Source organism: Myripristis murdjan, chromosome 23 (genome assembly GCF_902150065.1).
Source record: "Myripristis murdjan chromosome 23, fMyrMur1.1, whole genome shotgun sequence".
NCBI classification, from domain to species: Eukaryota; Metazoa; Chordata; class Actinopteri; order Holocentriformes; family Holocentridae; genus Myripristis; species Myripristis murdjan.
Genome location: NC_044002.1, coordinates 26971564 through 27043652, shown reverse-complemented (window position 1 = coordinate 27043652; position 72089 = coordinate 26971564). Strand labels below are relative to the sequence as shown.

General features: G+C 42.9%; 1 protein-coding gene across 1 annotated transcript; it reads left to right on the top strand.

Moving 5' to 3' along the window:
- The first annotated feature begins 37836 nt into the window (after positions 1-37836).
- LOC115355642 (E3 ubiquitin-protein ligase TRIM39-like) lies at positions 37837-68793 on the top strand. Its single transcript, XM_030046499.1, has 5 exons — positions 37837-37929; positions 49590-49747; positions 49931-50104; positions 56465-56511; positions 68020-68793. Exons 1-5 carry the CDS (start codon positions 37837-37839, stop codon positions 68562-68564), a joined length of 1017 nt encoding a protein of 338 aa, XP_029902359.1. The 3' UTR covers positions 68565-68793.
- The last annotated feature ends 3296 nt before the right edge of the window (positions 68794-72089 follow it).

Below are 72089 nucleotides of genomic sequence, written 5' to 3'. Positions count from 1 at the left end.
ACCCCTAGTGGGTATACCACAACAAAAAATGTCAATGTCTCAATAACTTGTCATGTGCCCTTGAGCATCAATTACAGCTTGACCACGACGTCTCATGCTGTTCACAAGTCGACTTATTGTCTGCTGAGGCATGGCATCCCACTCTTCTTGAAGGGCGGCCCTCAGGACATTGAGGTTCTGGGGTACAGAGCTCCGAGCCTCTACATGGCGACTCAGCTGATCCCATAGGTTTTCTATGGGATTCAGGTCTGAGAAAGTGCAGGCCACTCCATCTGAGGTACCCCAGTCTCCAGCAGCCGTTCCCTAATGATGCGACCTCGATGAGCTGGAGCATTGTCGTCCATGAAGATGAAATTAGGCCTGTGTTGTTCATGCAGGGGTACAATGACTGGATTAATGATGTTATTCAGGTAGTATGGGCTTGTCACAAAGTGTAGGGCAGTTCTGTACTGACCAGACACACCTGCCCACACAGTAACACCACCACCACCAAAGGCTCGTCTGGTGACAACAGTGGCTGATCCATAGGGCTCTCCTTGACGTCTCTAACATCGTTGGCGGCCATCATTTCTGCTCAACATGAATCGGCTTTCATCAGAGAACAGCACTGAGGCCCACTGGTCCCTCGTCCAGCGTAAATGCTGCCTGGCCCATGCAAGACAATGACACCTGTGCCTGGTGGTGTGGTCAGGTACCCTTGCAGGTCGTCTAGCACGCAGACCATGCTGATGTAAACGGTTTCGAATGGTCTGACGTGACACTTGGGTGCCTCTCACCTCCCTTAAATGTGCCTGGAGTTGAGTGGCATTCATCATCCGGTTCCGCAGGGCACTGTTCACAATGAAGCGGTCATCAGTGTGGGATGTGGCCAAAGGACGTCCACTTCTATGCCTTTCTGTGACTCTTCCAGTCTCTCTGTATCTCTGTTGCAACCTGCTGATGACACTCTGTGACACTCTAAGCTCAGTGGCCACTTCCGTCTGAGAACATCCTGTTTGAAGCCTCGCAATGGCGAGGTGCTGCTGATCAATTGTTAGGTGTCGTCTTGGTCTCATGATGTCAAAATGTGAACAGCATGATGAGGAGGACTGTTTAAATACCAATTCTAATTGAACCAGGAAATTTATTGGTCGATTCATGGATCAAACACCTGTTGTGAATTTTGCCGTTAAGCTCCTTGTTAGAGAACAGCAACTTGTGCAAAAGGTACTGAAACACTGAACAGTTGGACATGTGCATTCAAAAGTTTACAGAAGGTCACATTAAGTTCACCTGTAAAGGTTATAATGCATTATAGGTTCATCCTGAAATTTCACCCGAAAGCCGAATATCCCTAACTTTTTGTGAGTAGTGTATATTAACAGTTATATTTAAATACAGCCTACTGCTTTCCACTGTCGGCCACAACAAGCATCTGTCTTTTCATAAACTCACTGGCAGATGTTTTATTTCAGCTGGGGGTGTGTCACTCCAATTTAACGTCAGCTCCGATTAATGTGGCTAAGCAGCAAAAGTAACGACAGTAAGCAGTCACATTAAGGCTGAACAGAGTTATAGAATCACCTTTTCAGGCTGTTATAAGTTTACCTCTGAAATAAGACGACAGTTTTCACAGATGTGTTGATTTATTAAATGTTCATTTCAATGCACAGATGCAAACAAATTAACAAATTAATTAAATCAATCGCCTAGGAAACTCATAAAGACTAAACAAATTAATAACGATTAATAGGCTGATTAATAACTGATAACATCAACACATTAATAACAAGATCAAAGTTACAGCCGCATATCTCCGTGGAAAATCCTACAGGCACTGTCCGTGGTGCTGAATCTGCCTCGGCAGGTACTGTCCGTGGTGCTGAATCCGCCTCAGCGGTCACTGTCCGTGGTGCTGAATCTGCTGAGGCGTTTCATTCTCTTTATTATAGAAATTAAAGCTCCATAAAATTCACGGAGGATGTTGTTCAGCTCTTCTTTCCTTACAGGTGAGAAATCAGCTGTTTGCCCGGTGTTTGTCAGGTAGTCTTGTAGACATTTGACGGCCCAAGACGTTGACCGGGCCGTACCGGCTTCATTTCCTGACCTCTCCAGCTGATGCAGCTCTTCACTCGTCACTCTCGCGTATCTCTCCTTTTTCTCCTCTGTCTTGTCTTCCTCGTTCAGCCGTTTATCCAAACTTAGCTCGCCAAATAAATCAAAATTGACAACAAAACGGTCCATTATGCAGGCGAACAAAGTTGGCAGCAGCTTTTGATGCGGGTTTCAGTGAAACTTTTCGTGTTGCCATGGAAACCACACAGACACGGGCAATAAGATATAGGCCGAGTAATATTTTCAGTGATTGATTCAGTATTTTTCATTTGAGCACAGCTAGTCGTGCTGTCATGCTCATTTGAGCACATTCTAAACATCCGATTGACCAATCAGATTGCTTGGTCAGATCTATGTGTTGTATGATCATTATGATAATTATTATTGTAATTATTTCGCATTTTTCGAAACAAGACAAAAAACATAATAAGCTTTATTGTCATTGTGTTACTGAGGACAGCATACAACGAAACTGAGTTGGTGCATCCCTAAGAAAAGTTAAGTAAGAAAATAAATAGCAATTTAAAGAAATTAAAATATATACATTATATAATAAATAAAACAATATAAAATAAAATAGATCACATATTGCACTACAAGGCTACAAACAAGGCTACAAAGTTTTTCTTTATATAGCAAGATATAATAAGATAAAACATAAAACATAACCTACAATGTTCATAATTAAAACAACTGAGATTAAATAAATGAAAAAACAGGGATAAAAAGACAAAAATATTATTTACCATAAAAACCTTTAGCTTTCCATATAAACAGCTCTGGCATCATGAACGTGTTAAACAATTGACTTGAAACTGTTAATAAAGCAACAGATAATAAAGACAACAGGTGTGTTAGATAACAATCTGCTGGTGTTTTGTGTCTTGTTCTCTCCATCAGATTCCTGTGAACTCAAACTGGACACAAACACAGCACACAGAAACCTCGTCCAATCTGAGGACAACAGGAAGGTGATAAGAGTGGAAGAGGAGCAGCCATATCCTGATCAACCAGAGAGGTTTCAGCACTGGCCACAGATCCTGTGTAGTGATGGTCTGACTGGTCGTTGTTACTGGGAGGTCGAGTGGAAAGGAGGGGTTCATATCGCAGTGACTTACAGAGGAATCAGAAGGACAGGAGATGGTGCTGACAGCAGGTTTGGAGGGAATAAAAACTCCTGGAGTCTGATCTGCTCTGATAAAAGTTTCTCTGTCAGCCACAACAACATCAGCACAGACATCCGCGTCCCTTTCTCCTCTCACAGAGTGGCAGTGTATCTGGACTGGCCTGCTGGCTCTCTGTCCTTCTACAGCGTCTCCTCTGACACACTGATCCACCTCCACACCTTCACCTCCACATTCACTCAGCCTCTGTACCCGGGCTTTGGGTTTGGCTTTGGGTTTTGGTCACATGGTTCCTCAGTGTCTCTGTGTCAGATGGAGTGAGAGTCTCCTCCTGTGTGGAGAAACACTTCTAACATCACACAGTTAACCTGCCTGGCAACATCCAATCAGCTCACTTCATTTTAATAACTTTAGCAGCGTCAATTTTCATGACAAGTTGCCGCCACAGAGAGATTCGTAACACGCTGCTCGTTCTGTCACGATGGGAGTGTCAATAAAGTTATTCAATACTTTCCTCAAAGATCATTTTTGGAATCACAAATTGGCAAAAATCATTAGATCACTTTGATATTTCACATCTACTCTCTGAAGGTTTTTTCTTTTCCCTGCATTTTATTTGTTGTTCATTGTAACTTATTTTGATTTGATTTATATTAAGTATATTTAAGTACATTTACAGCTTTTCAGATGAAAAATGTAAAATGTGAATTTCATGTTATTGACCTGAATTTAATTCAATAAAGGAAAAAAATAATTTTGTGACACATTCTGTATTAAAATGTCTGTCTGTCTTTCTCTCTCTGTCTCTCTGTCTCTCTGTCTGTCTCAGTCTGTGTGTCTCTCTGTCTGTATCTCTCTGTCTGTCTGTCTGTCTGTCTGTCTGTCTGTCTGTCTCTCTGGGGTTTGGGGCTTTATTGTTAATGTCTGTCAGGACAATAAAGTTTTGAAACTGAAACACCTTCACCTGACGTATGTCCATCTGTGTGGCGGGAAGCGGCGCTGTAAAGAGTGACGTGGAGGCCGAGACACGGAAGAGATGCAGAGAAGATGAAGACCTCTCACTCTGCCTCCATTTCCAAGACCTGAGTCTGCTGTGAAAACATATTAAAACCCATATGTTCCGGCAAGCTTTCTTAACGTAGGCCTGAGGTTACGTCCTCTCCGGGATTTTTTATTTTTCATTTTGTACAGTTGTATGGTCTTTTCTTTCTTGCTGGGGGAAAATGCACTTGCACCTTATGTCGCACTGCCTCTTGCACACTGCGATGGCACTACTATTGATGATGTTTTGTTGTTGGTGGTGATGATGTCGATATTGATAATGATGTTGACGGTCACCTGACTGTTCTGTTTTATCTGTTTTTACTGTAAAGCACTCTGTGTATTCGCACTGTGTGCTATATAAATAAAATTTTACTTACTTACTTACTTACTTACTAGCTTTGGAACACACCTTTAGACATCAGGGAAGCCAGCTCACTAGACATCTTTAAAAGAAGATTAAAGACCCACCTTTTCGCTCTAGCCTTTAACCAGCTCCTATTTTATTCCACACTGTTGTCTTTTATTGTTTTATTTGCATCTTTTGTTTTATTTCAAATTTTATTTCAATTTTTAGCCTTTTCTTTTTAATTCCACCCTGTGCTGTGTTTTATTCTTTTTAATGTTTTATTTAATGTGTTTTCAAATGTTCTTCTTTATATTGTGAAGCACTTTGAGCTGCAATTCTTGTATGAAAGGTGCTACAAATAAAGTTTTATTATTATTATTATTATTACTTACAGGAAATGACACTTAACCAAAACACGATGCTGCGTTGTATTGACCTTTCCTCTGAACTTTTAGGACTAAAATGTCATCTATAGGCTCAGATGATCAGATTAGCAATCTGAGGAATTAGCATAATGAGCTAATTAATCACCAAAATCTGGAAATGTCTGTAATTTAGGTTCTAGTGAACTTGGAAAGGTGATCTAAGAGTCTAAATCCATGTTGGTGACGCCCAGAAATCCATCCATGACCTTTCCTCATTAGCATAATTTGCATAATATTAGAGAATGCACCAGTTATTCATCCTTTAAAAATAAATTTAAGAGGTGGATTAAAATTAACCAAAGCTGTAACCATAGCTAGCCTACGGTACTGTCTGCACTGTATTTTCTGAATTAATATTGAATTAAGTGTTGATTTTGCAAAGCGAATCAACGTTGATATTGTGATGTTGTTGATATTGTGATGTTAATTCTTAATTCAATATTAATTCACTGTTGTGCCTTCAACATTAGTTCACTCATGTTGAAACGTAAGACATTGAAACAACATCACAATATCAACGTTGATTCGCTTTGCAAAATCAAAACCAAATTCAACATTGATTCACCCATGAGTTATGATGTTGATTCAGTGTTGAATAAATGTTAAAATGCCAGCTGGGATCTTTTTCCAGCTCTGTCACCGTCTGCTAAAGTTATTGATTTTTACGAGCAAATATAAATTTAACTGTGAAGCCCACATTTTTGATGAATGTTTTTACCTCAAAGGATAATCCTCGCCATATTCATATAAATACATGTTTGTTTTGCAACGTTTGACTCCATCACTTACTGATGCAACTACACACTAGAGATTAAAACAAAATCCGGTTCATGAAAGCTTTTACATTTGCTGTTCTAAACGCCCAGAGTCTGGCAAGGAACCGATGCATTTTACATTTACGATTTGTGTGGAATCAGGGTTTCCATTAGAAAGAATTGGCACCGGACAACGTGACCAGCAGGTTTTCAATTTACCGGACAAATGTTTGAAATTCCGGTCAAATATTATCTGAATTTATTGAGCTTAAAATTATATGCAGACTATATAAGAATTATATCAAGGCATGTCAATTTATAGCGTAATCTTTTTATTGAAAAGCAGGCTGTATCAAATAAAATGAGTGCCGTCAATTGACTCACGTGCGTAACTTCTAAAATAAATAAATAGATATTGCACAAGCCTGTGCTCTTTTAACATGAACATTGCATATAATTGCAAAAAATTGCAACTACAATTTGCAAACAAAAAAACGGGCTCATACCATTTAAGGCGGCGTGCTGCCAACTTGAAATCAAATTGATGCAATAAAAACTTAATTCAGCAGCTGAATTAAAATCAAAAGTCTCAAGTGTCTCTCCGCAACTTGCAATGCGCATCAGTCTTGTGACCTTGTTCTCCTCTCGGCGACTTCGCTGCGCTGTTTTGATCCGGTTCTGCAGAGAAAAACCTCTCTCTCTCTCTCTCTCTCTCTCTCTCTCTCTCTCTCTCTCTCTCTCTCTCTCTGGTACACCGGAGACAGGGATCACGCAGGCTATTTTTTTTTTTTTTTTTTAAATAAATAAATAAATAAAATTACGTGAAAATTGACTGTTTTAATAAAATTCAATTTGTGCTTAGAGGGAATATTTTCACTGGACATTTAAAAATTACCGGACTTTGGCAGATTTTACCAGTCAAAGTCCGGTGATTACTGGATAATGGAAACCCAGTGTGGAATATTTATAGATATGGAAGAAGAACTGTGTAGTTAACACGAGCAGCGCCAGACACCATGACTGGAAAAAAGACATCATTGTATGGGACACATTGTTTGACTGACAGGTGATCAGGTTGGATTTCAAACGGTGCCAATCTCCTTTAATCTGACATCAGTTGTGATGGGACAGTCGATATGGAGATACATTTATGTGCTGATTGAGATTATAGCATTGAATAGTGTTTTTTGTGGGTATTTATTGCATTGTTACTGTGCCTGACATTCTGTGAGGTTGTGGTGACGTGTGCGCACTGCCCGCCTGTCAGCCAAACTTCCACTGCGCCGGCCCTGCTGCGCCTTGCGCTGAAGGTTTCAGAGGGCGAGCTTTTGGCGCACCTCGGCGAAGCCTTTTGGCACGAAAATGTCACTGCGCCGAGCTGAATCTGTTGACACCTCCCCCTGCTGCGCCGCCACTCCCATCTCAGCGCACCTGCGAAAATAGAAACTGTGCGCCCCACGGGTTGCGCTGGTCGAAAATAGCTTTGCGCTGGGTGCGCCTCACTGCGCCACCCTGCGCTGCGCCGGGAAAATAGAGCCCTAGGTCTCTGAGATGAGAAAAGCTAAGGAAGTAAATTGATGTGATGTGCGGTGGTTTGACTGGAAAAGGTCACGGCAAGTGAATGTGTCTCAGAGGTGTGTAGTTGTGTTTTTTAAAGATTATCTATCCGACAGTCTGTCCCTGAGACATTTTCTACATGTTTTCTGTGGACTAAAGAAGACACTTTCAGCCCGGAAGTGAGAGATTTTATTTGTCACATTGTAAAGTAGCTTGTATTAACAGATAGCTGTGTGAAGTAACAGTCATTAGCACATTGACTGGACTCGTTGTAGCTACTCCAGAGCACAACAGAGCGTTTTTTTCATCGTTCCCGACCTGGAAACCTTGAAGGATTTACAGTTATCGCTGTGAGCTGCCAAGACGACCTCCAGAAATGCACCGACTGCCATCACCTGCCTCCTGGTTTGCCGACTGCCATCACCTGCCGCCTGGCGGACCCTGCAAAGGTTTGGACAATGCTGCGCCATCTTACCCTCGCCAGAGACACAATTTAAGTTAGGGATAGGACCCGAACCTCTCAACAAGGTACCTTATTTTATTTCTTGCTCTTTTGAGTGAAGCGGCCAGCCTGTTTTAGACCTCCCCGCTCCCAAACTCCGCATCAGGTGTTAAATTCAGTTTTTCTTGTAACTGTGTGCGTGTGCGTGTGCGTGTGCGTGTGCGTGTGTGTGTGTGTGTGTGTGTGTGTGTGTGTGTGTGTGTGTGTATGTGTGTGCGTGTTTGGTGAGTGTGGGCCCACTGATTTAAGTTTGTTGTGCATATCATTTTGAAGTCTGAATTTCAGAAAAGTTATTTGGCCATTTAACTGATAGATTGTTAAAGTAATTTAATATTTTGATATTGAAAAAAAAAAAGAAAACTAAGCTCTGATTTTGTAAATTTGATACATTTTTCTCAGTAAACAAATTCATTTTTTCATTATTTCTAAAGCTAATTACAGTGTGAAGCTTAGTTATTTATTTGCCAAAGGTTTGAAAGTATAAGGTTTTGATTTTGCAACAGTTTAAAGGGGAAGTACACTCATTTTGCTGATGTAACCTAATTATTTAAAAGTTGATTTCATTTCATAATTTGGAAGAAAAGTAAGTAAATAACAGTTCATTAATTTTATTTAATTTTATTCAATTTATAAAGGACAGTGTGCACTTTCATACACTACTCACAAAAAGTTAGGGATATTTGGCTTTTGGGTGAAATTTATGGAAAATGTAAAAAGTTCACGCTACAGTGATATTATATCATGAAAGTAGGGCATTTAAGTAGAAGCATACACTGGTGATTTCCTCATCTCAAACAATTTCTTCTAACAAAAGCCAACAACAGTGGTGGGTATACCACAACAAAAAAATGGCAGTGTCAATAACTTGTCATGTCCATATGAGCCTGATCGCTGCCTGAGATCTTCCGGCAGGGCCCTACTTGCCGTTCCGAGGGCCCAGCTCATCACCAAAAGGGACCGAGCCTTTTCCGTCCGGGCCCCCAAGCTGTGGAACTCCCTGCCGGGAGATCTCAGGCAGGCTAACTCAGTTTCTTCTTTTAAATCTCTTCTTAAGACTCACTTTTATCGCATGGCCTTTTACTAAGCAGTGGTTTTAATGTAACTTGTATGTTTTTATTGTCTGTGAGATCTTTTAATACCTTGTTTTATCTTGTTTTATGTATTTGTATTATGTTTTATTGTTGTATGGGATCTTTTAGTAATTTACTCTATCGTTGTTTTATGTGTGTTTATTTGTGATTTGTTTTTATTGGAAAGCACCTTGTAACCTGGGTTTGGAAAGGTGCTATATAAATAAATAAATAAATAAAATAAAAATGTGCCCTTGAGCATCAATTACAGCTTGACAACGACGTCTCATGCTGTTCACAAGTCGACTTATTGTCTGCTGAGGCATGGCATCCCACTCTTCTTGAAGGGCGGCCCTCAGGACATTGAGGTTCTGGGGTACAGAGCTCCGAGCCTCTACACGGCGACTCAGCTGATCCCATAGGTTTTCTATGGGATTCAGGTCTGAGAAAGTGCAGGCCACTCCATCTGAGGTACCCCAGTCTCCAGCAGCCGTTCCCTAATGATACGACCTCGATGAGCTGGAGCATCAAACACCTGATGTGAATTTTGCCGTTAAACTCCTTGTTAGAGAACAGCAACTTGTGCAAAAAGTACTGAAACACTGAACAGTTGGACATGTGCATTCAAAAGTGTACAGAAGGTCACATTAAGTTCACCTGTAAAGGTTATAATGCATTTTAGGTTCATCCTGAAATTTCACCCGAAAGCCCAATATCCCTAACTTTTTGTGAGTAGTGTAAGTTATTCCCCACAAGAATAAAAAGATGAGTGCATCAGATTTAGCAGGGAAGCTAATTTCCATCTGCACACTTAAGTGTGGTAAAGTTAATTAACAGCTAAAAACGAGACTCAAGACACTGATATTTAAAGAGGTCAAATAGACACTGATTAATGTAATCTGATTTTCAGTTTTGTGCATATGTTGATCAAGTTAAAGAACTCAGGGCCTTTCTCTAATTATTTAAGGGATAAGTGGGCTACACGCATTTTGATTGAGTGTCGGTGTGAGGATGTGTTCAATTTGATTGAATCTCACTTGTCTCTGTTTTCAGATGTGCCAACGGATGCATGTGATAGAGCACGACATCGATGTGTGGGAATCCTCACCAATTAAACAACATGGGTACAGAGAAAATCCTGATAAACGTCTCCGGTTGCAAAAGCTGGTTACCTACATGCTGGAGAACGGCATTGCAGAGCCCAGCTCTAGCTCTTGGAGTTCACCGTGACTTTTAGCTAATAAATCTGATAGCTCAGACCACTTTTGTACAGATTAAAGTGAATGGGGTCACCAAACCAGACTGTTATCCTCTTCCTTGCATAGAGGATTGTGTTGATAATGTTGGCAGTGCAAATTATGTAACCAAAAGTGATTTGCTGAAGGGTTTTTGGCAGTTGCCACTAACTCCTTGGGCAAAAGAAATGTCTGCCTTTGTGACTCCTGATGCTTTCCTGCAGTACACGGTGATGCCGTTTGGCGTGCTTAACACTCCCGCGACATTTCAACACGTGGTAAATACAGTTTTGTTAGGTTTATCAGGCTGTGCAGCTCATATGGACGACTTTGTTGTCTGTTCCAGTTCATGGGATGAACACATCCAACAGCTGTATGCAGTGTTTGAGAGGTTGCGTGATGCCACTCTTACACTTACTCTTGCAAAGTGTGAACTTGGCCAAGTTATGGTGATCTACTTGGGGAAAGTTGTGGGTCAGGGGCAAGTCAAACCGGTGACCTCAAAGGTTGACTCTATCCTGTCGTTCCCCATTTCTGCCACTTGACGTGCTTCACCGCTTTTACAGGAGCTTTTGTAAAACATTTTCAGATGTCGCAGCTCCGCTACAAACAACTACAAAAACACACAGGTACTACCACGACTACTACTACTGCTACTCCACAAACACACAGGTACTACTAACCCCCATCACACATCCCGTGCTGACTCCACTGTTTTGGTGAGTTGAGTCAAAATGGTCTGCAGGGGCAAATCACACTCTAACAGCAGCTCACACTCACAGAATGCAAAATACATGATAACAATAAAAAGGAAACTTTACTAACCCCAGAGGGGATCAATAAAGTCAGTTGGGTCAGTTGTCACTGCTCAGATTCTCAAGAGAAGAATTTAACTATACAAAATAGAAAGAAAAATAAATAAATAAATAATTACATATATAAATACATAAATGATTAAGATAAAATAATGTGATTACAAATTTTAAAAAAGTATGTGCATGATGTGTAAAGTTGTACCTTCTGTCCTCTTGTGGACAAACTGAGTAAAAACAAAGGCTAAGGAAAAGAGGAGAACGGAGTCAGAGATCGTCTGTAAGTGACAGTGAGTCACTCATTAGTGAAACAGTGATCACTGAAATGCCCCAGACCAGTGGCTCTGCAGCTTTTTTCAATAATGTTCCCCTCGGAAATATTTTCCCAGCCCAGTTGGTCCTGACCAGCTGAGCCTCCTGTGGTCAGAGGGTCGGTCCAGCTCCATCAGTGTGAACCAACAACCTGTTTGATCTCAGAGGACACCTTCTGAGTGTCCTGCATCAGAAAGACACCTGGGGAAGCTCATCTTTATCCCACTGTAAGGCCACCTGTCCTGCAGCAGCACAGCACATTTTCTCCACTGGAGGCTCATCCATGAAGAAACTTCCAGCGGCTCACACATGTAGTGACAGCCTTTACAGCACCGCAGCTCCTTTTATCCACTGGAGGGACACTCCTCCATCAGAGGAGCACCTCACCTTTTTATCATTATTATTATTATTAGTTATTTATTGCATGAAGGGGCACCCTGGAGGGCATTGGATCTTTTCCCCATGTGAAGGGCAGACAGTGGGTCACTTCCTCTGGTTTTTGGCGCTCTAGAGGCACTTTAGTCGTGCTGGTGCCCCTCTGAGTCCACCAGTGGATAACAATATATAGTCACATGTCTTGTATGTCGATTAAAAAAAATACAGCACATTCCATCTAACCCCTATTAAATATCAGTTTCATGCCTGCACAAATCTATAGAAGAGTTGAAGTCATTTTTATCTTTTTATCGCCCCAAGCAGAACTGAGGTGTCCTCGGTCAGGACCGGTTTGGACAGCTGCCGTTACAACAACAATGATGAGTGTGAGAGCTGCACCTCCTCCAAATCGTACCTCAGTAAAATCTCTCCTGCAAGTTCTGTTTGAGAGGAGAACTTTGGCGGATAAACTGAGAGGGAAACGGCTGAACACACACACACGCACGCACACACACACACACACACACACACACACACACACACACACACACACACACACACACACACACACACACACAGAAGACAGGATGAATCACAGTTTTCTTTCTGTTTTCCCTTCGTACAATTAACATGTCGTCCCTCCCTTCCTCCACCAGGTGGAGTCTTATCCCTCTGAGCACATAAAGCCCTAATAACTACCTGCTGAATATCTGAATGTCTGGATCTTTACCATAACGCTATTATTGTTAATTGCACTTTTATGTCTACTCATGCAGATTTTTCTCTCCCTGCTGGTTTCCCCAACACACAGAGAACACTGAGAACAAACATATTTTTGCAATAAGTAAATGATGACTGAGTTTCCATGTTTTATTTGTTGATATGATGGCTCTTGTCTGATGTTCCAACACAAGTTTGATCGCTCTGCATCCGGTGGCTGTGATGTTGAGTTCCTGTTGTAGCCGAGCAGCAGAGGCCGCCTCCCGCTCTGGAGCCGAAAGTGAAACCAGACATTTGTCCTGTGACTCCGCCATCAGCGTCTCCGGTAAGACTTCAGATTCTCCATTTAGCTGTAAACTATTAGACTGTAGCCTAAAAAAGAAGCTGTGAGTGAAGCAGCTGGACTCAGCAAGTCACTGCAGGTCAGGACAAGTCCGTCATCCTGTTGGACTGAAGGCTCACTGACGAGCCGCTTCATCTGCTCGCTGCTCATTAGTGTGTTGCTTCAGCCGAGCAAACACACTCCCACTCTTCTGGGCTTCTCACTTGATTTGGGCCGTTTATTGAATTCTTCCGCCTAAAAGCTGCTCTCTGACACTTTGAACCGTTTAAAGTCTCGACACCGTTCACACCTGAAAGCGTTCAGCTTATTCCGAAACAGGGCGCTTGTTTATTTCTGGATTTTATGATAAAATGTTTGATGTCGCTCTCATGTTTCCGGACTTTAAGACTAAATGGAGAAGTGACTACAGTGCTCTCACTTCTCCCTCATTACCACTTTTCTCCTCTCAGGAAGGGAAACGAGGAGAGGAAGGGAGGAGCGGGAGAAAAAAGGAGAAGTGAAGGGAATCGAGACAGGCGACTCCTAATATCAACGCAAACAGCCAATCACAAACCTGTAAAATGGCTGGCATTTTCAAAATTGCAGGTTAAAACAGTGTGTGTTAAAATTGATGTTGCACAACACACTGACTGTAGTTTATTATGAGCTTTTTTAGGATATTAGGGCTTTTTGGTTTGTAATAACAGTTTATGTTCTTGTTTTGTAGAGAGGAAACAAGGTGAGCAATATCCCATTAATGTTTAAAATAAGAGAAGTGTTTGAATTTGTCCTGTATTGAATGTTCAAATATAGTTTGTTTTAATATATATGGGTTGGGATTATAACAATGCATGACACTTGAATGGATTAAAATTAAAATCACTTAAAAATCAATAGTTTTAAGGTAAAATAATGAGAATGAGGACATGGTGCTGACAGGAAGACAGCACACATCCTGTCATGGAAAGTTTGTTGTCATGAATGAGCTGCTGTGTTTGTGTCAAGGTGTCGGCTCGGCTATGGATGTGTGTGAGGAGAGAGAGGAGGGGCTCCCTGCCTCTGAAAGCACTCTGTCTGGGGAACATGACAGCCAGACCAAAGCTAAGAGGTGAGATGAGGATCTCTGACTGTCCATGACTGTTCTCCATCTCAGAGCTCAGCAGGCAAATCAGCACAGCAGCATTATTCACAGGAAAAGCTCTGTGTGTGTGTGTGTTGAAGCCCAGTCCAGCAGGAGAGACCAGACCCCCCTGGACCCGAACCAGAACCTGGACCTGAACCTGAACCTGAACCTGGACCTGAACCTGAGCCCAGCTGTGTGTCCATGAGGAGTGACTGGTCTATGGATAAACCTATTGTGTTCAAAAATGGACACCACTCTGCTGATAAAAGGTAATTTAAAAAAGAAAAAGGTGATGAAGAACTGATGGAGTTGTTAGTATCATCTTCACAGTCCTTAGATAAGGACACAGAGACCTTCAGTGTGTTCCTCATGTTTCTGTCTTGGTGTAGGCCGTGCAATATCTGCTGCAGTGAATGGATAATAGGGGAATGTGATTGTTCACATTAGATTTTACACAGAATGTTGTTTCTGAAAATAAATTATTATTTTCTAAGTATGTTACTAAGAAAGTAAAGCAGATCCCTTCAGTGTGTTCATGATGTTTCTATCAGGATCCAGCAGGAGAGACCAGACTCCTCTGAACCTGGACCTGAGCCCAGCTGTGTGTCCATGAAGAGTGGCCGCTCTATGGGTCTTCCTATTGGATTCAAAGACAGCCTCCTCTCTGTGGATGATGGGTAATTATTTCAAATTGGTGATAAAACAGATGTTTTTCTCTCATCAGATTCATGAGATCCAGAATTGGTTTGATCCTTCAGACTCTGTTGACTGAGTTTCCTCTTTCAAAACATCACATCCAATAACCGTGTGTGTGTGTGTGTGTGTGTGTGTGTGTGTGTGTGTGTGTGTGTGTGTGTGTGTGTGTGTCCTCCACAGAGTCCAGCAGCAGAGCTCAGAGGTTCCCAGTGCTCAGTCTGCCCAGCAGCATCAAACAGACCTGGCCTCCATATTTAAGGTGTGGAAATGTCCAACAACATACCAACTGAAAAACAGCCATTCTGCTCTGAATCATCTCCGTGCTGCTCTCTTCACATCTTTCTGGCTGGATTACAGCAACAAGGATTCATTTAATCTGAGATTAGTTCCAGTCAGAGGTTAGGGTTAGGGTTAGATTCTGTGATGCAGAGAAGGCAAAAAAAGTGGCAAAGCAGCAGCAGAAGAAGACTGATGCTGAAAGACAGTGTGTGTGTACATTTCCATCGGCGTCCACCAATCAGAGACAGGTTTGCATTTGCACTGCAGTTTGTGATGCATTTATTGATCCAGCAGTCAGAAATACAGAAAAACCAGTCACTCAGCCAGTCAGCAACAGAATATTGAAAAGTGACTGTGACCAAACACCTCGGGTGATTTCATGTTTTTATTCAGATCTCAGTGCAGTGAACAACCAGAACTTCCATGTTGGACCAGAGAAAGTCAGTAAAGTGATGACTGACTGAAATAAAGTTATTAAACCATATGTACTGTGTACAATGAAAAAAAGATCTTTAATTTGGGACAGTGGTTGTTCAGTCTGGGACAGCTGAAGGCAGAATTCGGGACAGCTTCCGGACACTGAGGGAAAAACGTCATTTTGAGCCCTGGGAGTTTAGCAAAGCCCGGTTTAAAAAGAGCAAATCAGATTTCAAAGGAAGCAGAGCTCTGCTGCTCAATTAAAAACTGATCCTGATTCAGTTTGTCCAAGTTTACAGATTTAAACTTGACTCAGTGGATGACAGTTAAGTGAAGATGCTCACAGGAAAAACAGAGGAACAAGTGATCACATGAAGGTTGAGGACTAAAAGCAGACGGACTCACATGCTGTCAGAAGCCAGGAAGCAGAAAGAGAGAAAGCAGTTTGTCTGTTTCCTCTGACAGGGGAACCAGTTTGCTGTGGCTCGCTAACAAGCAGTGAGCTGCTCATCGTGGCTCCACAGACGTTCAAACTTCTCCTCCTCTTCTGAGAAACAGGTTGGGCTGAAGAAATGCAGCAGGGCGGACAAATCCTGCAAGACAAAAGAAAACAAAATCATTAGAAAAAAGAGACTTTCTGACTGACAGGACAGTCTGTCTCTGTCTTTGAACAACTCCATCATTTTGCTCCAAAATGCAGACATTTTCAAAGTTAAAGCCCCTCAAGTGTAAATTAAAGTTAAAACCAGATCACAGTTTAAATTGATCAAACAGTTTTGGAGGATCAGGATTAAAGTTAATCTAGTTTTAGAGTAGAAACTAAACTGAGGTTTAAAGAGAGGTTTAAACTGTTTTAAAGGTCGGTGCAAACCGTGATTTAATTGGGTTTAAAAATGAATCCTCGTTGGTGCAGCCCAGCCTCAGGCTCTTTGACCTGGATCTGATTTTGTGTTTTGTGTCCAAAATTTAATATGGAAGTTTAATTCTTTTATTTTTGTGTTGCAGCTGCTGGAGCAGAACATGGTCACCTTTGTGAAGAACGAGCTGAAAAACATCCAGAGGTCTCTGAGGTCTCTGAGGCCAGATTACCCAGAATGCTTAGAGAGGCAGAGGGAGGATGAGGAGGAAGAGCAGAGGAGGAGCAGAGAGTTTTTTCTGCAGATCACACTGCACTTCCTGAGGAGGATGAAGCAGGAGGAGCTGGCTGAGCGTCTGTGGAGCAGTAAGGGAAAAAAAAATCTAATTTAAATAAAAAAATCTTAGTTTTAGTCTTTTTCCTTCATGATTTTTCTTCTTTGGCTGTGCACTTGACATCCAGCTCTCCTAAACTCTGAGAAACTTTTAAATTCTCTTCCTCATTTCTCACAAACTCCTACTCGTTGGCGAAAAATGTCAATTACCAGCTGAGTGAAACAGCCAATCAGATAAAACCAGCTGTGATGCGTCAGGCTGTTGCTTGATGACAGATTATTTCAGCCTCTGAGTTTTCCTCCCAGCCAGCAGGGGGCGGCTCGTCCTCCTCCTGCCTGCCGGTGAAAAGCGGCTTCCTGTTTTCTCGTCTCGTCCCGCCGGCTTCCAGCGGCGGTGCTCCGGCTGAGGCAGCGCTGTGTTGTTTGTTCAACTGTGAATTTCATTCTCCCCAAATCCTGATTGGGACATGCAGCTCTTTTTGTTCCTGCAGTCTGTTGTTTGGTGGCGGCTGCTTTGTGTTGTCGTCCTCTGATAGCTCATATTTACAGAGGTGTTGTCATGGCAATGCCTTGACCAATCATGACGGACAACCCTTTTAGCTCCTTCTAAAAATTCCTGGAGCATGGCCCAAATCAGGTCTCAGGAACTTTAACCTGGAACCATGTTGTTGCCATAGAAACGATTGCAGAAGTCTTAAAATAGCCTTCAGGTCTCGGCACACCTCGCTACGTTCTGACAGTCAAACAGGACCAATAGATACATTTACCAGGAAATATTCACATTTCTCAAATGTAATACAACATCGTTTGGTGATGTTTTTGTTTGTTCTTTCAGAAACTCTCTCTGCTCTTTGCCAACGTGAACTCAAATCTAAGCTGAAGAAGAAGTGTGAGTGTGTGTTTGAGGGGATTGCAAAAGCAGGAAACCCAACACTTCTGAATCAGATCTACACAGAGCTGTACATCACAGAGGGAGGGAGTGGAGAGCTCAATGAGGAACATGAGGTCAGATGGATTGAAACAGCATCCAGGAAACCAGACACACCAGAAACACCAATCAGATGTGAGGACATCTTTAAAGCTTTACCTGAAAGAGATGGACCAATCAGGACAGTGATGACAAAGGGAGTGGCTGGCATTGGGAAAACAGTCTTAACACAGAAGTTCACTCTGGACTGGGCTGAAGACAAAGCCAACCAGCATGTCCACTTCACATTTCCATTCACTTTCAGAGAGCTGAATCTGCTGAGAGGGAAAAAGTTGAGCTTGGTGGAACTTGTTCATCACTTCGTCACTGAGACCAAAGAAGCAGGAATCAGCAGGTTTGAGCAGTTCCAGGTTGTGTTGATCTTTGACGGTCTGGATGAGTGTCGACTTCCTCTGGACTTCAAGAACAACCAGATCCTGACTGATGTTACAGAGTCCACCTCAGTGGACGTTCTGCTGACAAACCTCATCAAAGGGAACCTGCTTCCCTCTGCTCGCCTCTGGATAACTACACGACCTGCAGCGGCCAATCAGATCCCTCCTGAGTGTGTTGGCATGGTGACAGAGGTGAGAGGCTTCACTGACCCACAGAAGGAGGAATACTTCAGGAAGAGATTCAGAGATGAGGAGCAGGCCAGCAGAATCATCTCCCACATCAAGACGTCACGAAGCCTCCACATCATGTGCCACATCCCAGTCTTCTGCTGGATCACTGCTACAGTTCTGGAGGACGTGTTGAAAACCAGTCAGGGAGGAGACCTGCCCAAGACCCTGACTGAGATGTACATCCACTTCCTGCTGGTTCAGTCCAAAGTGGAGAACCTCAAGTATCATGGGAGAGCTGAGACAGATCCACTGTGGACTCCAGAGACCAGGGAGATGATCCTGTCTCTGGGAAAACTGGCTTTTGAGCAGCTGGAGAAAGGCAACCTGATCTTCTATGAAGCAGACCTGGCAGAGTGTGGCATTGATATCAGAGCAGCCTCAGTGTACTCAGGAGTGTTCACACAGATCTTTAAAGAGGAGCGTGGGCTGTACCAGGACAAGGTTTTCTGCTTCGTCCATCTGAGCCTTCAGGAGTTTCTGGCTGCTCTTTATGTCTTTCTGACTTTCATCAACTCTGGAGTCAATCTGCTGCCAGAAGAACAATCAGCCTCCAGGTTGTCTACAGTGTTAAACAAACTAAAACGAAAACTCCTCCTCCAGAGTGCTGTGGACAAGGCCTTACAGAGTCCAAATGGACACCTGGACTTGTTCCTGCGCTTCCTCCTGGGTTTTTCACTGCCGGCCAATCAGAATCTCCTACGATGCCTGATGACACAGACAGGAAGTGGCTCACAGACCAATCAGGAAACAGTCCAGTACATCAAGGAGAAGATCAGGCAGAATCCCTCTCCGGAAAGAAGCATCAACCTGTTCCACTGTCTGAATGAGCTGAATGACCATTCTCTAGTGGAGGAGATCCAACAGTACCTGAGATCAGGACGTCTCTCCACAGTCCAACTGTCCCCTGCTCAGTGGTCAGCTCTGGGCTTCATCTTACTGTCATCAGAAGAAAATCTGGATGTGTTTGACCTGAAGAAATACTCTGCTTCAGAGGAGGTTTTTCTGAGGCTGCTGCCAGTGATCAAAGCCTCCAAGAAATCTGTGTAGGTTCATTTAGAATTGGATATATTTAATACTTTAACTTTGGTGAACTATAGGTGAATTTTATTACATGAGAAAAAGCTGATATTTTCTAATTTACTTACAAATAAAGGTTGCGCTTTAACAAAAAGGCTCTTCAGATGAGATTGTTAAACCAAAAATCTTCATATGAATTGAAAAAGTTTGCAACAGCCTTTGCAATGGTAGCACATCTCTGTTAATAAATTCAAGGACAAATACTCACATTTCACATGTTTAATGTGGCTCACATCACACAAATCACGCTGATGCGTTTTGGAAATCAGCCTTCATCAGAGCATATGTAGGTTGTAGAATCAGTGGCCATTTATATACAGAATTCTCAGCTGGGTTAATTATCTGGGAACCAATCACATAACTCTTCTCCTGATATAAGGTGCAACTTCAATATCATCATATGGCAGCATAGGGTCATCAGTCACAACCAACCTTGTGCAACAACAATAGTCAGCATAGTCAATTAGATGGCAGTATTTAGCAGAAGAGTCAAGTAAGGAAACATTTCAAACTGTAGTCATCATTAAGTCCATTTGGTGTCATGGTGTTAAATGTGTATATCCAGAACATTTCTCTTTGTGAGAGTTTTTTCAGGATATCTCCTCCTCTTTTGGACATTGTGACTTTCTCAATTCCATAGAACTTGAGTGAGGAGGGTGAACCATGATTAGCTTGGGTGTAATGTTTTGCAATGGCATAGTCCATGTTGCCTGTCCGGATAGCAGTTTTATGTTCAGATATGCATTGTTTCAGGGGGCGCTTTGTTTTTCCCACATACACTTGGTCACAGGGACAGATTAAGATGTAAATGACATGGGTGGACTTACAGTCGATGTATTCCATAACTGAAATTTTCTTCCGACTGTGAGGATGATGGAAACTGACAACTATGACATTTTCTTCTGTTTTAATGTCCACCCAGGCTGAGTGGCTGTAATCTGTCAGAGAGAAGCTGTGCAGCTCTGACCTCAGTTCTCAGCTCTCAGTCCTCTAGTCTGAGAGAGCTGGACCTGAGTAACAACCAGCTGCAGGATTCAGGAGTGAAGCATCTCTCTGCTGGACTGGAGAGTCCACACTGCAGACTGGAGGCTCTCAGGTCAGGATCAGAGAACAAATGGAGTTTTCAAACTGGACTAAATGAAAACACAAAGCCAATCACACATTTGAATATTTGTCTGAATGAACCCAGCTAATTTCAGATTAGTGTGCTGATGAAATAATCCAACATGTATCTGAATCAGACTGTGTTGTTGTTGTTGGTGTGTCCATGTGCAGGCTGTCAGGCTGTCTGCTCACACAGGAAGGCTGTGCTTCTCTGGCCTCAGCTCTGAGCTCCAACCCCTCCCATCTGAGAGAGCTGGACCTGAGCTACAATCATCCAGGAGACTCAGGAGTGAAGCTGCTCTCTGCTGGACTGGAGGATCCAACCTGGAGACTGGAGGCTCTCAGGTATGGAGAGAATGTCTTCTAGAGGCCTGAGGAATATTGTTTCATGTTGAATGGTGGATATGAGTGACGTGCTCTGCTAAATCCTTCATAGGGAAGGTTATTTACTGCTCATGTTTCCATCCTCAAAGAGAATCTGCTGCTCTGACTCTGTTTCTTCCTCCAGGATGGACCATGGTGGAGAGCAGAGGTTGAAACCAGGCCTGAGGAAGTGTAAGTGTGGATTTAGTTTGATTCCTGAACACAAAGCAGCAAACATTCAGCTGTTTAGATGGTGCAGCTGCAGCTTCTGCTGTTTGTTCTTAGCTGCTGTTAATGTTGAACCAAAAATCATTTAGTTGCTGCACGAGAACAAACACCGTCTTTATTCCCTGATCCTCATTTGGCTGTTTGATTTTTATCAATTTATTTTTATTCATTTGATCACAACTGATGTCCACAAAGTAAAAATGTCCATGCTTGTATCATCCTAACTGAGTGGTTTCCATTTCTGTAATGAAATGTCTAACATGTGGAAGTTGTGTGTTTCCAGCGTGGATGTTGTGGGGAATTATACTGCCACAAGGAGTTAGCCATTACTATGGCAACACACTTAGCTCTTAAAGTGGACGAGTAACACAGAAAGGCACAAAACAGAACTGAACATGTTGAACGTTACAACCAATGACAGGCCAATTATAATGAATTATGACCACAGTTCTATTATGTGTCTGCTACTAAACTGTAATAATAATGATAATAATGATAAAAATAATAACAAAACAACAATAAGAATAATGCCATTAATGCTCATGCTAATAATAGTAATAACAGTAATGACAACAGTTCTTATCATTATTATAATTATTATTGTAATTATTTCACATTTTTCAAACAAAGCTACAAAGTGCTTTTTTATAGCAAGATATAATAGGATAAAACATAAAACATAACCTACAAAGTGCATAATTAAAACAACTGAAATTAAATTCATGAAAAAACAGGGATAGAAAGAAACAAAATGATTTCCCATAAAAACCTTTTGCTTTCCATATAAACAGCTCTGTCATCATGAACATGTTAAACGTCGCCGTCGTCGTCGTCGTCGCCGTCGTCGTCATTGTCGTCGTCATCTTCTGCCACTTATCCGGGGCCGGGTTGCGGGGGCAGCAGTCTGAGCAGAGACGCCCAGACTTCCCTCTCCCCAGACACTTCCATCAGCACCTCGGGAGGGACACCAAGGCATTCCCACGCCAGCCGAGAGACATAGTCCCTCCAGCGTGTCCTGGGTCTTCTCCAGGGCCTCCTCCCGGTGGGGCATGCCCGGAACACCTCCCCAGGGAGGCGTCCATGGGGGCATCAGAACAGCAGCGGCTCTACTCCGAGCTCCTCCCGAGTGACCGAGCTCCTCACCCTATCTCTAAGGGAGCGCCTGGCCACCCTGCGAAGGAAACTCATTTCGGCCTCTTATATCCGCGATCTTGTCCTTTCGGTCATTACCCATAGCTCATGACCATAGGTGAGGGTAGGGACGTAGATTGACTGGTAAATCAAGAGCTGTGCCTTTCGGCTCAGCTCCTTCTTCACCACGACGGATTGGTCCACCGACCGCATCACTGCAGAGGCCGCACCGATCCACCTGTCAATCTCACGCTCCATCCTTCCCTCACTCGTGAACAAGACCCCGAGATACTTGAACTCCTCCACTTGAGGCAGGACTTCTCCACCAACCCGGAGAGGGCATGCCACCTTTTTCCGGTCGAGAACCATGGCCTCGGACTTGGAGGTGCTGATTCTTATCCCAGCCGAGTGTGCGGCTGCGAACCGCCCCGGTGCCTGCTGAAGGTCCTGCCTCGAAGGAGCCAACAGGACAACATCATCCGCAAAAAGCAGCGATGAAATCCTGTGACTCCCAAACAGGACTCCCTCCGGCCCCCGGCTGCGCCTAGAAATTCTGTCCATAAAGATTATGAACAGAAACGGTGATAAAGGGCAGCCCTGCTGGAGTCCAACATGCACTGGGAACAGGTCTGACTTATTGCCGGCAATGCCAACCAAGCTTCTGCTCCGGTCGTACAGGGACCGAACAGCCCTTAGCAAAGGGCCTCGGACCCCATACTACTGGAGCACCCCCCACAGGGCACCACGAGGGATACGGTCGAATGCCTTCTCCAGATCCACAAAACACATGTGGACTGGTTGGGCAAACTCCCATGAACCCTTGAGCACCCTCCAGAGAGTATGGAGCTGGTCCAGTGTTCCACGGCCAGGACGAAAACTGCATTGTTCCTCCTGAATCCGAAGTTAGACTATCGGCCAAATCCTCCTCTCCAGTACCCTGGCGTAGACCTTCCCGGGTAGGCTGAGAAGTGTGATCCCCCTGTAGTTGGAACACACTCTCCGGTCCCCCTTCTTATAAAGAGGGACCACCACCCCGGTCTGCCACTCCAGAGGCACTGTCCCCAACCGCCACGCGATGTTGCAGAGGCATGTCAGCCAAGACAGCCCCACAACATCCAGAGACTTGAGATACTCAGGGCAGACCTCATCCACCCCGGCCGCCCTGCCACTGAGGAGCTTGCAAACTGCCTCAGTGACCTCAGCTTGGGTGATGGACGAGTCCACCTCTGGGTCCTCAGCCTCTGCTTCCTCAACGGAGGACGTGACAGTGGGATTAAGGAGACCCTCGAAGTACTCCTTCCACCGCCCGACAAAATCCCCAGTCAAGGTCAACAGCTCACCACCTGCACTGTAAACAGTGTTGGCAGAGTACTGTTTCCCCCTCCTGAGGCGCCGGACAGTTTGCCAGAATTTCTTCGAGGCCGACCGATAATCCTCCTCCATGGCCTCACCGAACTCCTCCCAGGTTCGAGTTTTTGCCTCTGCCACTGCCCGAGCTGCGGCACGCCTGGCCTGCCGGTACCCGTCAGCTGCCTCAGGAGTTCCACAGGCCAACATGGACCGTTTGACTTGAAACTGTCAATAAAGCAACAGATAATAAAGGCAATAGGTGTGTTAGATAAAAATCTGCTGGTGTTTTGTGTCTTGTTCTCTCCATCAGATTCCTGTGAACTCAAACTGGACACAAACACAGCAAACAGACACCTCGTCCTGTCTGAGGACAACAGGAAGGTGGCAGCAGTGAGAGAGGAGCAGCCATATCCTGATCAACCAGAGAGGTTTGACTACCTGAGACAGATCCTGTGTAGAGATGATCTGACTGGTCGCTGTTACTGGGAGGTCGAGTGGAAAGGAGGGGTTTTTATCGCAGTCACTTACAGAGGAATCAGCAGGACAGGAGCCAGTGTTGACAGCAGGTTTGGATGGAACAAAAACTCCTGGAGTCTGTTCTGCTCTGATAAAAGTTTCTCTGTCTGGCACAACAACACCAGCACAGACATCCCTGCCCCCTCCTCCTCTCACAGAGTGGCAGTGTATCTGGACTGGCCTGATGGCTCTCTGTCCTTCTACAGCGTCTCCTCTGACACACTGATCCACCTCCACACCTTCACCTCCACATTCACTCAGCCTCTGTACCCGGGCTTTGGGTTTTTGTCACATGGTTCCTCAGTGTGTGTGTGTCAGATGGCGTGAGAGTCTCCTCCTGTGTGGAGAAACACTTCTAACATCACACAGTTAACCTGCCTGGCAACATCCAATCAGCTCACTTCATTTTAATAACTTCAGCAGTGTCGATTTTCATGACAAGTTGCCTCCACAGAGAGATTCGTAACATGCTGCTCGTTCTGTCAGGATGGGAGAGTCAATAAAGTTATTCAATACTTTCCTCAAAGATCATTTTTGAAATCATAAATTGGCAAAAATTATTAGATCACTTTGATATTTCACATTTACTCCCTGAAGTTTTTTTTTCTCTTCCTTGCATTTTCTTTGTTTTTCATTGTATATTTATGTACATTTACAGAATTTTTTCAGATGAAAAATGTTTGTAAAAAGTGAATTTCATGTTATTGACCTGAATTTAATTCAATAAAGGAAAAAAAGTTGTGACACATGCTTTATTAAAACGAATTGTTATGAATAAAATACTGAAACATAACGAAATCTATCTATCTATCTATCTATCTATCTATCTATCTATCTATCTATCTATCTATCTGTCTGTCTATCTATCTATCTATCTATCTATCTATCTATCATGTCTTTTATTGTCTTTTGCTGTTATTAAATATTTATTGTATCAACTTCTGATTTTGGGACAATAAGGAGCTTCTCTCTCTCTCTTTGTCTCTGTCTCTCTCTCTCTCTCTGTCTGTCTCTCTGGGGTTTGGGGTTTTATTGTTAATGTCTGTCAAGACAATAAAGTTTTGAAACTGAAACACCTTCACCTGACGTAAAGCACGCGGCGCTGTAAACATCTGTGTGGCGGAAAGCGGCGCCGTGAGAGTGACGTGGAGGCCGAGACACGGAAGAGATGCAGAGAAGATGAAGACCTCTCACTCTGCCTCCATTTCCAGGACCCGAGTCTGCTGTGAAAACATGTTACAGGAAATGACACGCAACCAAAACACGATGCTGCGTTACAATGACCTTTCCTCTGAACTTTTAGGATTAAAATGTCATCTATAGGCTCAGATGATCAGATTAGCAATCTGAGGAATTAGCGTAATGAGCTAATTAATCACCAAAATATGGAAATGTCTGTAATTTAACTTCTATTGAACTTGGAAAGGTGATCTAAGAGTCTAAATGCATGTTGGTGACGTCCAGAAATCCATCCATGGCCTTTCCTCATTAGCATAAGTTGCATAAATTATGTACAAATTAGGTCAAAATCAGCATATGGTCATGTTTTCAGATTACTTAATTTTTATGTTTTATTTCTGGACGTCACCAACATGGAGTTAGACTCTCAGATCACCTTTACAAGTGATTAGCTGCTTATGCTATTTACTCAAATTACCCAACATGCAACTTGTAGCAGCCAAGTTGAGTCTCCTGTGCTAAGCCTGTAGATGATATTTTAATCATAAAAGTTCATAGAAAACAACATTTCTTGGTCCAGCGAATTTCCAGTAGATGAATGGCATCGTCCCAGTGCAACAAGTGAGAAAAACCAAAAGAGATATAGAGAGAGTTTTGTCCCCTCAGCAATTAGATATACCAACAAACAGTTGCCAAACCAAACTGAATAAATGACAACTGTATGTGTGTAAATGTATGTATGTGGCTGGCAATCTTTTAATGCCTCAACTCTGAATCTTGAATTTTATCTATACACTCACATATTAATTTATTTCATGTCCTTTGATCACACACAGCGCTGCACTTTTATCTGTCACTGTTTTTATCAGTAGTACTAGTAGTTCTGTGTTGATGTAGTGCTATGTTTTTTTGTTTTTTTTTGTCGTTTGTCTCTTGTCTCTTGTCTCTTGTCTCTTGTCTCTTGTCTGTGGCTTCTCACTGGCTGCAACCCAGCCAGTGAAAAGCCACATAAATAAAGGTATAAATAAAGTTACCTTACCTTACCTTAACCCCGAACCCGAACCCAGTTTACATGAAACTCAGTGTGTCGACATTTTGTCCAAAGAAACCCAGGCCTGCTTTGCCTGTTCGGACAACGCGCGCATGTTTCACAGTTAGATGTATACTGCAGAGTGGTGCATCTTGTGAAAATAGATGATCTTTGAGATGTATAGGCGCCCTCTGGCATGACGGCGCCTATAGCATTTGCCTAACCTGCCCTATGGACCGCACGGCCCTTTGTGTAAGCTGTAAGTGTGTGTGAGTGTAAACTGTTAATTATAGTTTACTGTGTAATAAGTCAATATTTGAATGACCTTTTCATTGTCTGTGAACTGAAAATAACTCTTTACTACAGTTGAATTAACCATGAATTAACTTATTATTATTATTATTCATTTATTATTGTGCTGTTTCCTGTCATGTACTCCTACATTTTTCCTTGTTTCCAATGTCAAACAATGGAAATAAGTCATGTGACTTTATCTCGATATAATGGCTGATTTTATTGCGCTGTATGCACATTTGTGTTCTGTATTTTACTGATCCGGGCCGCTCAGTCGTGCCGCTGTCCATTGCTGAAACCACCGATCATCGCCGCTCGCTCGTGGCGCTGTCCAGTGCTGAAACCGCTGATCAGGGCCGCTCGGTTGTGGAGCTGTCTAGTGCTGAAAACACGGGTCATGGCCGCTCTGTCGTGGAGCTGTCCAGTGCTGAAACCACCGATCAGGGCCGCTCGGTCGTGGAGCTGTCCAGTGCTGATTCTAGTGAGCCGCCGGTTGCGTCAGCATTGCCTGATGAGCTGCTGAAGATGTCATTGCTTCGTCCAGTGCTGTTGTACACGGATGACTAAAAAATGGACAGCTAAAAAAATGCTGTTGAAACTTGACATTTTTTCCCCGCATGTAACCAGGTTAAAAAGATAATTCATTGTAATAAAGACAAAGTTCATTTATGTTAAAAAAAAAAAAATGTTTAAAAAGCAATTTCATTTAAGATTAACAGATTCATTCTACAGCATAAATGAGTTAACAATGTACAAACTCATTGTTATAAATATTTTTGTTTATTTTGGAAGTTAATTAGAGTAAGAGGAAGTGGTGTGTGTGTATGAAGTCATTCATTGGATTAGGGAGTTTGCATCACGGAGATGAAAAAAGCTAAGGAAATTAATTGGTGGCGACTTGACTGGAAAGAGTTACGGCAAGCGAATATGTAGCAGAAGTGTGTAGTTGTGTTTTTTAAGATTATCTATCAGACAGTCTGTCCCTGAGATATTTTCTACACATTTTCTGTGGACTAAAGAAGGCACTTTCAGTCAGAGAGTGAGAGATTTTATTTGTCAAATTGTAAAGTAGCTTGTATTAGCAGACAGCTGTATGAAGTAACAGTCATTAGTACATTGACTGGACTCATTGTAGCTACTCCAGAGCACAACAGAGCTTTTTTTTTTTTTTTTTTTTTTTTTTCATTTTTCCTGACCTGGAAACCTTGAAGGATTTACAGTTATCGCTGTGAGCTGCCAAGACGACCTCCAGAGATCCGCCGACTGCCATCACCTGCCTCCTGGTTTGCTGACTGCCATCACCTGCCGCCCGGCGGACCCTGCCAAGATTTGGTCAACGCTGCGTCATCTTACCCTCGCCAGAGACACAATTTAAGTTAGGAATCGTACCCGAACCTCTCAACAAGGTACCTTATTTTATTTTTTGCTCTTTTGAGCGAAGCGGCCATCCTGTTTTAGACCTCCCTGCTCCCAAGCTCCACATCAGGCCTGCATCAGGTGTTAAATTCAGTTTGCCGGCTTGTGACTGTGTGTGTGTGTGTGTGTGTGTGTGTGTGTGTGTGTGTAACATGTGTACACAGTAAATCCGGATAAACGTTGCCGCTTGCAAAAGCAGGTGAGCTGCTGGAGAACGGCATTGCAGAGCCCAGCTCTAGCTCTTGGAGTTCACCGTGCCTTTTAACTCTTAAATCTGATGGCTAAGGGGATAAGTTGGGTCAGTTGTCACTGCTCAGATTCTCAAGAGAAGAATGTAACTATACAAAATAGAAAGAAAATAAATGAATGAATGAATGAATAAATAAATAAATCCTGTGGTCAGAGGGTCAGCCCAGTTCCTCCTGACCAGTTGAGCCTCCTGTGGTCAGAGGGTCAGTCCAGTTGGTCCTGACCAGTTGAGCCTCCTGTGGTCAGAGGGTCAGTCCAGCTCCATCAGTGTGAAAGAACAACCTGATGCTGAGCAGATTCTCTTGTTTGTGTTTCTGCTTCTTCTTCTCTTCTTCCTCCTTGTTTCCAGCTGTATTGCTGCTACGCTTCAACCACTGATCCACTTTCTGGATTTGTTTGGTCTCGTCTTCCCGCTCAGAGTGAACAAACGTCCTCGCTCCACGACCACGGCAGCAGATTCAAACCACCACCACCAACACACACATCTGACACCTTCAGGAGACCCAGAGGGAGACCTGAAGACAGAGGACATTTTTTATTGAACTTGTTATAGCACAGATTAATTATTTTTTCCATTATGCATGACTGATATTTTTTAAATTAACATTAAAAATCTTGTATTGTGCTATGGTGATTGAGTTACCAGTAGGTGGTGCTGTAACACTGCCTATGCTGCTCTGTGTGTAATGTAGTTCAACAAGTAGAGGTTGTTCAGTCTGTTACAAGACGTCTCATCTTTGAGAGCCGTACAACACATGGAGTCAGGAGTTCATCATGATCATGCTGCTGCAGGTGAAGCAGGTGGGCTGCAGGCCACTGCCTCACCTGCACCAAACAACACTCTCACACCTTCCATCCACACAGTCCTCTAGCAGAGCCGGGACGTCTGTCCTGTTTGTTAGTCTTGTCAGTTTGTCTGATGTCAGTCTAGCAGTAAAACTACAAGCTGTCCCAACTTCAAGTTAATCACTGAGTTAGTGAAGAAACAGCCAGGGAGACAGGTGATGAAGACACAGAGAGACAGGTGATGAAGACACAGAGAGACAGGTGATGAAGACAGGGAGACAGGTGATGAAGACACATGGAGACAGGTGATGAAGACACAGGGAGACAGGTGATGAAGACAGGGAGACAGAGGATGAAGACACAGGGAGACGGCTGGTGAAGACACAGGGAGACAGGTGATGAAGACACGGGGAGACAGGTGATGAAGACACAGACAGAAGATGAAGACACAGGGAGACAGGTAAGGTACTTTTTTTTTTTTTTTTTTTTTTTAAATATTCAGTATGTTTTAATTATTTGGTTTGACTCAAAACCATAAAAATAAAAATAATAAAAAAAAGAATTCTTTCTGCTTTCTCCACTGTTGAACTCCTCATGTCAAACAGCCTGGCAGTTCTACATGTAACTGTGATATTTATCCAAAAATAAATAAATAAATCTGGTCATTTCTGTTACTGTATTTAAAAAATCAAAGTGCAGTGCCCTCGCCCTCACTGCCCCAGCGCCCTCTGCTGGTTACCTGCAAACCAAGTTTGAACGAAACAAGTGTTTCCGTGACTGTTGCATTTTTTCTGATATCAGAGACATGGCTGCAGCCATCTATTACTGGACTTGGCTATTCAACTAGCAGAATGCACGATGCTTTCTATTCTCCCCTGCACCGAAAGGACTGAGCCCTAATTTCGTCGCATTATTATACGTATATGATTGTGCAATGACAATAAAAATCTATCTATCTATCTATCTATCTAAATCAATAAATCCATCATGTTGATGTTCAGATTCTTGTCAAGGTCACATTTGGATAACGGTCAGCTGTCTCCTGTCTCATGAATGAGGTTTCTGTGTGGAGGGAGGGCGCCCTCTGGTGGATTACACTGACTACAGCTTGTGTGCAAGGTGCCTGCTTTCTGCTATTTTAGAACTGCAAATGATGCTCAGCCTATTTTAAATAATAATTCATTAAAAAACAGGAAGAGCATGTATTTGGACCTGAAGAAAAGAGTTTCTGAATATGTTGCAGTTCATACTTCAGAAATGATGAAAGGTGTGAGGGTGTTGACTCGGCTGTGGATGTGTGTGAGGAGAGAGAGGAGGGGCTCCCTGCCTCTGAAAGCTCTCTGTCTGGGGAACATGACAGCCAGACCAAAGCAAAGATGCAGCAAACTCCCTGATCAAAGTTAATTATTTAATGCTGATAATAAACACATGGCCTATCAGATTCATGAATGCAATACAGAAGAGGTTCAGAACCTCCATACTCTGTTGTCCGAGATACAAGGTCCAGTTTACTTTTATAGCCCTTAATCTATGATAAAGGCTCAAAGAGCTGAACAGGCTCACTATCTGTTGAAATAAAACAGGTTTAAACTGATAAACCTGTATATTTCTAAGATAAATATGCTTCTGGAACAAACAAGCCTTTGTTATCTTTGTGTTTTAGCACTACTAAGTAAGAAAAAGTATTGTTAGTGTAGTTGTCTTTTTTTTTTTTTTTTAAATGAGGACACAGATCCCTTCAGTGTGTTTATAATGCTTCCATCAGGATCCAGCAGGAGAGACCAGACTGGATGTGTGTTAGGATTAGGGTTAGCTCTTGGCATTCTCTCGATGAACTTCAAGAGGTAGTCACCTGAAATGGTTTTCACTTCACAGGTGTGCCTTATCAGGGTTAATTAGTGGAATTTCTTGCTTTATCAATGGGGTTGGGACCATCAGTTGTGTTGTGCAGAAGTCAGGTTACTACACAGCCGACAGCCCTATTGGACAACTGTTAAAATTCATATTATGGCAAGAACCAATCAGCTAACTAAAGAAAAATGAGTGGCCATCATTACTTTAAGAAATGAAGGTCAGTCAGTCCGGAAAATTGCAAAAACTTTAAATGTGTCCCCAAGTGGAGTCGCAAAAACCATCAAGCGCTACAACGAAACTGGCACACATGAGGACCGACCCAGGAAAGGAAGACCAAGAGTCACCTCTGCTTCTGAGGACAAGTTCATCCGAGTCACCAGCCTCAGAAATCGCAAGTTAACAGCAGCTCAGATCAGAGACCAGATAAATGCCACACAGAGTTCTAGCAGCAGACCCATCTCTAGAACAACTGTTAAGAGGAGACTGCGCCAATCAGGCCTTCATGGTCAAATAGCTGCTAGGAAACCACTGCTAAGGAGAGGCAACAAGCAGAAGAGATTTGTTTGGGCCAAGAAACACAAGGAATGGACATTAGACCAGTGGAAATCTGTGCTTTGGTCTGATGAGTCCAAATTTGAGATCTTTGGTTCCAACCGCCGTGTCTTTTTGAGACGCAGAAAAGGTGAACGGATGGATTCCACGTGCCTGGTTCCCACTGTGAAGCATGGAGGAGGAGGTGTGATGGTGTGGGGGTGTTTTGCTGGTGACACTGTCACCATCAAGGCACACTGAACCAGCATGGCTACCACAGCATCCTGCAGCGACATGCCATCCCATCTGGTTTGCGTTTAGTTGGACCATCATTTATTTTTCAACAGGACAATGAGCCCAAACACACCTCCAGGCTGTGTAAGGGCTATTTGACCAAGAAGGAGAGTGATGGAGTGCTGCGGCAGATGACCTGGCCTCCACAGTCACCGGACCTGAACCCAATCGAGATGGTTTGGGGTGAGCTGGACCGCAGAGTGAAGGCAAAGGGGCCAACAAGTGCTAAACACCTCTGGGAACTCCTTCAAGACTGAAAAACCATTTCAGGTGACTACCTCTTGAAGCTCATCGAGAGAATGCCAAGAGTGTGCAAAGCAGTAATCAGAGCAAAGGGTGGCTATTTTGAAGAAACTAGAATATAAAACATGTTTTCAGTTATTTCACCTTTTTTTGTTAAGTACATAACTCCACATGTGTTCATTCATAGTTTTGATTCCTTCAGTGAGAATCTACAATGTAAATAGTCATGAAAATAAAGAAAACGCATTGAATGAGAAGGTGTGTCCAAACTTTTGGCCTATACTGTATATGTATATATACAGTACAGGCCAAAAGTTTGGACACACCTTCTCATTCTTCTCATATATGTATGTATGTGTATATATATATATATATATATGTATGTGTATATATATATGTATGTGTGTATATATATGTGTGTGTGTGTGTGTGTGTGTGTGTGTGTGTGTGTGTGTATGTATGTGTGTGTGTATATATATATATATATATATATATATATATATATATAAATATATATATGTGTGTGTGTATATATACACACACACACACACACACACACATATATAGGCACACACACACACATATATATATATATATATATAGTGTTTATTGTGTTGCACAAACAAGTAAAAACAAAGAGATCATAATGATAGTATTGGTAGTTATTTTTGAAATATATATATATTTACTCGATGATAATTTTATATTAGTTTTTACCTATTTTTGGGGCCCCTGTCAGGCAAAGGCCCTTGGAATTGTCCTAACATTTCCCCCATTTACGGTGCCCCTGTGTATATTTACAGATTTTTTTCAGATGAAAAATGTAAATAAAGTTTTGAAAACTGAAACACCTTCACCTGACGTAAAGCACGCAGCGCAGTAAACATCTTTGTGGCAGGAAACGGCGCTGTGAGAGTGACGTGGAGGCCCAGACAAGATTCAAGATTAAAGATTCAATAGATTTATTGCCATGTCAAGAAGTTGACATAAATATCATAGACAAGGACAGTACAGCAGCACGTCATGTACAAAAAGACGATCATAAACATAACCAGACAGTGAACAATAAGCAATATGCAATACCCAGCGGCATTGAAAGTGCGTGCAGTTGTGTTAAAGTGCTACTTACAATGTAACCTGTATATACATAACCATTAAAGTCAGTGCAAGTTCAGTTGTCTAATAGCCAAAGGGTATGTGCTATCTCTGAAGCGGGATGTTGAGCTCTTAATGCCTCTGTATCTCCTACCTGATGGGAGGAGACTGAAGAGGTGGTGTGCTGGATGAGAGTGGTCAGCTATGATTTTTTTTAGCCTCCCTAATTATTCTTGTGGAGAAGAGTGATGAAAGTGAAGGGAGGCTACATCCTACGGTTTTTGATGCTCAGCGTACTACCCTTTCCAGCCGAGTCTTGTCCTGAGAGGTTGTGTGACCAAACCAGACAAGCATGGAGAATGTGAGCACACTTTCAATAGTAGACCTGTAGAAGTGCATCATGGCTGCCTGGCTGACCCTGAACTTTTTGAGCTGCCGCAGGAAATAGAGTCGCTGGTGGGATTTGCTGATCTTAATGTTGGTGTTGAGATCCCATGATAGGGATTCATGGATGGTGGTCCCGAGGAACTGGAAAGAGGTGACCCTCTCTACCTCCTCCACATCGATGGAGAGGGGGGTGAGGGGACTAGAGATCTTTCTAAAGTCGACTACCAGTTCTTTGATTTTTGAGATGTTAAATATCAGGTTATTGCTTTCACACCATCTCACCAACTCCTCTACTTCTCAGCGATAGTCAGATTCGTCCTCGTTGGTAATGAGACCCACCACAGAGGTGTCGTCTGCAAACTTATGCAACAAGACTGAACTAGTGTGTGACTGACAGAAATGTGTGTATAAGGAATACAAGAGTGGAGATAGGACACAACCCTGAGGTTCACCGGTGTTCAGAAACCTAGGCTGCAAGACATGGTCACCAATTTTAACATCTTGCTTCCTGTCGCATAAAAAGTTAACAATCCATTTACAAAGTGATGTTCTAACACCTAGCTCCTGTAGAGTGTGGATTAGCTTCACAGGAACAATGGTGTTGAACGCGGAGCTGAAGTCCACAAAGAGGACACGGGCGTATGTGGATTTAGACTCCAGGTGTTGAAGGATAGAGTGCAGACAGAGGGAAACTACATCATCAACACTTCTATTTGCTCTGTAAGTGAATTGGTGAGGGTCTAGTGCAATGCTGGACAGGTGTTTACATACCAGGCGCTCAAAGACTTTCATAATGACAGATGCTAGGGCGACAGGCCTATAGTCATTAAGACAGGTGATTTTATTTTTTTTTGAGGCTGGAATGATCACAGCAGATTTAAAGCAAGCGGGCACAATGCCAAGTTGGAGAGACCAGTTGAAGATGGTAGTGAGAACAGGTGTTAGTTGGTCAGCACAGTATCTTAATGTGGCTGACGCCACGCCGTCAGGCCCCCCTGCCTTCCTGATGTTTTGCTGGCGGAGCAACATTCTAACGACATGCTCAGAGATAGTAGGTGGAGAGTCACCCTGCTCTCTGTAAAAAGAGGGGGACTGATGATTTCCACCATCGAAACGACAGTAGAAATCATTAAGCTTCCCAGGAAGGGAGGGGTCATTATCTGGAGCATGGTGCTTGATTTTACAGTCAGTAATGTCCTGCAGCCCTCGCCAAACACCTTTAATGTCATTCGCTTGCAGTCTGTTTTCAAGCTTAGCTTTATAGGAAGCTTTGGCTTTAAACACAGCTCGCTGAAATTCATATTTCAGTAGTTTGTATTTTTCTATATCACCACACGGAAGAGATCGAAAGATCAAGACCTCTCACTCTGCCTCCATTTCCAGGACCCGAGTCCGCTGTGAAAACATGTGACATGAAATGACACAAAACCAAAACATGATGCTGTGTTGCATTTACCTTTTCTCTGAACTTTTAGGCTCAGATGATCAGATTAGCAATGTGAGGAATTAGCATAATGAGCTAATTAATCAACAAAATCTGGAAATGGCTGTAATTTAGCTTTTAGTGAACTTGGAAAGGTGATCTAAGAGTCTAAATCCATGTTGGTGATGTCCAGAAATCCATCCATTACTTTTTCTCATGAGCATAATTTGCATAAATTGTATACAAATAGTTCAAAAATTAGCAGATGGGAATGTTTTCAGATTACTTCATTTTTATTTTTTATTTCTGGACGTCACCAACATGGAGTTAGACTCTCAGATCACCTTTACAAGCGAAATTATAGACATTTTCGGTTTTTAGTGATTAGCTCCTTATACTAATTACTCAAATTACCCAACATGCAACTTTTAGCAGCCAAGTTGAGTCTCCTGTGCTAAGCCTGTAGATGACATTTTAATCATAAAAGTTCATAGAAAACAACATTTCTTGGTCCAGCGAATTTCCAGTAGATGAATGGCATCGTCCCAGTGCAACAAGTGAGAAAAACCAAACCCCGAACCCGAAACCAGTTCACATGAAACTCAGTGTGTCGTCCTCAACATTTTGTTCAAAGAAACCCAGGTCTGCTTTGCCTGCTCGGACAGCACCGTCCATGTTTTCCAGTTAGATGTATACTGCAGAGTGGTGCATCTTGTAAAAATAGATGATCTTTGAGATGTATAGGCACCCTCTGGCATGACGGCGCCTATAGCATTTGCCTAACCTGCCCTATGGACCGCATGGCCCTGTGTGTAAGCTGTAAGTGTTTGTGAGTGTAAACTGTTAATTATAGTTTACTGTGTAATAAGTCAATATTTGAATGAGCTTTTCATTGTCTGTGAACTGAAAATAACTCTTTACTACAGTTGAATTTACCATGAATTCACTTATTGTTATTATTATTCATTTATTATTGTGCTGTTTCCTGTCATGTACCTGCACATTTTTCCTTGTTTCCAATGTCAAACAATGAAAATAAGTCATGTGACTTTATCTCGATATAATGGCTGATTTTATTGTGCTGTATGCACATTTGTGTTCTGTATGTTTACTGATCAGGGCCGCTCGGTCGTGGCGCTGTCCAGTGCTGAAACCGCTGATCAGGGCCGCTCGGTCTTGGCGCTGTCCAGTGCTGATTCTAGTGAGCTGCCAGTTGCGCTAGCGTTGCCTGATGAGCTGCTGAAGATGTTGTTGCTTCGTCCAGTGCTGTTGTACATGGACGGCTAAAAAACTCTGAAATGTTGTCCAAACTTCACATTTGTTTTTCCCATTTAACCGGTTTAAAAAGAGAATTCACTGTAATAAAATTAATGTTCAAGACAAAATTAATTAAGGTTAAAAAATTAATCATTAAAATTGTTTAAATAAAGCAATTTCATTTAAGATTAACAGATTCCACAGCATATAAGTAAAAAATGTACAAATTCATTGTTATAAATATTTTTGTTCATTTTGGAAATTAATTAGAGTAAGAGGAAGTGGCGTGCGTGTGTGCGTGTGCGTGTGTGTGTGTGTGTGTGTGTGTGTGTGTGTGTATGAAGTCATTGATTGAATTAGGGAGTTTGGGTCACGGAGATGAAAAAAACTAAGGAAGTGAATTGATGTGATGTGTGGTGGCTTGACTGGAAAGAGTTACAGCAAGTGAATGTGTTGCAGAAGTGTGTAGTTGTGTTTTTTAAGACTATCTATCCAACAGTCTGTCCATGAGACATTTTCTACATATTTTCTGTGGACTAAAGAAGACACTTTCAGCCCGGAAGTAAGAGATTTTATTTGTCACATTGTAAAGTAGCTTGTATTATCAGATAGCTGTATGATGTAGCAGTCATTATAGCACATTGACTGGACTCATTGTAGCTACTCCAGCGTACACCAGAGCGTTTTTTTTTTTTTTCCCCATTGCTCCCGACCTGGAAACTTTGAAGGATTTACAGTTATCGCTGTGAGCTGCCAAGACAACCTCCAGAGATCCGCCGACTGCCATCACCTGCCTCCTGCTTTGCCGACTGCCAACACCTGCCACCCGGCGGACCCTGGCAAGGTTTGGACAATTGGATACGGTAAGTGATGGGGAGCCAGTGGAGCTGCTGCAGGATGGGCGTGATATGATGGGTGGATGGAGTCTTTGTGATGACACGAGTTGCTGCTGCTGAGTTCTGTACCAGCTGTAGTTTATGGAGGGATTTTTGAGAAAGGCCAAACAGGAGGGAGTTGCAGTCGTCAAGCCGGGAGGTAACAAGACTGTGGACCAGAATGGCAGCTGTGTGAGGTGTTAAAGAGGGGCGGAGGCGCTTGATGTTGCGGATATGGAAGTAAGCTGACCGGGTTATGTTGTTGATATGGGATTTGTAGGAAAGTGTGCTATTGAGGATGACACCCAGACTCTTGACTTCAGGGGAAGGAGAAATGGAACAGTTGTCAACGGATAAGGTGAAACTAGGGGTTTTGGACAGAGTGGATTTTGTGCCAATGAGTATGATTTCTGTTTTGTCACTGTTTAATTTGAGGAAATTGGATGAAAACCAGGATTTTATTTCGAGGAGACAGTCGGTGAGGGAGGAAGGTGGGAGGGTGGAGTCAAGTTTGGTGGAGATATGGAGCTGGGTGTCATCTGCGTAGCAGTGAAAAAGAATGTGATGTTTCTGGAAGATGTGACCAAGAGGGAGTAAGTAGATGATGAATAGCAGGAGACCCAGGACAGAGCCCTGGGGCATACCTGTTGTGACTGGGAATGGCTGTGATGTGAAAGAATTAAGTTGAATGAACTGAGAGGTAGGATTTAAACTAGTTGAGGGGTGTGTGAGTGATGCCAGTAGAGAGGAGTCTGTCCAGAAGGATGGTGTGTGAGATGGTGTTGAAGGCTGAACTCAGGTTAAGCAGGATGAGGATGGATAGGAGACCGGAGTCAGCTGCCAGGAGAAGATCATTGGTGATTTTGAGGAGTGCCGTTTCAGTACTGTGGAGAGGGCAGAAACCAGACTGGAATTGTTCAAAGAGATTATTGTGAGATAGATGGGAATGGATCTGAGAAGTGACGTTTTTTTCAAGGATCTTGGAGAGAAATGGAAGATTGGATATGGGGCAGAGGTTACTGAGGTTATTCGGATCAGCGCCAGGTTTCTTAAGTATTGGGGTGACAGCTGCTGTTTTGAGGGGTGACGGCAAAATTCCAGTGGTGAGAGAAGAATGACTTATGTGCGTAGCCAGGAGGTTCAGGTTAGTTAGCTCAAACCAAATGAAATCAGGTGAGGACAACGTGAAGAAGAAGGAATATGAGAAGCTGGAGAAGAGCCAGGGAGTGGAAGAGGAGCTGGAGAAGATGTGGGAAGTGAAGGCCAAAGAGTCCCGGTGGTGATGGGAGCACTCGGGACTCCAAGAACAACAAGTGAGATCTGAGTCCAGAAGAGTGCAGAGTTCAGAACAGCTGAGATCCTGAAGAAGCTCAAAGTCCCAGGTCTCTGGTGGACACTGAGACTGAGGAGGACACACATCATACCCAGGGACATTTTACATCTGTCCACTGGAGTGTCCTCTATGGACACACTGCCTGTAGCCTTGAAGGTCCTGCAGTGTTTATTCTGCTGTGTGGCTGTGTGTGTGTCATACAATAAAAAAATAAAAGATATGTGACTTTCCAGGCTTAAGGGCTGCTCTTGATTATTTATTAACCAAAAGGGAGATAAGGTGGAACACATACTTTGAGAAATATAATATGTCAAAAGACATTAATTTGAACAGAAATAGTGTTGAAATATTTCTTTAAAATTTGCTATGCTCTTTGTCTGAGAATTTTCTACATGATATTAATAGTTGAGTCTCATTTTACAGGTTTACAGGTTTCATATCATGATCAAATGAAACTTGTGGACTTTGATACTGAAGTTATGAGGAAGTTATTGCACTTTCAGATCTAAAGTGTTCACACTCTCAGGACTGACGCAGGAGGACAACACAACGTCTTTTCTCTCTGTGTGTTTCCTCTCCAGGTGAAGCTGGAAAGTCTCTTTGATTTGATGTGGATGTGACTAAGCAGGTAAAGAGCCGACCAGGGATCATTAGAAATGTTTGATGAACAGGCTCCTACATTGTGTTTTAGAACTGGAGGACTGGAGAGCAGACTGGGATGACAAGATGGCGGTGACGTCTGTCAAAATGTGCTTTTGATGTTTTGTAGATCCACGTTTTTACAGGAATTCCTTGTACCATTTTGTTTTTATTACTAACATCTGACTTTGTCAACAACATTAATATTGTCTAAAGATGTTTACCTGAATTTTTTTCAGTGGCGACCAAAGTGAGCCTCAGTTTGATTTTAATCTCAGATCATGTGGTGAAATATGCAGGAGGAACAACACAAGAAATGCTCTTCAGTCAAACATATCTAAGCTGGTGACATGGATATGCTTGACTGAAAACAAATTAATTATAATTCATAACCTTTCACTTAAACTGTTTTTTCCCAGTCCATGTGTGAGGAGTCCCAGAGGATTCAAAGTCCTCTGTAGATGAAGCTGCTCAGTGGGTTTGATGTAAAGGGCGGCTGCTCTGAGTGTTACGTCCACTCTGTATATGTGACATGGTGCTGACAGGAAGACAGCACACATCCTGTCATGGAAAGCTTGTTGTCATCAATGAGCCGCTGTGTTTGTGTCAAGGTGTCGGCTCGGCTATGGATGTGTGTGAGGAGAGAGAGGAGGGGCTCCCTGCCTCTGAAAGCACTCTGTCTGGGGAACATGACAGCCAGACCAAAGCTAAGAGGTGAGATGAGGATCTCTGACTGTCCATGACTGTTCTCCATCTCAGAGCTCAGCAGGCAAATCAGCACAGCAGCATTATTCACAGGAAAAGCTCTGTGTGTGTGTGTTTAGATCATATTTTTTTTCTATTTTTTAATGTTTCTCAAAATAAGTTATTATTTTCTTAGTATGTTACTAAGAAAGTAAAGCAAATCCCTTCAGTGTGTTCATAATGTTTCTATCAGGATCCAGCAGGAGAGACCAGACTCCCCTGGACCTGGACCTGAGCCCAGCTGTGTGTCCATGAAGAGTGACCGCTCTATGGGACGTCCTGTTCAGTTCAAAGGCAGCCACCTCTCTGAGGATGATGGGTAATTATTTCAAATCGATGATAAATCAGATGTTTTTCTGTCATCAGATTCATGAGATCCAGAATTGGTTTGATCCTTCAGACTCTGTTGACTGAGTTTCCGCTTTCAAAACATCACATCCAATAACCGTGTGTGTGTGTGTGTGTGTGTGTGTGTGTGTGTCCTCCACAGAGTCCAGCAGCAGAGCTCAGAGGTTCCCAGTGCTCAGTCTGCCCAGCAGCATCAAACAGACCTGGCCTCCATATTTAAGGTGTGTAAATGTCCAACAACATAGCGACTGAAAAACAGCCATTCTGCTCTGAATCGTCTCCGTGCTGCTCTCTTCACATCTTTCAGGCTGGATTACAGCAACAAGGATTCATTTAATCTGAGATTAATTCCAGTCAGAGTCAGTGTTGGAAATGAAGGATGTCCCGGGATGTCCCGCAAGGATATCCTGGGGACGATAAAAACAGCAGCAGGGACACAAATCTACAGTGTCTGGGACAGCAGAGAAACTCACCATCACAAATGAAATGATTCTAAAAGAAGTGAAATGTGTCAGTGTGCCGACTGGTGATGAAGGCAGAGCGCCACTGGGAGGCTGTGTCCACATGGTTTGTGTCAGTCACTCTGTCCACAGGGATTAAAAGCTGGTGTCTCTCACTGCTTCTACAGCGCTCAGCTTTTCTTCCATCGGCTCGCTGCCACTTGGCTTTGTAAAATATCTGATGTGAGCTGAGCTGCCTGCAGAACTCGCTGCTTTAGACAAGAATACGCTCACAAGGCTGAATGCAAAATGCTGCCATGTTGGATCTCCAACATGGGCTGTTTGCAGAAATCAGCCGCTTCACACGGGCAGCTGTGCACCTCCGTCCACGGCCCAGAGGTTCGACTCTGTGATGCAGAGAAGGCAGGAAAAAGTGGCAAAACAGCAGCAGAAGAAGAGGACTGATGCTGAAAGACAGTGTGTATGTACATTTCCATCGGCGTCCACCAATCAGAGACAGGCTTGCATTTGCACTGCAGTTTGTGATGCATTTACTGATCCAGCAGTCAGAAATACAGAAAAAACAGTCACTCAGCCAGTCAGCAAGAGAATATTGAAAACTGACTGTGGCCAAACACCTTGGGTGATTTCATGTTTTTATTCAGATATCAGTGCAGTGAACAACCAGAACTTCCATGTTGGACCAGAGTGTGTCAGTAAAGTGATGAGTTACTGAAATAAAGTTATTAAACCATATGTACTGTGTACAATGAAAAAAGATCTTTAATTTTAGACAGTGGTTGTTCAGTCTGGGACAGCTGAAGGCAGAGTTCGGGACAGCTTCCGGACACTGAGGGAAAAACGTCATTTTGAGCCCTGGGAGTTTAGCAAAGCCCGGTTTAAAAAGAGCAGATCAGATTTCAAAGGAAGCAGAGATTTGCTGTTCAATTAAAAACTGATCCTGATTCAGTTTGTCCAAGTTTACAGATTTCAACTTTACTCATCGGATGACAGTTCAGTGAAGATGCTCACTGGAAAAACAGAGGAACAAGTGATCACATGAAGGTTGAGGACTAAAAGCAGACGGACTCACATGCTGTCAGAAGCCAGGAAGCAGAAAGAGAGAAAGCAGTTTGTCTGTTTCCTCTGACAGGGGAACCAGTTTGCTGTGGCTCGCTAACAAGCAGTGAGCTGCTCATCGTGGCTCCACAGACGTTCAAACTTCTCCTCCTCTTCTGAGAAACAGGTTGGGCTGAAGAAATGCAGCAGGGCGGACAAATCCTGCAAGATAAAAGAAAACAGAATCATTAGAGAAAAGAGACTTTCTGACTGACAGGACAGTCTGTCTCTGTCTTTGAACAACTCCATCATTTTGCTCCAAAATGCAGACATTTTCAAAGTTAAAGCCCCTCAAGTGTGAATTAAAGTTAAAACCAGATCACAGTTTAAATTGATCAAACACCAGTTTTGGAGGATCAGGATTAAACTTAATCTAGTTTTAGAGTAGAAACTAAGCTGAGGTTTAAAGAGAGGTTTAAACTGAACCCATCTTCATGTTCAAGCCGTTTAAAAAGTTGGTGCAAACCGTGATTTAACTGGGTTTAAAAATGAATCCTCGTTGGTGCAGCCCAGCCTCAGGCTCTTTGACCTCCATTTGATTTTGTGTTTTGTGTCCAAAATTTAATTTGGAAGTTTAATTCTTTTATTTTTGTGTTCCAGCTGCTGGAGGAGAACATGGTCACCTTTGTGAAGAACGAGCTGAAAAACCTGCAGAGGTCTCTGAGGCCAGATTACCCAGAATTCTTAGAGAGGCAGAGGGGGGATGAGGAGGAAGAGCAGAGGAGGAGCAGGGAGTTTTTTCTGCAGCTCACAATGCACTTCCTGAGGAGGATGAAGCAGGAGGAGCTGGCTGAGCGTCTGTGGAGCAGTAAGGAAATCTTTTTTTTTTTTTTTTTTTTTTTTTTTTTTAAATTTTAATAAAAAAAAAATCTTAGTTTTAGTCTTTGTGCTTCATGATTTTTCTTCTTTGGCTGTGCACTCGACGTCCAGCTCTCCAAAACTCTGAGAAACTTTTAAACTTTCTTTGTCATTTCTGAATGAATGAACAGTTTATTTGGTCAATCCAAACATTATAACAAGACTCATTTCTTATCACTACAATTACTTCAAACACACAAAAAAATGTAGTAAGGATTCGACCAAAAGGGTAAGGCTGAAGCAGAGCTTTTAGGGAGCCTACCCTTTCACCTAAGGCAGTTTTATACATGGTCATGTGCATTTTTCAAAAGAAGAAAGAAAAGAAAAGAAAAGACAAAGCACTAGAAAACTGCAACAGTACTCAAACTGATGACACTTAAGATATCAGAAAAGCCAATAGGCACATTAAAGTCCCTCCAGACATTAAAGTCAGTGCAGACATTGTTTCTTCTCTTTCTCTAATGTATACCTTTTGAACATCCTTTTAAACTGGGAAATGTGTGTTCTTTCTTTGATGTTTTCAGGTAGATTATTCCACAACCTCACCCCATTTACCAATATGCACATGCTTTTGAGTGTTGTTCTTGCATTAGATTGCATCAAGTTTCCTCTCCTTCTTAGTTTATACCCACTTTCTCTATCTCTAAACCATCTTTGAACATTTGTTGGGAGTAATTTATTTTTAGTTTTTTATATTATTTGTGTTGTTTTAAATTCAACTACATCCATAAATTTCAATGTCTGTAAATTTAAAAATAAGTCATTTGTGTGTTCGTTATAGCCCACATTGCTAACTATTCGAATTGCTCTTTTTTGCATAGTACATATTGGCTTTAGGGTGGTTTTGTATGTATTACCCCACACTTCAGCGCGGTAGGACAGATAGGGGAAAACTAATAAGCAGTAAAGAGTGTACAAAGTTTTCAGATTTAGTATATGTCTAACTTTACAAAGAATTCCAACACTCTTTGCCAGTTTAGACCGGACATGTTTTACTTGTGGTTTCCAGCTTAAATTGTGGTCCATTATTACTCCCAAAAAGGGATTTTCATAGACTCTTTCTAATTCAGTGTTATCAATCACTACATTAACTGTTGTGTGTACTGGTATTGCGTTTCCCGAAAACTATATATTTAGTTTTCTTAATGTTTAGAGAAAGTTTATTTAAATCGAACCACAATTTCAGCTTGTTTAACTCCACAGAGACCTCCTTCAACAGATGTTGAAGGTTCTCACCCTCACAGAAAACATTAGTATCATCGGCAAAAATTACATACTTGAAAAAATTGGAAGAATTAATAATGTCATTTATATAAAGTATGAACAGTTTGGGTCCTAATATAGAACCTTGCGGAACCCCACAGGTGGTCTCCATCAGCGGTGACCTAATCTCACCAATCTGAACAAACTGTTGTCTGTGTTCTAAGTAACTTTTTATCCAATTGAGTCCAATTCCTCTGACCCCATACCTTTCCAATTTTTGAATTAAAATATTGTGATTAATGATGTCAAAGGCTTTTTTAAGATCGATAAACACACCGATTGCAAACTTCTTTTTATCAATGCTGGTAGTTAGTTCTTCAGCAAGGTCTAATAAAGCTAATGATGTTGATCGATTATTTCTAAAGCCATACTGACTGTCTGTAAGTAAATCATATTTATCAATAAAACTATCCAATCTAACAGCATATATTTTTTCTAAAATTTTGGAGAGCTGGGGAAGCAGGGAGATTGGTCTATAATTGGTAAAAAGATTATGCTCACCAGCTTTAAAGATGGGAATCACTTTTGCGGTTTTCATTTTATTGGGGGAAAGAACCCAGTCATAATGAGAGATTACAGATATAAACTATAGGGTCTGCTATTTCAATTATTACTTGTTTAATTAATGAAATGTCAATGCCATCACAGTCCATTGAAGTTTTATTTTTAAAATTTCTCACTATGTCAGTTACTTCATTTGTGTCAGTTTCTCTCAAGAAAATAGTTGCCGGGTTTCTTACTCCCAAGAATTGTGTTGCATCTCCCCCTTGTGGCAGAGGTATCTCCTCTGCTAGTTTGGGCCCTATATTTACAAAAAATTTGTTGAAGCCTGCAACCACTGTTCTATGCTTGATGAATTCTTTGTATAAATTATTCTTTTTCTTGCAGGCATTCAACAGACCCTTTGTAATCCAGGGGTTTTCTGGTCGTTTAGAGGTTTTCCTATGTTGTATTGGACAGTTTTTGTGGTATAATGTCAAGAAATCATGTATGAAGGAATTGTAGGCTGAATCTACATCCTCTTTTCTATAGATGTTTCTCCAATCATGAACTGATAAATCATGTCTAAGTTTGTTTAAAGTTTCCTCTGTTCTTAATCTCCTCTGCATATTTATATTTCTTTTGTCAACACACTTGAGCTCACATTCATAAATAACAAACACTGGCAGATGGTCAGTAATATCATTAATTAATAATCCACTCTCTAGGTTATTTATTAAATTATTAGTAAATATATTGTCTATGACAGTTGCTGATTGAGTAGTGATTCGACAAGGTTTAGTTATACTGGGGTATAAGCCCCTACTATACATTGCATCCATAAATTCATCAATCACTGATAGTCTATTAGGGTTAAGACAATCTATATTGTAATCCCTGCATAAGAATAATACCTTTTGCTCAGTGTTTGGAATCATGGCTTCGAAGGCATCTTTAAACTCTTCAATATTAGAATCCGGAGCTCTATAGACACAGCTTACTATGATGTTCTTCTTCTTTCCCATATCAATTTCGATGGCAATACATTCGCAGATGTTTTCAATTGCGGTCGTCATGCTCTCAACAATCTTGTATTTTAACCTCCGGTCAACAAATATCGTTACTCCCCCTCCCTTTTTGTTTTCTCTATTCACATAATTAAAATTATATCCTTCTAACTCAAAATCAGTCTCTTTCTGTTGACTGGTCCAGGATTCTGAGATTGTAATTCCATTGAATGACATGTCATTGTGCTGTAAGTAGTCTTTGATCTTACGGAAATTTGCATATAGACTCCTGCTATTGAAATGTATTATTGAAATACTATTTTTTAAGTTGAATTTCTCCTTGAACTCGTTTTCGGTGTAATAGCAACAATTACTGGTCACATGATCATAAAAATTACTGTCAGGGTCTTTGTCTGGTTCCAACATATTAAAGAGTTAGCTTAAGTACATACACTCACTTTCAAAGTACACCCCATTACATATCGTGGTTGCATTTGCGGTAGATTTATCCAGTGTAGCTGACCAGTTATATGTCATGGCAAGTCCAAGAAGGTTTCACGTCACCAGTATTCCTCATCCACACACGCGCGCCCGCATTCACTCTCACGTTCATGGCATCTCTCCCCCTCATTCGCACACACTTTTACACATTTACTCTCACATACATACGCTCACCATGTTCGCTTGATCATCAGGCTCTTGTGGTCATCATCAGGTTGGGTTGAGTATGTTCCTCTTTCCTGCTGGCGGTGGTGGAGGTATTCCCAGTCAGTCTTGGTTTTCAGTAGTGTTATCGTCACATTAATCAGTGTTGTACATAGGCCTACTTCTTGATCGCTTATCAAGGCCCACCACAAGCAGTCATAAGGCGCATCACCCCACTCATTCATACCACATTCCCAGTCATGCACCTTCATCCATACATCAGCGGACACACTCATACAAACGCACACACTCACTGCACATACATACCACTTGCGCACTCTCATCCATACATCAACGCGCACACACGTGCGGACGCACACATTCACAGCACCACCAAGCACACCAAAAAATAAAAATAAAAAGGCAGCAAAAGGGTAGTTGAAAAGTAGGTCCAAAATGAATCCAGAAGAAAAGTAGATTGCAGTCGACGGGAAAAATAGCAACAGAAAAAAAAGCATCTTGTTTCCATAAACATCCAAAAAAGTTGATTCTAAGTCCCAAAAAGTGGCACCAGAGATCAGAATCTATACAGCTATACGGCACCATATTTCTCCAAGTCTTTGAGATCCTTTATTATCAGTGTCTTCTCCTCCTCCGTGGGAGACGCATTCGTTCGGATCCATACTTTGCAGTCCCTGGTCCACGTAGCCTGGATCTTCTTCTGTTTTCTGAGTGTCCTCGCATGTTTGGCAATGTCCGCGTTTCTTTTGGTTAGATGTTCATTTAAGTACACATGTGTACCTTTCAGCTTCTTTGTCTGTCTCATGAGTTCGACTTTGTGTCTTCTGTTTGCGAATCTCAGGATAATGGTGCGTTCTGTCTGGCCGTTTCGTTTAGGTAGTGTGTGACAGGCGGCAATATTTTCCTTTAGGATCAAAATGCCTTTCTGTTTAAAGTACTGGATCACCTGTTCCTCCAGCGTCTGTTGTTCGGTATCGGACAGCAGGTCTGTATCGCCGTGTCGGGTGACATTCGCGAAGGAGCGGTGTCTGGTTGGCAAGCCGCTGATTAACACATCTTCCTTGCGGGTATATTGCTCTAGTTCGTCGATTCTTTGCTACAGATTTGCAATTTTCTCATCCTTTAGTGTTATCAGTTGGTTGAGCTTCTTCACTTCCTCTACCAACCCGCTTATTTTGTTTACATTCAGGGCCATTTCGTTGATTTTCCCAGTCAAGGTTTTCAGGGTTTCACTTGTCTCATCCATCTCCAAAAGTTTGTTTGTTAGTTGTTTTCTTTCTCTCTCGTCTTCGGTCTTCTACCTTTTAGTTCAGTTTTCTCAAATTGTGCAAGCAATAATTAGTCTCCATGGTTTAAGTCAACCATTTGCAAGTTTAATTTGAATTCGGAGAGGAGCCGCGAGGCTTCTGCTCCGCACCTAATGTTCTTACCCGACAGTTTCACTAACTCCCACTCGTTACCGAAAAATGTCAATTACCAGCCGAGTGAAACAGCCAATCAGATCAAAGCAGCTGTGATGCGTCAGGCTGTTGCTTGATGACAGATTATTTCAGCCTCTGAGTTTTCCTCCCAGCCACCAGGGGGCGGCTTGTCCTCCTCCTGCCTGCCGGTGAAAAGCAGCTTCCTGTTCTCTCCGGCTGAGGCAGCGCTGTGCTGTTTGTTAAACTGTGAACTTTATTCTCCCCAAATCCTGATCGGGACATGCAGCTCTTCGTTTGTTTCTGCAGTCTGTTGTTTGGCGGCGGCTGCTTTGTGTTGTCGTCCTCTGATAGCTCATGTTTAAGTGTTGTCATGGCAACACCTTGACCAATCAAGACGGACAGCCCTTTTAGCTCCTCCTAAAAGTTCCTGGAGCAGGGCCCAAATCAGCTTCCAGGAACTTTAACCTGGAACCATGTTGTTGCCATAGAAACGATTGCAGAACTTGTAAAATAGCCTTCAGGTCTCGGCACACCTCGCTACGTTCTTACAGTCGAACAGGACCAATAGATACACTTACCAGGAAATATTCACATTTCTCATATGTAATACAACATTGTTTTGTTGATGTTTTTGTTTGTTTGTTCATTCAGAAACTGCCGCTGCAGCGTGCCAAGGTGAACTCAAATCTAAGCTGAAGAAGAAGTGTGAGTGTGTGTTTGAGGGGATTGCTAAAGCAGGAAACCCAACACTTCTGAATCAGATCTACACAGAGCTGTATATCACAGAGGGAGGGAGTGGAGAGCTCAATGAGGAACATGAGGTCAGATGGATTGAAACAGCATCCAGGAAACCAGCCAGACCAGAAACAACAATCACATGTGAGGACATCTTTAAACCTTCACCTGGAAGAGATCGACCAATCAGAGCAGTGATGACAAAGGGAGTGGCTGGCATTGGGAAAACAGTCTTAACACAGAAGTTCACTCTGGACTGGGCTGAACACAAAGCCAACCAGCATGTCCACTTCACATTTCCATTGACTTTCAGAGAGCTGAATCTGCTGAGAGGGAAAAAGTTGAGCTTAGTGGAACTTGTTCATCACTTCTTCCATGAGACCAAAGAAGCAGGAATCAGCAGGTTTGAGCAGTTCCAGGTTGTGTTGATCTTTGATGGTCTGGATGAGTGTCGACTTCCTCTGGACTTCAAGAACAACCAGATGCTGACTGATGTTACAGAGTCCACCTCAGTGGACGTTCTGCTGACAAACCTCATCAAGGGGAACCTGCTTCCCTCTGCTCGCCTCTGGATAACCACACGACCCGCAGCGGCCAATCAGATCCCTCCTGAGTGCGTTGGCATGGTGACAGAGGTGAGAGGCTTCACTGACCCACAGAAGGAGGAATACTTCAGGAAGAGATTCAGAGATGAGGAGCAGGCCAGCAGAATCATCTCCCACATCAAGACGTCACGAAGCCTCCACATCATGTGCCACATCCCAGTCTTCTGCTGGATCACTGCTACAGTTCTGGAGGACGTGTTGAAGACCAGTGAGGGAGGAGACCTGCCCAAGACCCTGACTGAGATGTACATCCACTTCCTGCTTGTTCAGTCCAAAGTGCAGAACGTCAAGTATCATGGGAGAGCTGGGACAGATCCACTCTGGACTCCAGAGACCAGGGAGATGATCCTGTCTCTGGGAAAACTGGCTTTTGAGCAGCTGGAGAAAGGCAACCTGATCTTCTATGAAGCAGACCTGGCAGAGTGTGGCATTGATATGAGAGCAGCCTCAGTGTACTCAGGAGTGTTCACACAGATCTTTAAAGAGGAGCGTGGGCTGTACCAGGACAAGGTTTTCTGCTTCGTCCATCTGAGCCTTCAGGAGTTTCTGGCTGCTCTTTATGTCTTTGTGACATTCAGCAACTTTGGAGTCAATCTGCTGTCAGAAGAACAATCAACCTCGAGTTTTTCTGCAGTGTTCAACATATCCAAACTAAAACTATACCTCCTCCAGAGTGCTGTGGACAAGGCCTTACAGAGTCCAAATGGACACCTGGACTTGTTCCTGCGCTTCCTCCTGGGTCTTTCACTGCCGACCAATCAGACTCTCTTACGAGGCCTGATGACACAGAGAGGAAGTAGCTCACAGACCAATCAGGAAACAGTCCAGTACATTAAGGATAAAATCTGGGAGAATTCCTCTCCAGAGAGAAGCATCAACCTGTTCCACTGTCTGAATGAGCTGAATAACCATTCTCTAGTGGAGGAGATCCAACAGTACCTGAGATCAGGAAGTCTCTCCACAGTCCAACTGTCCCCTGCTCAGTGGTCAGCTCTGGGCTTCATCTTACTGTCATCAGAAGAAGATCTGGATGAGTTTGACCTGAAGAAATACTCTGCTTCAGAGGAGGCTCTTCTGAGGCTGCTGCCAGTGGTCAAAGCCTCCAAGAAATCTGTGTAGGTTCATTTAGAATTGGATATATTTAATACTTTAATTTTGGTGAACTATAGGTTAATTTTATTACCTGAGAAAAATAAGCTGACATTTTCAAATTTACCTTGTTCTTCACTAATTCCTCCTCAGGCTTAGTGGCTGTAATCTGTCAGAGAGAAGCTGTGCAGCTCTGGCCTCAGTTCTCAGCTCCCAGTCCTCTAGTCTGAGAGAGCTGGACCTGAGTAACAACGACCTGCAGGATTCAGGAGTGAAGCGTCTCTCTGCTGGACTGGAGAGTCCACACTGCAGACTGGAGGCTCTCAGGTCAGGATCAGAGAACTCAAGAGCTTTCAAAACTGGACTAAATGATAACATAAAGCCGATCACACATTTGAATATTTGTCTGAATGAACCCAGCTAATTTCAGATTGTTCATTGTGCCGATGAAAAAATCCAACATGTATGTGTATCAGACTGTGTTGTTGTTTTTGGTGTGTCCATGTGCAGGCTGTCAGGCTGTCTGCTCACACAGGAAGGCTGTGCTTCTCTGGCCTCAGCTCTGAGCTCCAACCCCTCCCATCTGAGAGAGCTGGATCTGAGCTACAATCATCCAGGAGACTCAGGAGTGAAGCTGCTCTCTGCTGGACTGGAGGATCCAACCTGGAGACTGGAGGCTCTCAGGTATGGAGAGACACACACCATGGGCTCTATCTTTCAAACTGCACTACCCGTTGCCACTTCCCGCTACCCGTGAATTACGCATTTAGCAGCTTCCACTATTCCTAAACGGTATCTTGCGGCCACACTACCCACTATACATTATGCCGACTGCTTTATTTGTGCCTGGAGGTGTGTCCGTGGGCGTGTTTATGAGCTTTCCCTACAATTGCTGCTCACCAGAGCAGTCACTGGGTTCCCGGCATTCACGCATTCCGGCATTCATGCCATCTGGGACCAGCTGATTGCCAGCTGATCGCGGAGCTGCTCCATGCTGGGAAAGACTGACTTTTTGATCTGACGATCGACAAACTAGCTCTTTTTATCCTACAAACACCAATCAACAACCAAGCAGCCAAGCCGATCTGTCCACGCTCCCACCATAAAGCTTACAACCATCGGACCTGCTTACCGGAGGCCGTTCAACAGCAGTAGGCCCAGTCTTTGGGCCTATGCCGGTAAGTCTCGTTCCCGAGCCTAACGTAATGATTGCCACTACAACCTCCATAACCATAGCTCTTCATCTTATCAGGACTCTTTTCCTGGCCTTAGCTGTCTCTTTTCCCCAGCAAACCACCAATCAGGCACCACAATGCCGAAAGAGGAGACTTTGCTACTGAAAAAGGCAGAAGAAAAGATAGCTGACCTTAAGGAGGACATAAGTCGGCTGTCGGAGGAACTTCGGAAGAAGGATTCCCTCTTGTCCACTTTCAGGGCCCGGTTGCCAACGTTGTCCAGCTTTATGGAGACCACTCACAATGGAGAGCTGGCTTCGCAGGGGGCTGCCCTCCAGGACACAGTTGCATGGGACCCTTCCTCCTGTCAGCTGCCCTCCTGCTCAACTCCGAACCATGGGACTCCCTGGTCCAAGGTGGTCATCCGCGGTCGGAAGAATGCCTCAAATGGGGCTGTCCCTTTCCCTCCCCCGGGCCTCCCTCTCCCACTCTCCAACCAGTATGTGGTCCTATCTGCGGATGAGAACCTGGCGTTCCCGTCCAATGCCTGTGTTTCCATGGTTGCACCTCACTCGAGTTCGGACCAGTGTGTGGTGCCTCTGCTGCACACTGTCCCGGCTGTCTCTCCACCGTCAAACACCACAGCTGCCCTCCCACTCACAGACGCCGCAGCGGTACTCCCACTGACTGACACCGCGGCTTTCCCACCACTTGCGGTTGTCAACACCTTGGCTACCCCCCTCCTGGCGACTGACGGTGCTCCCGGTCCATCCCGCCCTGTGGGCTTGGTGTCTACTGGTTCTCTAGGTCCCTCTCCACCACAGGGTGCCGGAGCGGCCAAGGCTCCCCGCCATGGTTCTCTCAAGACCAGCCATTGCTCCGGTACGCGAAAGAGTCCTCCATCCCGGCCCTCGTCCTCGTCTGCCCGGTGAAAAAGTATCCTGAGGGAGGCGGCACGCAGAGCGAGTCACTCCGGCACGGCACAGCATCATCAAGCCACAGCTAGCTCTGCTGCCCCTCCGCACACTTCACCTGTCCACTCAGGTGAGCAGCGGTGCTCGTCTCCCCGTCCCCTTTTTCCCCCAACCACCTTGATCGTGGGTGACAGTATTACAAAACATATGCGCTTTGTTAATGCCATCACCCACTGCCTGCCAGGAGCCACAGTCCCAACTTTAATAGAGAAACTCCCTGAGCTACTCCAAGCTCTTCCATCCTCTGTAGAGCTTATCGTCCTGCATGTCGGGACAAATGATGTAGTCCGCGGCCAATCAGAACTAATTAAAAAGGACTTCATTAAAATGTTTAATCTTTTAACCAACAGTGATAAGTCAGTTTTTATCAATGGTCCTCTGCCAACACTTGGCCACGGCGCTGAACGCTTCAGCAGGCTGCATTATTTGAATCTGTGGCTTCAAGCAGCTTGCAGGGCGCATGACTTTGTTTTTATTGATAATTTCAACTTATTTTGGAACCGTCCTTCCTTTTATCAGACTGACAGTCTTTTCCCCTTAGCAAACTAGGCAGCCACATGCTGGCAGTAAACATGCGCCATGTAATTAGGTACATGCCCCCAAATCCCCACAACCCAAAAATAAATGACTTCCTGGCTCCGGCCTCTCGTCTTCCTCTTTGGTAGTAGCTCCACTTACACCTTCCTGTGATAGCTCCCCCTGCTGTTCACCAAAGGAACACTCCGCCCTTAACCCTACAGTGCCCAAGTCACAATATGGCCCCATTGATTGTTATTTCCCCCCGATTACTATTTCAGTTATTATCTCGGTTCGACCCAATTTACCACAGCCACGGAGAAATTATATGCGCGCTCAGAACCTATTACCTCTTAAATGCTCTAGAACTCTTGCAATGCCTAACAAAGTGGGATCCAAATCCATTAAAATGGCGCTGTTGAATGCCCGCTCCATCACATACAAATCTTTAATTTTAAACGATCTGTTTATTAGTAAGGACCTGGACTTTCTGTTTGTTACTGAGAATTGGCAAAGGGACGAGGAATATGCATCTATGAATGAGTTGTGTCCACCTGAGTGCTCTTTCATTTGTGCCCCAAGGATAGCAGGCCATGGTGGGGGTCTGGCTCTAGTGTACAAGAACTGCTTTTCCACCAGGAGGGTGACCTCCGAAACTTATTCTTCATTTGAACTATTAATCACTAACATTGGGCGCTCCCACCCCTTTTATTGTGTTTTAATTTACCGCCCCCCTGGTATTAATAGCTCCTTTCTGAGGGATTTTAGTGACTTTTTAGCTCCTATAATTAAATTTGAGATAATTGTAATGCTTGGTGACTTTAACGTGGCTGTAAATGATACTACCAACAACTTTGTTGTAAATTTCTTAAACATCACTGAATCTTTTAATTTCTCTCAGCACGTCAGAGGCCGACACATGTTAAGGGCAACACTCTGGACCTTGTTTTTAGGCTTGGTTTAGACATTGACAGTGTCTGGCCTCTCTTTCCTCCGCTTTTACCAACAGTGGGGTGCAGCCATACAGTGCTGATATTGATGTCAGTACTCAAGTTCATACTTTTAACTTTTATTGCTCTGTCATTTTGGATGAAATTGCTCCTGTGAAATCCCGCACTGTCCCTGCAGCTAATCCTTCCCCTTGGCTAAATGATGACATTCGTTGTTTCAGACGCAAATGTCGGAGAGTTGAGCGCCTGTGGAAGTCCACCAAGCTCCAGGTTCATCGTCTTTATTTTAAAGAGCTCTTATCTGAATATAATTCCATGGTTAAGGCGGCAAGAGCATTTTACTTCGCTAATCTTATTTCCTCTAACAAGAGAAACCCCAAAGTCGTCTTTGATACCATTAATAATATTGTTGGTGCACAACCTCCTGCTGTACCTGTATTTTCTAATGAAGATTGTAGTAATTTTCTATTGTTTTTTGTGGACAAGGTTGCTAGTGTTAGGGCGGGTATATCCCCACCCTCCATCGCCCGTCTCCTTGTCCCACCTAATCAGCAGCCAATTTTAGATTGTTTTTTGCTCATCTCCTTGCAAGATTTAACAGAACTTGTTAGTGTTATGAAGATCTCTTCCAGCCCGCTAGACATTTTGCCTACAACACTGTTGAAAAAGGTCTTCAACTGTGTTGGCTCAAGTCTGCTCTCCATTGTTAACTGCTCACTGGTTTCAGGTTGTGTCCCTTATTGCTTTAAACAAGTGGTTGTTCAGCTCCTTCTCAAAAAACCCAATCTGGACCCTTCCATTTTAAGCAATTACCAGCCTATATCCAAGCTTCCGTTTATTTCAAAGATTTTAGAAAAAGTTGTCGCAAACCAGCTAGTCTCCGCCTTGAATAAGCATAACATCTTTGACAAGTTCCAGTCTGGATATCGTCAACTGCATTCCACAGAGACAGCTCTTCTTAGAGTCTCCAATGATATTATGATGGCCTCTGATCCTGGTAAATGTACTATCCTTGTCCTGCTTGATCTCAGTGCGGCTTTTGACACAGTGGATCACTGTATCCTTTTAGACAGACTGAGGAATTGGGTTGGCATCTCAGGGGTTGCTCTAGACTGGTTTGCCTCCTATCTCTCCGATAGACATTTCTCTGTTGCTGTTGGTCCCTATTCGTCCGAGTTTGCCTCCCTGTCCTGTGGGGTGCCTCAGGGTTCGGTTCTGGGGCCAATCCTGTTTGCACTTTACATGCTCCCCCTCAAAGATATTATTAGTAGTTTCAAGGATATCTCTTATCATTTGTATGCGGACGACCTCCAGATATATTATTTCTTTAACCCTGACACGATGAATGGTGTCAATGCACTGCATAATTGTCTGTCTGCAATTAGGGATTGGATGGCCTGTAACTTTCTCCAGTTGAATGCTACCAAAACCGAGGTACTGATTGTTGCTCCTGACAGTAATGTTACTAAGGTAGCCAGCTGTATTGGTCCCCTGACCTCAAACATGCGGCCCAACCTAAGAAATCTTGGTGTTACATTTGATCAGGCCATGCACCTCGATGAGCATATTACTAATATTACTCGTTCATGTTTTTTCCATCTTAAAAACATTGCTAAACTTAGATCTATAGTATCTCATTCTGAACTGGAAATGATGACTCATGCCTGCATCTCATCTCGTATAGACTATTGTAATTCTCTCTTTACATGTCTCAATAATGCATCCATTGACCGCCTTCAGTTAGTACAGAATGCCGCCGCCAGGCTGCTGACCTGCTCTAGGAGGTACTGTCACATAAGTCCGGTCCTGGCCTCTTTACACTGGCTTCCTGTTATTATTATTATTATTATTATTTCCTTTATTTATTCAGGGAAGGTCAGTTGAGAGCAAGCTCTCTTTTCCAATGACGCCCTGATTACAATTACAATAAAACATACATAATATCATAAATCACAATTACAAACCGGTTGCAGAAGATTGAACAATAAACTTTTGAAGCAATCTAAAGAAATCAGGTGATTTAGACCCAGGACATTCTGCAAGTCATTCCACTTCTGAGGAGCATAAAATTGAAATGCAGTCTTCCCTAATTCTGTCCTTACATTAGGAATGTTTAAAATCAAAATCTCTTGTAAACGAGTGTGCAAGTTACTGGTTCTAAGTGAAATTAAACTGGTAAGATACACAGGTAAAACATCAAGTAAGGCCTTGTAAATGCCTGTTAGTTTCAGGATCCAGTACAAAGTGCTGGTACTGACTTATAGAGCCCTACATGGTCTGGCACCTGCATATCTGTCCGACTTGCTCCATGCCTATGCCCCCAGTAGGTCCCTGAGGTCTGCAGATCAGGGCCTACTAGCAGTCCTGCGTACTAGGCTTAGAACCAAGGGTGACAGAGCCTTTGAGTCTGTGGCTCCTAGATGGTGGAATGCACTTCCACCGGACCTAAGAGCCGTGACCTCTGTCAACATTTTTAAGAAGCGGCTCAAAACACATCTATTTAGACAGGCTTTCCCATAGGATTACGCCACTGTTGTATTTGTATTTCCTTGTATTGCCTTTGTGTTTCTATTGTTTTTTTATTGCATTTTTATTTCCTTAGCATCATATTTTTATACTGATTATATATATTTATATTTATATTGTTTTATTACTGTCCATTGTATTTTTATTTCTTTGAATTGCATTTGTATATTGTTTTATTAGCTTTGAGCATTTGTATTTTTAACTTGTAAAGCACTTTGTGAGTTCTCTCTGTGAAAAGCGCTATATAAATTTTTTTTTTTTTTTTTTTTTTTTTACTAGTTGCTATCTTCACCACACATGTTAGGGAAAGCAGATAGTGGGTCCTCAGAACCACCTGCTATCACATTTGGGCATTTACAAGAGCCCAGGCAGCTTCAATGCATGTCCACTTGGACACATGTGGATGTGCACATGCGGCTCCTCCTCCCAAATAAAAAGCCACCTTGCTTTAGCCTCAGTTGAACCCCTGAGAAAATGGCAGAGATAGCACTAAATCACGACCTTCCTCTCTCCATCACGGGTTTCGCTTTGCGGATTTGGGATTGCGCATCCTGCTCTTAAAGGCACTGGCACCTGGCACACTGACTGGTTTAACTGGCGTAACGCCCAAACCACGCCTATGTATAATGTAACGGGTAGCGCAGGTGTTTTACAGATAATGGCAGGTGTGCAAGATAGCAACGTCTCTTACGCAATGCTGAATCCCCAAATAACGGGTTTAGGGACTCTGACACAAGATAGGGCCCCATGTCTTCTAGATTGGTGGATATGATCACTCATATCCACCATTCAACATGAAACAATATTCCTGGTCTGCTAAATGCTTCATAGGGAAGGTTATTTACTGCCCATGTTTCCATCCTCAAAGAGAATCTGCTGCTCTGACTCTGTTTCTTCCTCCAGGGTGGACCATGGTGGAGAGCAATGGTTGAAACCAGGCCTGAGGAAGTGTAAGTGTGGATTTAGTTTGATTCCTGAACACAAAGCAGCAAACATTCAGCTGTTTAGATGCTGCAGCTGCAGCTTCTGCTGTTTGTTCTCAGCTGCTTTTAATGTTGAACCAAAAATCATTTAGTTGCTGCTCGAGAACAAACAGCGTCTTTATTCCCCGATCCTCATTTGGCTGTTTAGTTTTTATCAGTCGATTTTTATTCATTTGATCACAACTGACGTCCACAAAGGAAAAATGTCCATGCTTTTACCATCCTAACTGAGTGGTATCCATCTCTGTAATGAAATGTCTAACATGTGGAAGTTGTGTGTTTCCAGCGTGGATGTTGTGGGGAAACAGAGGCAGACAACTTCTCTGCTTGACTTGGCCAACTGGCGTGTTGTTTGTTGCAGTGCTAACACATGTTGCTGCTCAGTAACATGGCGCCGTAACACGCACCACAAACTGCTTTTATACCGCCACAAGGAGTTAGCTGTTACTATGGCAACACACTTACCACAGTAACACAGAAAGGCACAAAACAGAACTGATCATGTTGACAGGCCAGTTATAATGAATTATGACCACATTCTATTATGTGTCTGCTGCTAAACTGTAATACTACTACTACTACTACTACTACTACCAATAATAATAATAATAATGATAATGATAACAAAACAACAATAAGAAGTGCCAATAATGCTAATGCTAATAATAGTAATAACAATAATGTCAACAGTTATTATTAAGCATTATTATACGAGAGGGTGTACTTGACTGTTATTATTGTCAGGACAGTGATGCGGACAGCGTTAGCATCACTGAAGTATATACAACTATTACTAACAAAATAAAATGTATAATCAAAATGTATTTATACTGTGGGTATTTCACTCTCAAAATATCAAAGTTTTTTTTGCTAGTATTCTCTCCGTTTCAGTGGAAACACATGAGATCTGACGTTAACTAGTCCTTGTCAGCCAACGTGGGCTTATCATGTTTTCTAGACATCGTGATTTCCCAAAACTGAATAAATGTCACGCATACGAACAAAAAACTCCTTTGCTGCTCAATCATGTTGTAACTGGAATATTCGCTGGAAAAAAATATTTTTTTTCCTCGACTGATATTTATACTACAACCAACTTATTGTTATGACCCTGGCCTAGGGGCACCAGGGTCACACACGATGGTTGCCCTGCTCTTCCCACTCCCAAGTACACCAGCCAACAATACACTATTTTGAAGGCAAAGTAGCAGTTTTATTAAACTTCAGAGAGAGCACAGCCAAAATAATAAATAAAACCGCTAACTCAAACTCCCTGCCTTACCTGTTAGAAAACAAATTAAACAAAAGACAATCAAACTTACCTACCTCCTAATCTAAAGTAAAACAGGAGAAAAAGAACTATAACAAAAAGGCTTCTCCCTCCTACAGAGGACTGCTACTTCTCTCACTAATATTTACAATATTTACAAAGGTGGTGACGGGGTCACCACAAAACACACAATGCTAAGGGCAGATAATTTTCCACTATTCAAAACCGATGTCTATCTAACACTCAAATCACAGACGCTGGAAATAGTTGGCTGCTGTCGGTTGGGAGTCAGAGAGTCAGAGACTGACGGCTGGGATCAGCTGGCATTTAAAGGGAATGATCAGCCAATCAGCGGCAGCAGCTCGGTCACGTGGTCAGCTGGGAGAGGCTCGCACACCTGCAGCTCATGAAAACAGACAGCTGATTTCTGATGCAGAGAGGGAGGGGAGAGAAAGAGCTGTCAGCACACAACAAAAAGTAAACACAACAGATACATGACCCCTGGTCATAACACCTCCCCACCCAAAGAAAATCAAACATGTTCCCCCTACAGAACATGTCTGATTTTTTTTTTTTTTTTTTTTTTTTTTACACTAACTAGGAGCGAGACAGTGCATCAGCCATAATATTGTCTAAACCCTTCTTATAACGAATTTCAACATCAAAATCCTGAAGTAAAAGAGACCAGCGCATAAGGCGTTGGTTGCTATTCTGCATCCGGAACAAAAAAACGAGTGGGTTGTGGTCGGAGAAAACGACAGTGGGCACTGGGCTGGAGCTAACATAAACAGAAAAATGCTGGAGAGCCAACAACAAAGACAGGGCCTCCTTCTCAATTGTGCTATAGTGCAACTGGTGTTTGTTGAACTTTTTGGAGAAATAGGCTACAGGATGGTCAATGCCACTGTCATCCTCCTGCAAGAGCACTGCGCCCGCTCCATGCGCACTGGCATCCACTTCCAACTTAAACGGACGCGCAAAGTTGGGAGCAGCGAGCACAGGGGCACTGCAGAGGAGAGCTTTAGCAGCCTCAAAAGCGGACTGACATTCCCCCGACCACTGAAAAGGGGTTTTAGGACTAACTAAACCTGTCAACGGAGCTGTGACGTCAGCAAAGTTTTTACAGAAGGCCCTATAGTATCCAGCCATCCCCAGAAAACGGCGGAGTTCACGGCGCGTTTGAGGAGCTGGGAAATTCAGAATGGCCTGCACTTTGGAAGAGACAGGGCTAACGCAACCCTGTCCCACTTGCTTGCCCAGATATGTTACAACAGCCTTCCCAAACTCACACTTGGCCAAGTTGAGGGTGAGGGAAGCGTTTTGCAGCCGGGTGAAGACGTCACAGAGAGTGTCCAAATGTTCAGACCAGGTGGATGAATACACAACAATGTCATCTAAATATACACCACAATTTTCAACGCCACACAACACTGTATTCATCAGCCGCTGGAAAGTGGCAGGTGCGTTCCGTAGACCAAACGGCATGACGGTGTATTGCAGGAAATGATCCGGGGTGACAAAGGCACTAATTTCAGAGGCACGGGGTGTAAGTGGAACTTGCCAATATCCTTTAAGGAGGTCCAATTTAGTGACAAATTTGGCCGAGCCCACGCGGTCGACCAAATCGTCCATGCGCGGGAGAGGAAATGAATCGGGTTTGGTGATGCTATTCAGCCTCCGATAATCATTGCAAAAACGGGGGGTCTGATCGGATTTTGGCACCAACAACGATGGTGAACTCCAGGGACTACAACTGGGAACAGCAAAACCATTCTCCAAGAGATACTTTACCTCTTTTTGCATTACAGCACGTTTGGTTGGATGGACACGATATGCGTGCTGTTTTATGGGTTTGTGATTCCCTACGTCAATGTCGTGAGACAGTACGTGTGTTTGGGTGGGAGTACCACCGAAAAGTTTTGGGAAATTTTGGATGAGCTTACTAATGTCACCTCTGGCCGAATCACACAAGTGTGCCGAATGGGCATCTAAATTGGACAAAATCTCAGTGTTACACAGGCGAGCACATAAAACAGAAGCGCCAATGTCATCCAGCCCGTCATCTTTTGGGTCATAAGCGGGCCGGGAGACAGCGACGGAGGCTACCGGAGAGACTACCGGCGACGAGGCACTTGATGCGCGGTCAACATACTGTTTGAGCATGTTGATGTGGCACACACGAGTTTTCCTTTTACGATCGGGGGTTTGGATCACATAATCTGTGTCACTGATTTTGCGGTCAATTACATATGGGCCGGAGAATTTTGCCTGCATTACAGAGCCACCAACAGGTAACAAAACTAAAACACGGTCACCTGGCTGAAAAGAACGCACCACAGTTTTCTTATCAAAATTTTGCTTCATTTTGGACTGAGCAGAGGAGAGAGACTCACGGGCCATTTCACAAGCGTGATGTAATCTCTCCCGAAATGAACTGACATAATCCAAAATGTTCTGGCCACTGGACTGGTGGGAGAGCCACCGCTCCCGCAACAGGCGCAGAGGACCGCGCACAGTGTGACCAAAAACTAACTCAGCGGGACTGAAACCCAAGGACTCCTGTTGAGTTTCCCGCACAGCAAACATCATCAAAGGCAACCCTTCATCCCATTCACGGTTCGACTCCGTGCAGAATTTGCGAAGCATACTTTTAAGCGTCTGGTGAAACCTTTCTAGGGCACCTTGACTCTCTGGATGATAGGCACTGGACGTTTGGTGTTTGACATTTAATTCAGACATTACCTGAGCGAAAATCTTAGACATGAAATTTGTGCCTTGGTCGCTTTGGATGCGTTTGGGAAGACCAAATGTGGAGAAGAACTTTACAAGTGCTTTGACAATGGCACGGGCCTTCAGTGTGCACAGCGGGATAGCCTCAGGATAACGGGTGGCTGCACACATCACCGTGAGGATGTACTGGTGACCAGACTTGGTTTTTGGTAAAGGCCCAACGCAATCAACAATGACATGCTCAAATGGTTCACAAATTACTGGAATGGGATGCAGTGGAGCAGCAGGAATCTTTTGGTTCGGTTTACCAGAGACTTGGCAGGTGTGGCACGAACGACAAAACTTAACCACATCCGACTTTAAGCCGGGCCAGAAGAAATAACGCAAAATGCGTTTATAGGTTTTGCTGATACCTAAATGACCAGACAGACAATGATCATGGGACAGAGTCAAGACCTGCAAGCGGAGAATCTTTGGGACTACAATTTGTCGCACGGACTCATGTGTAACACTCGAAGACCAACAGCGCATCAGAACACCATCATCCAGAAGGTAAGTCACAGTCTTATCAGGGGATTGCTTATTTACCTGGGACAGACAGTATGTTAAAGTGGGGTCAGTTTGCTGTTCTCTAATGAGATGCTCCCTATCTACTGGCATTTTCAGACACTCATCGGGGCAAAGCTCAACAGACACGTTACATTTTACGTCACCATTTTTGTGGGCTGCGCTTGTCTGAACAGAATCACTTAAAGAGTCACCTAAATCCACACACTCAGAAGTTTCGGGGATTGTGCCCGTCTGAACAAAATCACACAGAAAAGAGTCACGTAATTCCACACAGTCAGCATTTTTACGTGCCTGCGCACGAGTGACGGCACACACAGGAAACAGAGGGGGCGAGTCTAGCGCAGCGGGCGAGACGCAAACCGTGAAGGTCGGGTCGTCAGTAACTACCGGGGACGGAAAAACTTTCCCCCCCGCCACATCATTTGCAAGAATTAAGTCAATGCCAGCTATCGGCAGCTGGGGCCTCACAGCAATTTTGAATTTGCCTGACACGACTGGAGAGGTTAGCTGGACAAAATGGAGAGGCGCACGCACCGCAGTCAACTTTACTCCCCACACCAGAATATCTGCGCCATAATATGAGTCAGCCGAAAAAGGTAGGACACCTTCACGAATGATTGTTTGTTTTGCACCGGTATCCCGGAGGATAGTAATTGGGACGCTATCTGCCTCACCCACTAAAGAAACAGAGCCCTTGGTCACAAACGGACGGAAATCTTCATCGATCTCCTCACACTCGACTGAGGGCTGAGGAGGAATAGATGTGGATTTGGTGTGAATCAGACCAACCGGTGAGGGTGTTTTGGCATTTTTGGACAGCTCTTTCTTTTTAAGAGTGGGGCAGTTGGCGATGAGGTGTCCTATCTCATGGCAATAGAAACATTCCCGCTGTTCCGACACAGCAGTGGGGTCACGGCGAACACTTCTGGGGGACCTAACTCTCCTGCTGGGAACTGGATCCCGCCGAATTGGAGGAGAAAAGGCACTTTTGTGCGTTAACGCAAATTCATCGGCCAATACGGCAGCAGCAGTAATAGATGAGACCTTCTGTTCATTTAAATAAACAACAACACGCTCTGGGAGACAGTTTTTAAATTCCTCCAGCAGGAGGAGCTCACGAAGGTCATCCATAGACTTAACCTTGCTGGCCTGACACCATTTGTCAAAAAGCGCGCCTTTCTCTCTCGCAAACTCTACATAAGTCTGGGTGGCAGTCTTTTCACATTTTCTAAATTTCTGCCTATAGGCTTCAGGCACTAATTCATAAGCACGAAGTACGGTGGCTTTCACAATATCATAGTTAAGACTATCCTCTATAGACAGAGATGTACATACTTCCTGAGCCTTACCTACCAGTTTACATTGGAGCAGGAGGGACCACATATTTTTTGGCCAGTTCAGAGTAGCTGCTATGCGCTCAAAAGCATTAAAATAGGAGTCAACCTCAGACTCTCTGAACGGTGGGACTAAGGCAATGTGCTTGCTCACATCAAAGCAGTCTCGAGCTCGGGGTTTAGGTAAGGGTGGTTGGGATGCTGGGATGGGACTGGAAGCTACAGAGGCTCCCCTCTCTAGCTCCAGAGCCCTTACCCTCAAGTGCATGGCTTCCACCTCCAACTCACGGTTTCGCAGCTCCACCTCCCTTATACGCAGTGTCAATGCGAGATCCTCAGTTTTCATTCCTCGCGAAGGGGGGTCCATGAGTGGGGTTGTAACACCAGCTTCACCCTCAGCTCCAACTTCAGAAGCTGATTCAAAGTAACCCCTGGCACAGAGCTCCTGAAAGACTAGCTCCTTGATTTCTTGTTTTTTTGCATTCAGAGGCACATGCACATCAAAAAAAGTTGCAATCAGACACAGATCATCCCTCGTACATCTATCCAATTTTGCCACTGTTGGATCAGTAGCGAAATCCTCCAATTTAAACTCCATACCGCCACCCCCACAAAAGAAAAGACTGCCAGCCAGACAAGCAGAGACAAAAAGACAAATACTCACCAAACTTACCCGAAACGACGAACGAATAAAATAATTGACGAGCCCCCAAATCATGTTATGACCCTGGCCTAGGGGCACCAGGGTCACACACGATGGTTGCCCTGCTCTTCCCACTCCCAAGTACACCAGCCAACAATACACTATTTTGAAGGCAAAGTAGCAGTTTTATTAAACTTCAGAGAGAGCACAGCCAAAATAATAAATAAAACCGCTAACTCAAACTCCCTGCCTTACCTGTTAGAAAACAAATTAAACAAAAGACAATCAAACTTACCTACCTCCTAATCTAAAGTAAAACAGGAGAAAAAGAACTATAACAAAAAGGCTTCTCCCTCCTACAGAGGACTGCTACTTCTCTCACTAATATTTACAATATTTACAAAGGTGGTGACGGGGTCACCACAAAACACACAATGCTAAGGGCAGATAATTTTCCACTATTCAAAACCGATGTCTATCTAACACTCAAATCACAGACGCTGGAAATAGTTGGCTGCTGTCGGTTGGGAGTCAGAGAGTCAGAGACTGACGGCTGGGATCAGCTGGCATTTAAAGGGAATGATCAGCCAATCAGCGGCAGCAGCTCGGTCACGTGGTCAGCTGGGAGAGGCTCGCACACCTGCAGCTCATGAAAACAGACAGCTGATTTCTGATGCAGAGAGGGAGGGGAGAGAAAGAGCTGTCAGCACACAACAAAAAGTAAACACAACAGATACATGACCCCTGGTCATAACAACGTGGGCTTATCATGTTTTCTAGACATCGTGATTTCCCAAAACTGAATAAATGTCACGCATACGAACAAAAAACTCCTTTGCTGCTCAATCATGTTGTAACTGGAATATTCGCTGGAAAAAAATATTTTTTTTCATCGACTGATATTTATACTACAACCAACTTATATTAACAGTTATATTTAAATACAACCTACTGCTTTCCAGTGTCGGCCACAACAAGCATCTGTCTTTTCATAAACTCACTGGCAGATGTTTTATTTCAGCTGGGGGTGTGTCACTCCAAGCTCCGATTAATGTGGCTAAGCAGCAAAAGTAACGACAGTAAGCAATCACATTAAGGCTGAACAGAGTTATAGAATCACCTTTTCAGGCTGTTATCAGTTTACCTCTGAAATAAGACGACAGTTTTCACAGATGTGTTGATTTATTAAATGTTCATTTCAATGCACAGATGCAAACAAATTGACAAATTAATTAAATCAATCGCCTAGGAAACTCATAAAGACTAAACAAATTAATAACGATTAATAGGCTAATTAATAACTGATAACATCAACACATTAATAACAAGATCAAAGTTACAGCCGCATTCTCCCAAAATCCTATAGGTACTGTCCATGGTGCTGAATCTGCCTCAGCAGGTACTGTCCATGGTGCTGAATCCGCCTCAGCGGTCACTGTCCGTGGTGCTGAATCTGCCTCAGCGGGTATTGTCCGTGGTGCTGAATCTGCCTCAGCAGGTAGGGGAGACTGGGGACAGTTGCAACAAGGGACGGTTGCAACAAGCCTTATTTCTCCAATCAGAAACATGCTAGAGTGATGACACTCACACTGAACATGCTCAGTTAGACCCTCTACCCACAAACAAGAGAGTGGCCATATTGATCATCTGGTCCAGCTTTTATCAAGGCAAAACTGTTTTGGAGGTATGAAAGTAGATTTTTTCATGAGCTGTATTTTTGTCATACTGTCCTGGTCTTTTGTATGAATTAATCCAAACCTACCTAGCTTGAATCACTGTTTTGTTGACTATTCAGTGACACCGTTTACATGTGTCAATGTCACTGTGGCTAGTTAGCACATGGTGTTTTGTCATGACTGATACCACAGGGACGGTTGCAACAGTTGCAACTGTCCCTATGCTAATATCAAAACAGACCACACAACAGTATTTTTGAAGATTTTTAGCTCAAAATAGGCACAATTAATATATTTCATTGCTCATGATGAACAGAACAGGCAATCATAATGAGAAACTAATGCTAATGATAAACAAAATAATTCCCCAAATAACTTGTTGAGCAAAAATGAGCAATTAGTTATTGTTGTATATTGTTGTATGTGCTGTGCTATGGGACAAACTAAATACATTTTCCTGTGAAAACAGTCATATTGAGTTTCTATAGCTTCAGTAACATCTACACATTGCTTCAGTAACATCTACACATTAACTCAGGGTAGGCCTATGTTTTACACAAAACAAAACTTAGTAAATACTTTAATACTGTATACTGTGCTTATTCAGACAAAAATCAGAAGATAATTGGTGAAATTTAATGATTTTTTAATATGTTGCAACCGTCCCTGATCCGTGTTGCAACTGTCCCCAGGTTTGGGGTCAGTTGCAACGTTTGAATTCCTTTATTCAAATAAATATTGTGATTGATATGTTATATGTAGCCATCTTTAAATGGTATGGGTATATAGCAGACAGATGTAGGTTTAATATGTAAAAATTTGGTGTGCCTAGTCCAAATAGTCTCTGAGTAACTGAGGGTAATGTAAAAAGTGTTGCAACTGTCCCCAGTCTCCCCTACTGTCCGTGGTGCTGAATCTGCTGAGGCGTTTCGTTCTCTTTATTATATAAATTGAGCTCCATAAAATTCACGGAGGATCTTGTTCAGCTCTTCTTTCCTTACAGCTGAGAAATCAGCTGTTTGCCCGGTGTTTGTCAGGTAGTCTTGTAGACATTTGACGGCCCAAGACGTTGACCGGGTCGTACCGGCTTCATTTCCTGACTCTCCAGCTGATCCAGCTCTTCACTCGTCACTCTCGCATATCTCGGCTTTTTCTCTTCTGTCTTGTCTTCCTCGTTCAGCCGTTTATCCAAACTTAGGTCGCCAAATAAATCAAAATTGACAACAAAACGGTCCATTATGCAGGCGAACAAAGTTGGCAGCAGCTTTTGATGCGGGTTTCAGTGAAACTTTTCGTGTTGCCATGGAAACCACACAGACACGGGCAATAAGATATAGGCCGAGTAATATTTTCAGTGATTGATTCAGTATTTTTCATTTGAGCACAGCTAGTCGTGCTGTCATGCTCATTTTAGCACATTCTAAACATCCGATTGACCAATCAGATTGCTTGGTCAGATCTACACTATATTACCAAAAGTATTCGCTCACCCATTCAAATGATCAGAATCAGGTGTCCTAATCACTTGGCCTGGCCACAGGTGTATAAAATCAAGCACTCAGGCATGCAGACTGTGAAACAAGACATTTGTGAAAGAATGGGCCGCTCTCAGGAGCTCAGCGAATTCCAGCGTGGAACTGTCATAGGATGCCACCTGTGCAACAAATCCAGTCGTGAAATTTCCTCGCTCCTAAATATTCCACAGTCAACTGTCAGCTCTATTATAACAAAATGGAAGCGTTTGGGAACAACAGCAACTCAGCCACGAAGTGGTAGGCCACGTAAAGTGACGGAGAGGGGTCAGCGGATGCTGAAGCGCATAGTGCAAAGAGGTCGCCGACTTTCTGCACAGTCAATTGCTACAGAGCTACAAACTTCATGTGACCTTCAGATTAGCCCAAGTACAGTACGCAGAGAGCTTCATGGAATGGGTTTCCATGGCCGAGCAGCTGCAGCCAAGCCACACATCACCAAGTGCAATGCAAAGCGTCGGATGCAATGGTGTAAAGCACGCCGCCACTGGCCTCTAGAGCAGTGGAGACGCGTTCTCTGGAGTGATGAATCACGCTTTTCCATCTGGCAATCTGATGGACGAGTCTGGGTTTGGAGGTTGCCAGGAGAACGGTACATTTCAGACTGCATTGTGCCGACTGTGAAATTTGGTGGAGGAGGAATTATGGTGTGGGGTTGTTTTTCAGGAGCTGGGCTTGGCCCCTTAGTTCCAGTGAAAGGAACTTTGAATGCTTCAGGATACCAAAACATTTTGGACAATTCCATGCTCCCAACCTTGTGGGAACAGTTTGGAGCGGGCCCCTTCCTCTTCCAACATGACTGTGCACCAGTGCACAAAGCAAGGTCCATAAAGACATGGATGACAGAGTCTGGTGTGGATGAACTTGACTGGCCTGCACAGAGTCCTGACCTGAACCCGATAGAACACCTTTGGGATGAATTAGAGCGGAGACTGAGAGCCAGGCCTTCTCGACCAACATCAGTGTGTGACCTCACCAATGCGCTTTTGGAAGAATGGTCAAAAATTCCTATAAACACTCTCCTCAACCTTGTGGACAGTCTTCCCAGAAGAGTTGAAGCTGTAATAGCTGCAAAAGGTGGACCGACATCATATTGAACTCTATGGGTTAGGAATGGGATGGCACTTCAGTTCATAATATGAGTAAAGGCAGGTGAGCGAATACTTTTGGTAATATAGTGTATGTGTTGTATGATCATTATGATAATTATTATTGTAATTATTTTGCATTTTTCGAAACAAGACAAAAGACATAATAAGCTTTATTGTTATTGTGCTACTGAGGACAGCATACAAAGAAACTGAGTTGGTGCATCCCTGAGAAAAGTTAAGTAAGAAATATATAGCAATTTAAAGAAATTAAAATATATACATTATATAATAAATAAAACAATATAAAATAAAATAGATCACATATTGCACTACAAACAAGACTACAAAGTTTTTCTTTATATAGCAAGATATAATAAGATAAAACATAAAACATAACCTACAATGTTCATAATTAAAACAACTGAGATTAAATTAATGAAAAAACAGGGATAAAAAGACAAAAAAAAATATTTACCATAAAAACCTTTTGCTTTCCATATAAACAGCTCTGGCATCATGAACGTGTTAAACGATTTACTTGAAACTGTTAATAAAGCAACAGATAATAAAGACAACAGGTGTGTTAGATAACAATCTGCTGGTGTTTTGTGTCTTGTTCTCTCCATCAGATTCCTGTGAACTCAAACTGGACACAAACACAGCACACAGACGCCTCGTCCTGTCTGAGGACAACAGGAAGGTGGCAGCAGTGAGACAGAAGCAGCCATATCCTGATCACCCAGAGAGGTTTGAACGCTGGAGACAGATCCTGTGTAGAGATGGTCTGACTGGTCGCTGTTACTGGGAGGTCGAGTGGGAAGGACGGGTTTATATCACAGTGACTTACAGAGGAATCAGCAGGACAGGAGACGGTGTTGACAGCAGGTTTGGATGGAACAAAAACTCCTGGAGTCTGAGCTGCTCTGATAAAAGTTTCTCTGTCAGCCACAACAACATCAGCACAGACATCCCTGCCCCCCCCTCCTCTAACAGAGTGGCAGTGTATCTGGACTGGCCTGCTGGCTCTCTGTCCTTCTACAGCGTCTCCTCTGACACACTGATCCACCTCCACACCTTCACCTCCACATTCACTGAGCCTCTGTACCCGGGGTTTGGGTTTGGCTTTGGGTTTTGGTCATATGGTTCCTCAGTGTCTCTGTGTCAGATGGAGTGAGAGTCTCCTCCTGTGTGGAGAAACACTTCTAACATCACACAGTTAACCTGCCTGGCAACATCCAATCAGTTCAGTTCATTTTAATAACTTTAGCAGCGTCGATTTTCATGACAAGTTGCCGCCACAGAGAGATTCATAACACGCTGCTCGTTCTGTCACGATGGGAGTGTCAATAAAGTTATTCAACACTTTCCTCAAAGATCATTTTTGGAATCACAAATTGGCAAAAATCATTAGATCACTTTCATATTTCACATCTACTCTCTGAAGGTTTTTTCTTTTCCCTGCATTTTATTTGTTGTTCATTGTAACTTATTTTGATTTGATTTATATTAAGTATATTTAAGTACATTTACAGCTTTTCAGATGAAAAATGTAAAATGTGAATTTCATGTTATTGACCTGAATTTAATTCAATAAAGGAAAAAAATAATTTTGTGACACATTCTGTATTAAAATGTCTGTCTGTCTTTCTCTGTCTGTCTCTCTGTCTGTCTCTCTGTCTGTCTCAGTCTGTCTGTCTCTCTGTCTGTATCTCTCTGTCTGTCTGTCTGTCTGTCTGTCTGTCTGTCTGTCTGTCTGTCTCTCTCTGTCTGTCTCTCTCTCTGGGGTTTGGGGTTTTATTGTTAATGTCTGTCAGGACAATAAAGTTTTGAAACTGAAACACCTTCACCTGTCGTAAAGCACGCGGCGCTGTAAACATCTGTATGGCGGGAAGCGGCGCTGTAAAGACTGACGTGGAGGCCGAGACACGGAAGAGATGCGGAGAAGATGAAGACCTCTCACTCTGCCTCCATTTCCAAGACCTGAGTCTGCTGTGAAAACATATTAAAACCCATATGTTCCGGCAAGCTTTCTTAACGTAGGCCTGAGGTTACGTCCTCTGCGGGATTTTTTATTTTTCATTTTGTACAGTTGTATGGTCTTTTCTTTCTTGCTGGGGGAAAATGCACTTGCACCTTATGTCGCACTGCCTCTTGCACACTGCGATGGCACTACTATTGATGATGTTTTGTTGTTGGTGGTGATGATGTCGATATTGATAATGATGTTGACGGTCACCTGACTGTTCTGTTTTATCTGTTTTTACTGTAAAGCACTCTGTGTATTCGCACTGTGTGCTATATAAATAAAATTTTACTTACTTACTTACTTACTTACTAGCTTTGGAACACACCTTTAGACATCAGGGAAGCCAGCTCACTAGACATCTTTAAAAGAAGATTAAAGACCCACCTTTTCGCTCTAGCCTTTAACTAGCTCCTATTTTATTCCACACTGTTGTCTTTTATTGTTTTATTTGCATCTTTTGTTTTATTTCAAATTTTATTTCAATTTTTAGCCTTTTCTTTTTAATTCCACCCTGTGCTGTGTTTTATTCTTTTTAATGTTTTATTTAATGTGTTTTCAAATGTTCTTCTTTATATTGTGAAGCACTTTGAGCTGCAATTCTTGTATGAAAGGTGCTATACAAATAAAGTTTTATTATTATTATTATTATTACTTACAGGAAATGACACTTAACCAAAACACGATGCTGCGTTGTATTGACCTTTCCTCTGAACTTTTAGGACTAAAATGTCATCTATAGGCTCAGATGATCAGATTAGCAATCTGAGGAATTAGCATAATGAGCTAATTAATCACCAAAATCTGGAAATGTCTGTAATTTAGGTTCTAGTGAACTTGGAAAGGTGATCTAAGAGTCTAAATCCATGTTGGTGACGCCCAGAAATCCATCCATGACCTTTCCTCATTAGCATAATTTGCATAATATTAGAGAATGCACCAGTTATTCATCCTTTAAAAATAAACTTAAGAGGTGGATTAAAATTAACCAAAGCTGTAACCATAGCTAGCCTACGGTACTGTCTGCACTGTATTTTCTGAATTAATATTGAATTAAGTGTTGATTTTGCAAAGCGAATCAACGTTGATATTGTGATGTTGTTGATATTGTGATGTTAATTCTTAATTCAATATTAATTCACTGTTGTGCCTTCAACATTAGTTCACTCATGTTGAAACGTAAGACATTGAAACAGCATCACAATATCAACGTTGATTCACTTTGCAAAATCAAAACCAAATTCAACATTGATTCACCCATGAGCTATGATGTTGATTCAGTGTTGAATAAATGTTAAAATGCCAGCTGGGATCTTTTTCCAGCTCTGTCACCGTCTGCTAAAGTTATTGATTTTTACGAGCAAATATAAATTTAACTGTGAAGCCCACATTTTTGATGAATGTTTTTACCTCAAAGGATAATCCAATAAATACATGTTTGTTTTGCAACGTTTGACTCCATCACTTACTGATGCAACTACACACTAGAGATTAAAACAAAATCCGGTTCATGAAAGCTTTTACATTTGCTGTTCTAAACGCCCAGTGTCTGGCAAGGAACCGATGCATTTTACATTTACGATTTGTGTGGAATCAGGGTTTCCGTTAGAAAGAATTGGCACCGGACAACATGACCAGCAGGTTTTCAATTTACCGGACAAATGTTTGAAATTCCGGTCAAATATTATCTGAATTTATTGAGCTTAAAATTATATGCAGGCTATATAAGAATGATATCAAGGCATGTCAATTTATAGCGTAATCTTTTTATTGAAAAGCAGGCTGTATCAAATAAAATGAGTGCCGTCAATTGACTCACGTGCGTAACTTCTAAAATAAATAAATAAATATTCCACAAACCTGTGCTCTTTTAACATGAACATTGCATATAATTGCAAAAAATTGCAACTACAATTTGCAAACAAAAAAACTGGCTCATACCATTTAAGGCGGCGTGCTGCCAACTTGAAATCAAACAGATGCAATAAAAACTTAATTCAGCAGCTGAATTAAAATCAAAAGTCTCAAGTGTCTCTCCACAACTTGCAATGCGCATCAGTCTTGTGACCTTGTTCTCCCCCAGGCAACTTTGCTGCGCTGTTTTGATCCGGTTCTGCAGAGAAAAACCTCTCTGTCTCTCTCTACCCTCTCTGGTACACCGGAGACAGGGATCACGCAGGCTATTTTTTTTTTTTTTTTTTTTAAATAAATAAATAAATAAAATTACGTGAAAATTGACTGTTTTAATAAAATTCAATTTGTGCTTAGAGGGAATATTTTCACCGGGCATTTAAAAATTACCGGACTTTGGCAGATTTTACCAGTCAAAGTCCGGTGATTACTGGATAATGGAAACCCAGTGTGGAATATTTATAGATATGGAAGAAGAACTGTGTGGTTAACAGGAGCAGCTCCAGACACCATGACTGGAAAAAAGACATCACCGTACTGGACACATTGTTTGACTGACAGGTGATCAGGTTGGGTTTCCATTACGCCGCCAAACGGTGCCAATCTCCTGGCCTTGATCTGACATCAGCTGTGACGGGACAGTCGATATGAAGATAAATTTATGTGCTGATTGAGATTATAGCATTGAATAGTGTTTTTTGTGGTTATTTATTGCATTGTTAATGTGCCTGACAGTCTGTGAGGTTTTGGTGAAGTGTGCGCACT

Coding starts and splice junctions, on each gene's coding strand:
- LOC115355642 (XM_030046499.1), top strand. CDS start 37,837: ATGAAATCAGGTGAGGACAACGTGAAGAAGAAGGAATATGAGAAGCTG. Junction 37,930..49,589: donor AGCTGGAGAAGATGTGGGAA/GTGAAGGCCAAA, acceptor AGTGGCTGTAAT/CTGTCAGAGAGAAGCTGTGC. Junction 49,748..49,930: donor TGCAGACTGGAGGCTCTCAG/GTCAGGATCAGA, acceptor GTCCATGTGCAG/GCTGTCAGGCTGTCTGCTCA.